Source organism: Aquila chrysaetos, chromosome 7, assembly GCF_900496995.4.
Source record: "Aquila chrysaetos chrysaetos chromosome 7, bAquChr1.4, whole genome shotgun sequence".
NCBI classification, from domain to species: Eukaryota; Metazoa; Chordata; class Aves; order Accipitriformes; family Accipitridae; genus Aquila; species Aquila chrysaetos.
The window spans coordinates 18,626,296-18,698,384 of NC_044010.1; the positions used below are offsets into that span (position 1 = coordinate 18,626,296).

The following is a 72,089-nucleotide window of genomic DNA, read 5'->3' on the forward strand; positions in this document are numbered from 1 at the left end:
AGCTAGAAGCTTGGCACTACTGTGATCTATTGCAAACAGATGGATTTTTTATTTCTTTTTTTTTAAAACTACCTTAGTACTTCATTTTCATTCCTAAACACATTTTGTTTAATCATTAAGGGGCAGGTTCATTATTCATTTATCCAGATTGTTACAGCAATAAGATGGGGCAACTATCCAAAGCTTTAGGTAGTAATACGGTATTTTTGAAATACTGTAAATCTGAGGAAATACTGTTTAGTTGTGGTAGACAAAACCATTAAGGTCTTAAAGATAACTCCTCCACTTTTATCTCAAGTTATTTGTGCTATTCCAAATACTGTCCAAAAGATATTTTAAGCTACAATTCCTCTATAAACGGTTAAATTAAAAAAAAAAAAACAAAACACAAAAACCCCCACAGCCCACCTCAACAGTTCTATGTGATTCATTTTTACAATGCTTTTTCAAATAATGTGTTCTAGCTGTCCAAGTATTTTACTGTAAGAGCTGAAGCTTTGTTAAAAGAATGTACTTTATCTGACTTTCACTTTCATGCTTAAACTTCTGTGAAAACTTACACATTTCTACAACTAAATTCTACTTAAAATTAAACATTATAATGGCTGTCCATAAACATTTACTAATTATTAGCTTTTCTATTCCAAATACAGTATTTTTAATCAGCAATTTTATGTTGTTCTCTTCCTTTTTTTTTAATTCTTCGTAATGTCACCATGTTGTGGTACATTGACCTTGGCTGGCTGCCAGATGCCCAGCCAGCTGCTCTCTTATTGCCCCTCCTCCACAGGACAGAGGGAGAAAATGGGATGGAAAAGCTTGTGGCTAGAGTTAGAGACAGGGACATCACTTACCAATTATCATCATGGGTAAAACTGACTTCACTTGGGGAAAATAAATGTAATTTATTGTCAATTAACATAGATCTGGATGGTGAGAAACAAAGACAAAAAAACGTAAAACACTTTCCCCCCAAAACCTTTTTCCCAGGTTCAACTTCACTCCTGCCTTCCCAACTCCTCTACCTCCTCCCCCACAGTGGGATGAATGGGGAATGGGGGCTGTGGTCAGTTCATAACAGCTCTTCTCTGCTGCTCCTTCCTCCTCACCCTTTTCCCCTGCTCCAGCATGGGTCCTTCCCATGGGCTGCAGTCCTTCAGGATAAACCTGCTCCAGTGTGGGCTCTCCATGGGCCACAGTTCCTTCAGGGAACATCCACCTGCTCCAGTGTGGGGACCTCTGCAGGCTGCAGTGTGGATATCTGCTGCAGCATCTGGAGCACCTCCTTCCCATCCTTCTCTCACCTTGGTGCTTGAAGGGTTGTTTTGCATACTTTTTTTCCTCACTCTTCACACATGAGGCAGCATTTTGCCCTTTCTTACGTATGTTTTGCCAGAGGTGCCGCCAGCTTGGCTGATGGGCTCAGCTGTGTTGGGTGGTGGGTCTGTTGCGGAACTGACTGTGTTCAGCACGGGACAGCCCCTGGCCTCTTCTCGCAGAGGCTGCCCTGCAGCCCTCCTGCCAACAAAACCTTGACACTGACATCCAATACACATATACTTGATTCAAACTAAAGCTCTTTACAGTGATGTTTTTTACAAACATCGTATGGAATGAGATTGATCTTTTTGTTCTTCCTGCCCATAGCTTCAAACTCTGAAAACTCTATGCCAAAGTGCCTGACTAACTGTGCCTGTCCTTTGGTAACTGCCCATATGCTGTCTATCCCATCGCAGATATAAAGTTATTCAAAAAACTGAGTTCCCTTCCCCATTCCATTAATATGTTATGTTAAACAGTTACTCTGTCTCAGGAATGAGGGAAGGAGTGGGGAACAGAGAGGTTCAAGCAGCTGCCACCCCTGCAGCCACTCGCAGCCACTGACACCTTTCTCTGCCACTCTCTTGGGTCAGAAATAGCACTGGCAGTCCTCATCTCAGCTGGACAAAGGCAAAGGTGTAGTTAAATGAATTTGGCAGCTACTCTTTGCACAAACGCAGAGGGGGTGTAAGCTTTGCATGGGGTGGTAGTTCCTGTACTGGGTAAATCTGTGATGACAATAACGTGTGTGGGGAAAATGGTAAGAGCACTTCATGAAGGGAAGGTGGGAAAAGGCATGCTCGTATTGAATGAGGTGAGTGGAAAGTGGTAGGCTGACTTTCTGCACTTCTAAGGAACCCTAAATCTGGAGCCAGCTTGTGTTACTCCAGAGATTGGAGCACCCTGGAAACAGCCCATAATTAAAATCTTTGCTTCTCATCCCTCAAAATAGCAACAGTTCTGAGATATCATGTGAGATCCGTTCTTAACTAATATTTAACATAATTTTAAATTTTTTTTTTGTTAAGTACTGCTGACATTTACTCAGTTTTTCACTGTTGTATACCAGTATAAATTTCCATCCCCCACACTCACCTTCTTAAACTGACAGCAGGTTGATAAGAGAGTCTGAGCATTTTTACCTACTTATAAATAGCTTTTTGCACCTTTTTCCCTTCTTTTAGAGTTGCAAAGACTTTATTTGGATTTCACGCTTTTGGGAAAGTATCAAATGAGAAATAAATAGCAAAAAAAATCTCTCTGTATAATTGTTCAACCTTATTATAATTGCAAAATACACAATAAGTGCAAGTTCTTTAAAACCCTTACTAGCTAGGAGAATATAAAATGTGAAGTTAGAATCTGAAATTAAATTGAAAAATATGGAAGGTCTAGTAAAATGCTGTTCTGTGTATTTCATGTCATATGGATTTCCATCAGGAAAACCAGACTGCCCTTTACCCCTTTAGTGCTTATAGTACATATGATTCTGCACTATGATTGTTTTATCTCTCAGCCTGCTTTGCTTGCTACTTCCCACAGTAATAACATCATACAGCATTGGCATTAAAATAAAATTCCTTATTAAAAAAAAAAAAATACTGAAGTTCATCATGCCTGAACTATGGTGAAATCAGTGGAAAATACCAAGGGATAAATTTAGCTTGGGTGATACGTAGAAGAAAGGTTAATTATCAGGAAACCAAAAGAAAACATGTCTTTATCACTGATTTTTTTTTTCTAAATGTTTTACAAATGAACACAGAGTTCCTTTTGAAATCGGTATTCCAAAATACCAGGTTTATATCTATTACGCATGAGCCAACAATGGAAATGACTTGGCAATGAATTATGCTTCAATGCTGTTTTGTCATAGTCTTTTAATCAAACTCAAAAATACTTGGACTAGGAATGGCTGTTCTTTTTAATGTGATTTAATCAAAAAAGTAAATTGTGGTGAAATGCTTAGAGTGAGGTACTCATATTTGGGTGATCACATGTAACTAATTTGCGTTCTGTAGTGACATAGTTATGTTACTTCAGTGCTAATCTTAGGTTTTGTTTTCTGTGCGAGTACGGACCCCCCTACCCCACTGCCATTTATTCTTTGAACATTTCCATTACTATTAACAGTAATTAATCATTTAATGTCTTTAGATGTCACTAAGAATGTGTATTTGACAAGTCTTTTGTTTAACTACAGTGCCATGCTATAAAACCTACAATTCATCTACCACTTCAGCTATTGTTGACTATCTAGTTAAACCACTCAAAATAGTTACTTTTACATTTCTCTTTCTCTAAAATACTGCTGGTCAACTTACTGGTGAACACACAGGTTTAGCCTTCAAATACACAAGTCTGCATTGCTTTATATAGTTTTTCAAACTGTGATATAACATTTCTTGAATCTGTCCTCTAATAGGGAATACTCTTTCACCGTCAGTTAAAGCTAGGAGATCATATTTCTTAGTATCACACTAGATATGGTTCAAATAATTTTATTCATTTAAATTTTCCTAAAACATATTTTTTATGTAAAATGATGATTTGTTGAAAATAAAACATTTCTAGGAAAAATATAAATTTTGGCAGATTTAGTTTTCAGATTTTTTTTAAACATCATTAGTGCCAAACCATTTCATTTAACCTTTTTCAGAATGTAACATCTTGATTTTTTTTTTCTACAAGAACATTTTGTTGTTAATTATTTTTATTCTACAGTAGTTTTAAAATGCTCTAGTAACCTTTGAGAAGTCTGAATCACAATGAAAATTTACCGTTTATTTGTTTTCTGAGAAGTATAAAGTCAGAATTAAGCACTGTATTAATCTCATTCTTGTTTTTTAAGAACATGTTTTTCATTTTGCTTTTGTTCTGAGCAGGGAGTAAATATCCCACAATCCAACATTTGCCAAACAGATTATTGAATTGCTAGGAAGTGTCTCTTGGTAAAATTCACTTTTATGAAGATAACTGACTTAAAAGAACTCCTAATTTGAGGATTCCACCTGCAAGAGTGTAGATGGTAACTATGAAGGGCAAGAATTTTGACCTTTGTAGAAAGCACTTGTGCATGTCACTTCATGGTTCAACAGGACAATATGAAAGTGCGAGCCAGTGGGAGTAAGTGGATATTCAATATCAAGAAAAATACTGTCTGAAGCATTTTGAGTAATATTTTTCTAATATTATGAGGGACATCCCTTGTCCTACGTTTTATATGCAGCTGAGCACTCACTTGCTAAATGCTGTGGACAAATTAGTAGAATGCTTGAGAGATGAAAATAATTAAGATGCCCATTCCTGCCATCATGGAGATCTTAAAGTGAGACTTCCAAGTCATTATAATCATACACTACTGTATTGGCTTTGTGTGGCAAGGTTTTGGGGGGGGGGGGGGGGGGGGTGTTACAGGGATGGCTTCTGTAAGAAGCTGCTGGAAGCTTCCCCTGTGTCTGACAGAGCCAATACCAGCCAGCTCTAAGACGGACCTGCTGCCGGCCAAAGCTGAGCCCGTCAGCGATAGTGGTAACGCCTCTGTGATAACAGATTTAAGAAGGAAAAAAAAAAGTTGCTGGGACAGACAGAAACGGCAGCCGGAGCGAGAAGTGAGAACATGAAAGAGATACAACCCTGCAGACCCCAAGGTCAGTGAAGAAGGAGGGGGAGGAGGTGCTCCAGGCACCAGAGCAGAGATTCCCCTGCAGCCCATGGGGAAGGCCATGGTGAGGCAGGCTGTCCCCCTGCAGCCCACGGAGGTCCACGGTGGAGCAGATATCCACCTGCAGCCCGGGGAGGACCCCACGCCGGAGCAGGTGGGTGCCCGAAGGAGGCTGTGACCCCATGGGAAGCCCACACTGGAGCAGGCTCCTGGCGGGACCTGCGGATCTGTGGAGAGAGGAGCCCAGAGAGCAGGTTTTCTGGCAGGACTTGTGACCCCGTGGGGTCCCACGCTGGAGCAGTCTGTGCCTGAAGGACTGCAGCCCATGGAAGGGTCCCATGCTGGAGCAGTTCGTGAAGAACTGCAGCCCATGGGAAGGACCCACGCTGGAGCAGGGGAAGAGTGTGATGAGTCCTGCCCCTGAGGAGGATGAAGCGGCAGAAATAAAGTGTGATGAACTGACCGTAAACCCCATTCCCCGCCCCCCTGTGCTGCTGGGGGGGGGGTAGGTAGAGAATCCGGGAGTGAAGTTGTGCCCGGGAAGAAGGGAGGGGTGGAGAGAAGGTGTTTTGAGATTTGGGTTTATTTCTCATTACCCTGCTCTGGTTGACTGGTAATAAATTGAGTTAATTTTCCCCAAGCTGAGATTGTTTTGTCCCTGACGATAACTGGTGAGTGATCTCTCCTGTCCTTATCTCGACCCACAAGCCCTTTGTTATATTTTCTCTCCCCTGTCCAGCTGAGGAGGGGGGAGTGATAGAACGGCTTTGGTGGGCACCTGGCGTGCAGCCAGGGTCAACCCGCCACACCTACCTTTTCTGAATACTCCTCATATTCATTGTCTTCTTTCAGTCCAATATGCTACAGAAGCACCTACACTTTCAGCTGATTCTTTTGAAGGGTCCAGCTTCTCCTTTTTCCTATCGAATTTCAACATAAGTTAAGAGGACTTAGCATGTGGCAGGATTAAGACATGCTAAATTTGCAGCTTTTAATGCAGATGACAAATACTGATAGCCGGTGGGGTGAAGCTGTGTGGTCCTTTCACTGGATGCTGGGATTGAGCCCAATGGGATTTCTTAATTCTGAGGTGAGACAGTGAATAAGAGAGATTAAATCTTCTGGAAGATTTTGGTTGCTAAAGTTATTTTAAGCATAAAAGTTCCTTTTCTTTTTTCAGTAGGAAAAGTGCATAATAGCTAATTAGGCCCTTAGGGATCAATTTTCAAAACAGTGTGCAGGAAGTGTGAGAACAAACCTTATTTGTTAATGGGTTTTGTGAACATACCTCCTGTGATTTTTCAAAATTTAGAACAACAAAACAGCAACCTTATTGGAGAAGCACATTTAAATATACAGAATATGATATCTTATTCTTCAGGGCATTAGATAGATGACATACATTAAGACCACAGAGTGCTTCTGTGGTCATTATGTTTTACTTCCTCAAACCTGTAAACATAGTGAAATAATAAAATATTCTCTGCTGCCCTGTAGAAGCAGCCAATCCCACAGTCCTTACCCACCTCTTCTTTGCTTAAAGGAGGAAAAGCAACAAAAGACTGATCCCTAATTTTGGTGATTAACAAATTATTAAAAAATAAACATTATTAAACATTTCATTGTAAAGACTGCAAGGTATTTAGAATGAAATAACAGTAGGCATATAGAAAAATTCCACAGCAATATTTGATCTAATTCTCCATTTAAACTGTTGGGAAAAGTTTCCTTATCATTACATAGGAAAATGCAATAAATGCATGTTATTTTTCAATAATGTTAAATAGAAAAAAAAAAATGTGATCCCCGAAACATGGGAATATTAAGTATGCTAACAGAAGCGATTACTGTCATTTATAGTAGTGCTGAAGGTCATGACTACAAGAAAGGATTTAGAAGTAGGTGGATGCAATTGAACACAGGGCAAAGCTGATTCAGGAGACATACAGCTGTAAATTAAACGCATGACATATTTGTTTGGGTGCGCTGTGGCCCTATTCAGCTGTCTGTTCTGACAAGTGTAAGTGCCTCATTTCTGGCCAGGTCAGAATGTAGGCAGATGAGCTCAGGATTGTCTGCACTTTTGTATTTCAGTATGCCTTAAAAGTTGAAATGAGGATCTGGATCCATGTGACTTGATACTGCTAACACATGTGTACATCCAGGAGTATACATATCAAATCCTGCCTGTGGAAAATGAACGTTGTATATGCTGTATATATCTGTATTAACTATACACTGTATATATCTATATGCTTCATCCTTGTTCTGAAAAGTGTGCAAATTGAGACAGTAAAAAGAAGGAGGAAAGTAAAAAATTACATTTAAATTACTTATGTATTACGTCTGAAAGACAGTCCATGCACTAAAGTTGTTGCAATTTAAATAGGAAAGAGAAAGGATGTGAGATTCTGCTTCTATTTTATTCACAAAAAGCAAATAACAAATGTAAATTGAGTTTGGACTTGGGTAGGTCAATGAAGTTTTGCCATTGATTTCAGTGGAATCGGGATTTTGCCCTAAGTTACTATCCCATGGATGCAAAAGAAAATTATAACTTTGAAAATGAATGTAAGTCTGCTGAACATGAAGCTGGTATCTTACCAGTATAACTTAGTCAGTTTTAGAGAGCTATTTGCTAATTATAAGACAATCTAAAGAAATCAGCTGCTTCTGTGTTTTTCCAACTCCAAACACATCCTTATTAATCAAAGCTTTTGATTTCAAACACTTGTATCTTCTACCAATGACAACAATTTCTGTCCTGAGCAGAGAAAGATTTGTTGTCGTAAATATTTCATTGCTCAAGTGGCATCTATTATCTAGAAAACATTATATTTCCCAGAGAATAGAAAAGATATTAAAAAATATGTGAGCATAGATAATCACTATAAATTGGTGATTTTATTTCTTAATATTACTGGACAGTAGCCTGAAGTGGCAAGTTTCATTACACTAAAATATAGATTTGACCAAAGTGTGCAATTTTTTCCTTCAGTGTGCATTTAATGGAATAGTACAATAGTCTCAGAATATTTATATTGTGGTACATGATTGGAAAGTTGAGAATGTGTATTTGTTGCATCTATTTTGTTTTATTACTGAATATTGAAATTCTGGCTTTCAGAATGCCAATTTTAAATTGTTTATTGTATATATATTTACATTTGGTATAACAGATTAAGAAAGTGCTAACAGAAAGGATGATTAACACTAACTAAAAATTATGTGATTAAGTGCTTCATTTAAAGTCTTCTGCTTTCAAATACAAATTTGTATCTCATAAATCCCCTACATTTCCAACAAAGATTAGCTAGGATGTCAATTATGATATTGACACCATAAAATCATGAAGTAGGGCTGTACTCCAGTTTAAAGGAGATTCTATTATAAGGAATGATTACTTGAGCTCTAAAATCGCCTGGTATCTGAATAAATACATTTGGCTTTAGCTATATTGTCTTGTACTTTGATAACTTCCATATATAATCTTATAATTAATCTTTTGTTAATTCTTTACTGCTTTGACTCCTTGACTGCAAGCACTGAAAGACAATCGCCTCTCTTAGGTACCACATGCACAGACTATAACTGTTGAACTATCTAGGATTATGGAAGCAGTCTATCTGGAACAGCTATTCAGTAATATGTCTTCCATGGGGACATTGCTATTTCAAGATGGGAGTAATATTTTTCCTGCTATAACAACCAATTCTGTAACTGTATTAAGTTTAGCTACTACTAGCTACCCTCCTTCAAAAATAAGAGTTCTTACAGGGTCATTGTTGCAGAAAAGGTATTGCAATTTAATTTTTTTCCATACCTTTGTTTGGAAGAGTTGCACCATGAAGACAAGCACTGAAAGAAGAAGGATAGCCTTTCCCTCCCTATCTGTGCTTCTGTTAGACAGGGATGCACATCAAAGTTTTCCACTCTTTTCATACAATTCTGCAAAGCTTACAAATGCATACTTAAATCTAACAGAAACAAAAATATTTCAATGTTTGAAGCAATTTGCTAATAGGTGACTGATATGTGTTTAGTTTCCCTCTGCAAAATTGAGATGATTATTTCTCCTGCATGTCACACATTCTCTATGCATATTGTATGTTCTCCTTCTCACTAACTGTTTACAGTGCCCAACAACATGACGCCCAACCCTTCATGTTCCTGATTACTAACAATAATCCTATTGCATAGACTATTGATTTTTTTCATTTAATTTAGCCAAAACTTAAATGAAAAAAAGTCTCAACTTTTGCATGCCTTGTTCTTTTCTGACTTCTTTGTAAGCCGTTTTCAGCACCCTTTCATAGAATCTTTTAGGTTGGAAAAGACCTACAAGATCAACAAGTCCAACCATTAACATAGCACTGCCAAGTCTACCACTAAACCGAGTCCCTAAGCACCACATCTACATGTCTTTTAAATACCTCCAGGGATGGTGACTCCACCACTTCCCTGGGCAGCCTGCTCCAATGCTTGGTAACCCTTTCAGTGAAGAAATTTTTCCTAATATGTAATCTAAACCTCCCCTGGTGCAACTTGAGGCCATTTCCTCTCATCCTATCACTTGTAACTTGGGAGAAGAGACTGACACCCACCTCGCTGCAACCTCCTTTCAGGCAGTTGTAGAGAGCGATAAGGTCTCCCCTCAGCCTCCTTTTCTCCACACTAAACAGCCCCAATTCCCTCAGCTGCTCCTCGTAAGACTTGTGCTCCAGGCCCTTCACCAGCTTTGTTGCCCTTCTTTGGACACGCTCCAGCATCTGAATGTCGTTCCTGTAGTGAAGGGGCCCAAAACTGAACACAGTACTCGAGGTGTGGCCTCACCAGTGCCGAGTACAGGGGAACAATCACCTCCCTGCTCCTGCTGGCCACACTATTTCTGATACAGGCCAGGCTGCCGTTGGCCTTCTTGGCCACCTGGGCACACTGCTGGCTCATATTCAGCTGGCTGTCAACCAGCACCCCCAGGTCTTTTTCTGCCAGGCAGCTTTCCAGCTACTCTTCCCCAGGCGTGCAGCATTACATGGGGTTGTTGTGACCCAAGTCCAGGACCTGGCACTTGGCCTTGTTGAACTTCGTACAATTGGCCTTGGCCCATTGATCCAGCCTGCCCAGATCCCTCTGCAGGGCTTTCCTTCCCTCGAGCAGAACAACACTTCTGCCCACCTTGGTGTCATCTGCAAACTTACTGAGGGTGTACTCAATCACCTCATCTGGATAATTGATAAAGATATTAAACAGAACTGGCCCCAATACTGAGCCCTGGGGAACACAACTTGTAACCAGCGACCAACTGGATTTAACTCTATTCACCACAACCCTGTGGGCTCGGCCATCCAGCCAGGTTTTTTACCCAGCGAAGAGTATGCCAGTCCAAGCCAGGAGCAGCCAGTTTTGTCTAGGAGAATGCTGTGCGGAATGGTGTCAAAGGCTTTACTGAAGTCTAGGTAGACAACATCCACAGCCTTTTTCTCATCCACTAAGCAGGTCACCTTGTTGGTCTTACACTGGATGTAACATGTGAGACAGTCTCTGTGTTTTCCTGTCCCTATCTGACCACCCGACAGAAAAACTTTCTACGATCATTATTATTTTCCTTCTTGACTATTACAAACTTAATTCTTCCCCTTCTTCCTTGAGTCATTATTACTTTACTTCTAACCTTCTGAAAATTAGCTGCCAAATTAACTACTTTACTAACTCATTAAGTCCTTCCACCAATGAGCTTTTTTCCCTTGCGTCCATACTAGTTCTCTAACACTCATCTGTGATCAGTTTGTCTTGTTTCTGTCTCGTCTAAGGTGCCCACATCACCTCTTCTCCCTTTCCCACATTTTTTTGAGGTTTTTCTACCTGACCCTGTATGCCAGAAGGGCCCTTCAGCAAAACTCATCCTTTCCTACCACCTTTGCCACCTGCCACGGTTGAGCTGGGTTTTGTACTGTGCTTGTTAAGAACTAATTGATTAGCATTATTTAGTATAACCAGGCTTTTAAAGACTTTTGCTAGCCTCGAAGAATTTCTCACAACCTGTGTATTCTAAAGGGTTCATAATTTCCTAAAGTAACAATCAAGCTTCCTATACCTCTTTGAAGCACTCTTTACAATGATTCTTGAAATTCCTACGTTGTCTTACAAACATAAGTGCATTATGAAATGCTGATAAGTGCACTTAGATACTTGCCTGAAGGTACTGATGTGTAAATGCTGTGACTATGTATGACAAGAACAGTTGCAGTGACAGGCTTACTGGGCTGTTGTTACCACTGAAATCTCAGTATCTTTCAAAGGAATAAATGTAATAAAATGAGCATTAGAACGTAATAAAATGCTACTTGGGATCATGAATTTTGACAGGGTGAACAGCTAAAAGTCAGGTTCAAATTTATCCTCCTCAGTCAGGTTGGCTTATTATAGGGACACTGTAAGTTTGGCCTAATGTTTAATTATTACTAATGTTTGGGACAAATGGGGTCTAAAAGCATTAATTTGTGATGTATTGTAGTGACTGTAGCACCTTTGTGCTGATGTGTATTGATTATTTTGCCCTTCTAGGAAGACATCTTTGATCAATTAATCACCTAGCTAAGATATTACTCCATAAATTACAATCATATTTGAATGAAACCTGGTAATTATCATAGAGGAAAACTGCTTTTTTGTCTAGTGACATCAGAGATCTGATTTCTAGAAATAGTACCAATGCATTTCTCCCATTACAGAGTTCTGTGGTACATACAGACAGCAATAATGTCAAGAAAATATGAATTAAAAGAAGTGAAAATTAGATGAAAAATTTTCCTATGTCAACTCCTCAGATTTATTGGATGACTGATTGTGGATCCTGAATCTCAATCTTCAGTGTCCAATTAGAATTACCAGCAATAAAATTATTTTCTAGTTGATAACCTGGAGAGTGTGCTCAGAAATAAAACTTAATGTTTTTTATCTTTTAAAGTAGAGATAACTGGGGGACTTGAATGCAAAAGTAGTTGGATCTTTCAGAATTGTTTCCACTGTCCTTATGCAACTAGTGTTTTTTTCTCTCTGTATGTCTGTTATAGAATGAAACTTTCAAAGATATAGACAAGCTATGCATCCAGTGAAGTATGGTGAAAATGGTTACATTTGACACTGAAATACTGTGTGGATCTGGAGGTATATTTCACTATTAGAGAATGGTATATACAAAGAAAAGGAAGACTGGAGGAGAAGTGAAGGAAATTACTATCTGATCTTTCAGGGAAATAAACTTCTAAAAATAACCCCCTCTTAAATTTTCTTTTAAAGCAATCACAAAGAAGAAAATGCACCTGTTACATTTGTCACATCACAAGCTGTCTAAAGGTATAGTTTGCACAGAAGCTATGTAGAATGTAAGGTGGATCACCGCCCTTATAAAGTTTACACTCTATCTCTTAAGAAATCATGAGGATGTTTTAAATTACAAAAGGTGATGCCTGCAGCACTTTGTAACATTTTTCTAAAAGAAGATCTCCATGTAAAATCCTGTGTATGTGTCGTTATGCACACGGTAAGTTAGATTTTGCTTGATGTTTTTAATGCAGTGGTTAAAAACTTATGATCCTGAAGAATTTTTATGAATAAGTAATGAGTGCAAGCTGAAATTTGGGCCATTAGAGTTTATTTTGGTATTGATTCCACCCTTTCATATGTCAGCTTCTGTCAGCATATCCCAAGGCACAGAATCAACATCAAAGGAAAAGATTTGAAGAAAGTTGTCTTCACAAAAGATGCCCTCTCATTCTCCAGTTATTTGATTTAGAGCTGGAAAGTCTACTCCTCAGATTATTTTTGCCTCCTGGAGGCAGCCTCAAGGGAAATAGAGCTAAAGCACAAAGATGTTTTTCAGAGGAATAAGTTTCCTCTTCAGAAGTGTAGTCTTTAAGTAAAGGTGAAAGTGATGTGGGGTTGCATGACTTGGGCCAAATATGCATGAATCAAAACTTAGGCCATTCTGCTTCATGTTTAAAGCAAGTTTTGTTGTACAAGGATGGGTTCATTTTCCCAAAGTTAATCTCCAAGAAGGCAAATTGCTCTTGATCCAGTAAAGCAGCTGCCATATTGGTTGCCAGAGGGATGGGAAGTTTAACAGACATTTTAAATTCTAGATTGCTCTGGCTCCATGTAGAAATTTGAGCTGTAAAATAGTGAAATGGCAAAAATGGCATGAAGTCCTGCTGTCTTCACCTGGAAGGATGCACATAATTGAGTTGGACTGAGTTGCTGTAAGCTTATCATCTCAGTGCATTTTACAGCAAAATTAATATACAGCCAGAAATCGATGCATCCTGACAAAATCGTGCACTTTTATAATACAACGAATCTAAACATTTCCAAGGAAGCTTTCAGGCAGGATATAATTTGTATGTAAGAAAGATGTTCTAAGGGCTAGCACTTCATACAACATTTTACAGGCATGCATTTAGGTATGCATGTATGTACATGTATTTAAAGATTAAAAATGTGCAACTTAATAGAAGTTGTAAGCTAGTGGAAAGGATTTGTGTCTGAATTTAAGCTCTTGGGATAGGGGCAAGAATATGCAACATCTGCCTAAGGAGGTTCTCACCCCACGGGCAGAACCCCAAGCACCACGGCAGTACAGGTGCAGAGTGCATGCTTCATGATATGGTTCACAACTGGCCACTGATCCCAAAAGATAAGAGAGGGAGACAACAAAAATTTACAGAGGTTTAATCTAATTTAACCCATTATGATTTTTATTTGCAAGAATTAACATATAACATAGGAAAGACAAAGACAAACTAATTAGCCGGTCTTGGATTTAATTTTGGAAAAGTAATTTAAAACAAACATTTGGACTATTACCTGGTAAAATGAGTATGAGATCAGACTCAGATCTTGTAACCACCTGCCTTTGTAGAAATTACTCCTTGGATTAATATGAGTAGCTGAAAATTTCTTTGCTTTGTAGGGAAAAGTAAAGTATAATTATTAGAATATTGTAGTTGCTGCTGTACTGGGGTGATTAATCTGTAGCTAAAGACTTGGAGAATACAGTTAGCTAAGTCTCTCTTTTCTCACATTTGAATCAGGAAGGCATTGTCAAACGCCTTCAGACTGCGTAGGGGATAAAAGGCAATGATGGTTTGAAGCTATGTCATGCTAAGTAAACACCCACATGACGGTATGTATGAGAAATATCCTACACAGAGTTCTGGAAATCTTGAGAAGATTTTAGCAGCTCCTGCAGCTCCGTATATGACAAGATTGAAACCAGGAAACCTGTCACAGGTTGTACCTACACAGCAGTGACTGCAATACAGTGAAGAACTACCTTTAAACTGTGTACACGGAGTAGAGGTAGCAGTTTAAGCCAGGGCAGAATGAAGTTTAACATGAAGCACTTTACCATGGTTTTTAAGGCAGAGGTACATATTGGTACTCCATGAACAACAGCAGTATCTCAAATAATTATATCAAAGCTGGTTCATATTACACCAGACATAACCAAGTGATATATATTTTAAAAAAATTTAAAAAACACCAGAAATAAGGACATTACCATCAATCCATAAGGGAGGCTGTGAAAGAAACAGATTGACTTCCAGACACATGATGAAAAACTCCATTGATTTTGGTGAGGTTGCTCTAGAAACCTGTAGCTTAAACCAGACCGGAATCCAGCCCTTTTTTTCAGATATATGTTTAACAGAAAAACAGATGCAAAAAAAAATCACAACAGTGATTGAAGGTGGGATGTTTGTTACTGAGGAAAAAGCATATCTGGGAAATAGATGAACCAGGAAACTGTTTTTATAATGCCTATACTTGAAAAATCATTCCTGAAAACTTACTATATTGCAATATTTTTACTAGGGTTCACTACATAGGAAAAATCCTCTATAGAGCAATTCCATATGACTTTGCAATCCACATCAGCATATCATTTCCTTTTCAATCTGTTTAGTGATGCATTCATCAAGGATTTAGGTGCTGAGATTTTTGTGCAAGCTAGATAACTGTGAAAAACTGTTTTTTAGTTATACACAACATAATGCATGTGGAGGATAGGGTATGGGAAAAAGCATGAACCACCAGGTTTCAGCAACAACTAAATTCTGCTTAAATAGTTATGAAAATTTTGTGGTTTGAAAAAATATAGTAAAAAAAAAAAAACAATGTCACATACTGGATTTGCATTTGATATGCAACTTACATGCCAGATCTTCTTTTGATTTTCCCGTAAAAGAAAAATGTAGACATGATTAAGTATATGCATGGTATCAGCATTAATATAAGAGTAAGTTAAGTGGTTCTGGATCAGGAAATGAGACTATAATGAACTCAATGTGATTTCATTGAGGTAGAAGAAATTTAAACTTGATAACTATTCATAAGAAGAACAGGTACTACGTTAGTATTCTGTTTCCCTGGAGGTGAAAGAGCCTTGACAGGGTTGTTTCTCTCATTAAAAAGCTGACATGACTTTGTCCTATAGGATTTGCTGGCTTCACTAGAAAATTTGCAGTTATCTGACACACATGTTCTTCTACTCCTAATGGCTGAACAATTCTAATTTAGTATATACATATACAATTATGTGTCTCCATGGTTCTGTTGGAGTAGAAGTCTGCTAAACTTGTTTTTAAAACAGATTTAAATCAGAACTGTTGGGCATGGGACCTTATAATTCAAGTTACCTATGACTAAAAGGAATTGTCAAGATACTCCATCAGTTTGGAAAAGGGAGCAGCTACAGGATAATCACACACATTGGGCCAGATCCGTACACTATAATTGTACCAAGTGCCTTTATTATTGAACAGATTCTAAATTATTTGATGAAGCTGTTGCAAATTGGATTCTATCTAGACTTGAAAGTTAAAAATATTTCTAATTATTTAATTCAATTTTACTCCTCTTTCCAATGAAATAAGACCTATATTGACCTTAAAAACTGAGGTATTAAAATATTGAGTGGATTTGCACATAGACCTGTGGACAGCTATTAACTGTATCTAAAATTAATTAATTTGGGGTGGTGATCAGTAAGATGTATGTTACAGTTTAAAAATAATTATCAGAACAGAATTGATTTTAATTCATATCTATGCACAAAATTCTTTCGACCTTAAAATATGTGTTAAAAGTCAATATTAGTGTAAATAAAAAATCCAGTAATTTTCTCACCAATTTATATTTCTGTGCTCCCATAGATGACCTTTCTAAGGCTCAAAGCAATTTCTTGGGAGGATGCTGTTCAGAATACACAACGTGAAAAATGCTTTCTAGATAGTCATCTACTCTAAAAAGATGAACAGACAAACAAGGGAAAAAAAAATTTCCAAGCATTTTGACAGAAAATTCGAGAAACATTGGAAGACAAGTTATAATTAGAAGGGTCTGACCTTCCACGAATTGTGAATACTTTCCAAGTGTGCAACTTTTATGAAGTCTTACATAGTCAGCTTTAGTTAGAATTTTCCGGTATTATTAATCATCTACCAAAACCCCACGGGCATGATAGAGGAGGTAGATTTGGCAGCTGAGTTATGGGCTTGCAGGCTTTTCCAGTGGCTGTTCTTTGCACCCTTTCCTCTGTGTCCCCAGACTGTCTGCCCTTGCTGTCTCCCCAGTACGGGATTCCCAAGGAAACGCACAAAGCTGGCAACAGGGAAAACGGATACACTTTGTTAGATGCTGTCAAATTCGACTCTGTTTTCACTAGCTATCTTCAAATATAGATGCAGCACAGGGTGAATTTTGTCTCCAGAGCTTTGGACTGAAAGCCTGAACTGAATATAGACTGAAATTTTAATTCCACAAATACACAGTACAAAGAACATTGCATAGGAACACTGCATATTTGCAGTTTATATAATGATATAACCAAGTCTTTGAGAGAGAGCTATAATCTTCCTAAACATTAATACTTATAGCTGAGGTTTAAGGTACCATAGAATTTGGAGGTGGCAAACAATTCCAGAAGCTGTAGGGAAGCAAAACATGTATTTTCTTAAAGTTGTTTAAGGACTGTTATTTTCTTTTTGCTTTCTCCTCTCCATTTACTTGCCTCTTCTTTTCTGTGTTAACATTACCTAGCACTTCTGTGGAAAACTGACTTCCAAGTGCTAACTCCTGACCTTCTTGCCTCCTTTTCCTCGTCTGTCTTTTCATTGTTTTTCCCCATTCCTGCTTTAATTATAAAGACATTTTACTATCTGGTTCTACCTGTGCTAGCAATGCTTATGACAATGTGTCCTTTTGAGCATCATTCATGAATAGCACAAGTGTTTTTCTCTAGTGAATGCCTAAAGGCTCAATCCAGTTCTTGGAAATAATTGGTTATTTTTTCTCATTGGTATCAGTGTTTAGTGGGTGAGGCTTGAGTCCATTTAAGTCACTGGACTTCCAGCAGACATCAAAATGATGTAGTAAGCTTCAGGGACAAAAGGACATGGGAAGGAAATGGTTTTTCTTTATGTTTTTGCATTCCTTTCAGTGCTTCCCTAAATGCAGCAGGAAGCTGAATCAGATCTTGTGTTCACTTTGAGTGATTACACCACAAGATCACATTGCCTTTTATAATACGAAACTTCCCCTATTAGGAGACATGTGCTCCATCCTTTAGGGAAGATAGAGGACAAATATATTATCCAGAAATGTAAAGTTCAGGTCACACTTAGACCTAGTCCATAACAGAACTATTCATTTTACATACTTTGCTTAGAATTAATTGCTTGGGTAGGGTTTTTTTTTGTTGGTTGGTTAGTTGGTTGGTTGATTTTTGCTTTTGTTTGTTTGTTTGGTTTTGTTTTTCAGTCCAAGAGTCCAATATGAATTTACTAACAAGTTTTATTCAGAAATTTCAAAGTCATTTACCAATCAACACCTAAATACTGTGTGAACATCCTTCTAAACCTCTGTAAGACAAGAAGCCTGTTTTATTTTAAGTTGAGAACATTCCTGTTTAAGATTAAATATTTTCAGAAATATTTTTCCTTCCAGGATGTTCTTGTTTCAGTGGTACAATTCCATTTTCCAGCATCTGTATTTTCTCACTTTATTCTAGTGTGGAGGCAGAGATTTTAAACTAGATGTTGAGATGTCTATTTGTTAGCATAGACTTTCATAATGATAAGTAACCCCATTTTAAATCATCACACCTCCTTCTGGGTAGAACTAGTCAAACTTCTGTTCCATGGGAAGCACCAATATCTTAAAAATGTTTGTTCTGGTTCATCATAACAAAAGAGAATTCATGATACCTCTGTCAGAAAGAAAATTCTGCAGAGCTTAAGAAAATTTCAGTCTTCCTATCTTATGTGCTCATACACTTCAAATTATAATTTGAAAATTGTTCATTAATGAATTCAGTATTTTCATGGCACCAACTAGATTTTTTTTTTATTATTTATTATCAGAATTTTAGGCCTTATATATGTATTTCAAGACAAGCAAGATTTTGTGCAGTAGCACATAGGCCAAACTGGTACTTAAAGCCATGGCTACGTTTCCACTGGGGTTCTGATGTCAAACTTCAAACAAGTCCAAATAAGAGAATCAATTAAAGTGAGTTAGAACACAGTAATTTAGAAGCTAATCTCACAGTTTTTATATTTTTTAAAAATAAAACTTACCCTTTTGATGTCTTTCCCAACCAGATCTCAGAGGCCTCTAATAGAAGAATAATCATGTTCTCCTCATTAACATTCATTAAGCATCAGTTTTTAAAAAAGCTAGCTTGGTAATAATACCTGGCAATTGACTGTCCTGGTATAAAATCTTGCATTTATGAAGCTTCAGTGTAGCAGACTCAGATTCCACAGTCAGCATATTCCCTCAGTATCCTTACAGAGACTTCTAGAGGAATAGTATCAATTATTTTCTTACAGTAGCCTTTTATCTCATTTTCCTCTGCAAGAAATGACAGAGCTAGGTCCTGAAAGATGCTTAAGTCCCTACTGATTTCATGAGGTACTGAGAGAGCTCTATTGCTCTCATATATGTACCCTATCTTCAAACTATGGGGTTCATATCTTCCAGTATTCTGAATGTAATCCATAAAGTAAAAAAACTACTGGATCACAAAGTGAATTTGTAGGAGATTTCCTAGGCATTGACATAGAACAAAATGAATTATCATGGAGTTTCTACTAGTTATGTAGATGCTGAAGAAGGGCAAGTAAGATGATGAACAGTATCTTCTGCCACCAATTGGTGCTGTTGCAATGTTACTTTACTCTATTGGCATAGCACAAGGTCTAGAGAATTCCTATCTTTCTTTTTCTTGTAGCATAGGTGTCATGGAGAGAACGGTCAATCTACTTTCACACTGTGCCTGACAGACTTGATGCTGCTGCATCTTTTGTGTACGTGTTCTGATCTCCAAGCTTATGCCTCATAATGTTTCATGATAGGCCTGAGCACTTGCATAAGGAAAGATTTTCTAGAGAACTGCCTGTGTTTAAAGCTGTCCCTCCATATAAAACTGCACGGCCCATGTCTTTACTGCCTGAAGGGCACTGTAGACCTGCTTCAGCTCCCAAAGTCAGCAAAGTCCTTCTTGTGACTTAGCAGGAGTTGAGAAAGGTATCTACAGATGATGATATATGTATTGCATAATAACAGTGTCAGCTAATTTAAGTTGTCTTCCTTTATATATAAACTGGCCATGTATAGGCTGTGTCCCTTGCAGCAGTGAAATGGGCAATGTGATGCACCGAGGAGCTTGGCTTTGGGCGCATAGCAAAAAAGGTATCAGGAACAATTTGTTAGAGTACTTGTCATTAATAGGGTTCTTTGGCTGTGAAGTGGCAATTTCAATCATTTTGAAATTTGCACATAAATATACTTGTCTGTTAGATGTAACATTTGAAATGTGGAAAAGAAATATCATTTCTAAAAATGCAGAAATGTGGGGGGGGGGGGGGGGAGAGATCTATTTCCAGAAATGTTTTCAGCATAATGAGTCTATTTGAATCTTTCAACCATAACATGTTATCCATTTAATAAGCATAACTGGTTATACCAACTTCTTGTATAATAGTGACTATGATTTTTCAAACTATTAAAATGATGCATTTTATAGGTTTTTAGCTGACTGATTTTAAATGAAGGATATTCATGTTAAGGAGTTTTTGAATATCTGTCACTAAGGAAGTCTTCAAAATAGATTGTCAGGTAAATGAAAGCAGCAGTAAAGCATCTCACCAAGGAGAAATTTCTCTTTCAGTGAGTGGCCACTTTAGAAGTATGTTGAGGAGGGGCTAGTTCTGAGAGTGACTTTTCTTATATGTTCTTTAAGTTAGATTATATTTAGAGTCAACTGTCCAAGTGTTCTGGTAATGCAGAGATGATGACCGTGTACAAAGACTTCTAGGCAGTCTGTGACTGAGAAAGATACGGTACTTCATCTCATTCACTTTTTGTTCAGTGAATGAAAGACAATGCATATCTACACATCCATTTACACGTATATATGTTCTCATATATAATTTTACACAGAAGGTATGTACGTTTGTAATATATATACACATATGTGCATTTATAGGTAAACAAGGTGTAGGTATGGGTGGGTGCATATAGAGGGAGACCCTGTATGTGTACATATGCTTTCTATACATTTTAAGTACTATTTCTTTAAAATGACACTTACCAGATTATGCATGTATAGTTAAATATATATAACAAGTGTGAACATAATAAACTCCCTTCATATATTGTTCACAATTTTTAACATGAAAAAATATTATCTTTCTAAATTATCTTTCTATATTGCTGAGAGACAAACATTTTTGACGTTAAAAAATAGAAATTGAAATTAAAAAATACTTCTAAGTTTAAATTCTGCATATGTGTATGATTTTTTTTTTAGGTGATGAGGAAGCAGGCTATACAGAAATATTTTTTATGAAACTTAGGAGGTTTTTTTCTAAAGAATGGAAATACTTTAAATTAGAAGCAGTCTTTCAGTAATGGTGAGTTGTTTGATTGTTATGCTGTGCTTCTTAATGTAGAACTTTTTCTGCAGTAAAAGGTTAATTAGCTGGGAAATGAAATACAGAAAACTATCATGAATGAGATGGTATTAAGTCTTCCTTTTTCTGCCCATCTCCCTGTCTTTTTCTAGAATATAGACTCAAAAAGGGTAAAGGTGCCTGTGTAATTGGACATTCCTTAGTGAACTGCACTGTCTTGATTCATACACACAGTGGGAAGTAAATGGATTTCATTTCCCTATAGAATATTACAAGCTTCAGTGGGTCTTTAGTTTTTGGTTGTGGGTTGTTTTTTTGGTTTTTTTACGAGAGCAGTGCAATTGCTTTCTAGTTAAACTTTTCTGAAGTTGTTTGGTAGAAGTGTGTGGGTGTAAATCATAGACTTCTCTGGCCGCTCCTCAGTAGGTTTTACTGAGAGAGTACTTTCTCAATCCACAAACTCCATCACAGGAACTGATCAGAGGGAAGCAGGTAATCCGTGTTAGCACATCGAGCTTGATCCTGTATCAATGCCATTGCAGTCCTAGAAAATATAGCATATAGCCCTTTTCTTTATGTGTTCTGTATAAAGTAAAGTTTCATCACCTCAGCCCATTGCCATATACCACTAACCTGGGACAAATCTCTATTAAGTGTAATGAAAATGATGAAATTATGAAAGCACTTACAGCCACAAAGCACTTATGTAACAGCAACAAAAGTTAGGTTAAAGTTGACAGAGCTAACAACTGGTCAAATTTATGTCAACAGTTGTGTCTTTGTATGTACAGATGTACAGAAACATAAATATATAAAACACACAAACTTGCACACACACACGCACCATGTATTTAGTTTTCAGTCTTAAAATCTCTTGCCTTTACTTTCACTTCTTATCCAACTCTTTTCACTTCTTTCCAAATTTCTATAGTTTTTTCCCTCTGTCATCAGTGTTCCCTAGCTGTAACAGGGTGTTAAGCAAGAAGAAACTGTGAGTTTTAGGTAAATATTAGGCAATTTGATAGTTTTTAACTCTTATGCATGTGTATTCTTAATACTCTGAAATCCTTCATTCCAAGTGCTATTTTCATCCAGCAGAGGAGCAGAAATAGGACCATATGTAATCACAATTCAGCTTGAATTTTGAATATTAAATGTTCATAATTAAAGCTTCTAAACAATTTATAGAGCTAGTAATAATTACAGGAATTAATTTGTGAATTTCTTTAATTAAAAATAATTTTGGCAAATTATAACTTGCTCCTGAAAAGTTTAAGAATAGAATTTGAAACAAGGTTTTATACAACTTTGTTTAATGCCTCAAACCCTTTGGTTTCTTCAGAATATATATGGCAGCTAAATTTTGTTTGTAGCAAGCTAATTTTTAGTTCAACACATTTATATTCTGTACTTTCACATATATTCAAAGTTAGGGGGAGATGGGCAGAAGTACTAAGATATGTCTTATCATCATCTCTTTCTGACCTATTTGGAGCAAAGCAAAATGTCAGTCTAACAGCAGTCTTGGAAAAGGGGCTTTTTACTTTGCATACTTGCTTTTCATGTATCTAAGCAGAAATGTATACTGCAATGAAAGGTTCAAGCCAATGGCATGCATGCATTTTGTGAGGTACATCTTGGACTAGGCAAGGCACATGACACTCCTGTTACTTTAGGATACATCCTTAAGAAACACTACTCAGTAATTCTAAAAATACTGTGTTAAAAACCCACACCATGAACAAATATAGCCCCTAATTTGACATTATTTCTTTTTCTTTTTCAAGAAAAGACCTTTCAATCTGGAATATAATGAACTTGAAAAATTAGCCCAAACTCATTCAAACCCTCTACTATGTAATTTTTATGTGTATGTGTACAGGAAAGCAGGAAATGTTCTTGAGCTTGTTATCGAGTGAGACAAGGTTAATTAGTGACTAGAATAGCTTTAGCATTTATTTCACTCCATTATATTTTACCACCTGTTCTTTTTACTTCCAATATAAGATTTTCCAGTTTTAAGATAAGAAAGGAGAAACTGTTGCTTTTCACATTTTAAGTCACTAATGAACGTATATTTAATATACAGGGTGGGGATTTTTTTAGGTTTATTGCCTATCTAGACCTATATTTTTGGAATTGCACAATGATTGATTTTTCGAAGGTTCAGCACCCAAAATTACAACTGGATTTTCAAGAGCTCTATGCTGAGCAGCCTTAAGTATAGCAAGGATTTTCAAAGGTCTCAAAATGTAGTGTCTCAGTACTTTAAAAACAAAACATTTTAGTTGATATTTAAATGAGAAATATACAGTACTGGGTGTTCACTTATTTGAAGATGGAGTATATGGAAATACTGTTTTCCATACAAAGGAAAATCCAGAACTGTTAATTAAGATCCAGGTGAGAGTTAAATTTTGAACATATATATACCTCTTCAGGTCAACACAAGACTATCTGAGTTTCATGCTTTTCATGTTGCTTTGTAGTCTAGAATAATGTAATGCCTTTTTTTTTTTTTTTTTAAATTTTTTTTTACCTACCTGTGATTGTAGGGAACTGAGTTCCACTTGCCACAGAGATTCCCACACAAATTCAAATTCTGTCTTTGGCTTCTGTCACTATCGTGTATTCAGGAAATACTCTGTTTATAGATTGTAAGGACTATGTATCATCTAGTCTTAAAGACCAAACTATAGTACAAATTCAAGCTAAATTCCAGATTTCAGTTAAAAGGAGGAATACAAAAAGCTAATAAAGTGCGTTAATATTTCAATATTCCTTTCTATGTTTTCTACTTGGTATTGATCTGCAATACTCTGTTAGTTCATGTTCTTCAAAAATATAAGTGAAACATAACAATTTCTTTTTTTCCAAAAATTAAGTACGGTACGACTCAGATTCCTTGATGATGAGCAATATTTGAAAACATTAGGATAAATAGACACAGACAAAGATGCTACCTTACTGCAAAAATATCTTATAAGAGAGAGATGAGCTTGTGAAAACAAGTGTGTGTTTGTTTTCTTTTCGTTTTTTGGTTGTTTTTTTTTTTTTTTCCTCTCTCTCTATTCTGAAAAGCAGGGATTTCATACTGCCTTTGGAAGAAAGTTGCTTTCTTTTGTTCCGGACACTGAACCCAATGGATAGGTCTGTGCTGTAATCCTGAGTCTGTGTTTGATAGCAGACTCTCCTCCCATACAAACTGAACAGAAGCCTGGAGTAAGACAGAAAGGGTAGGTGAGCTCAGCAGCAAAGCAGATAAGAAATTTGGTAGCCAACGCATGGATTCTGCCTAAAACATGCCTGCTGTCATCCCTGCACAATCTAGCTGCTGCTGCGACAGTGCTGCAACGTTGAAACTGAGCAGGTAGTCACCTGCAGACTTGCAGCCAAGCTCTGAAGTTAGGTACGTCAGGCTCTTAGGGGAGTGTGCACGCAGCTTGAAATCCATTTTTCCTTTGCATAGTACAGTAGTGCTCCAGAGTGATAGGTTTCCAGTAACTCCTGAGAATGCCCCAAACCAGCCAAGTCCAAGAGAGCTGCAAAAGGAGCTTTAGCTCTTGCTGGCTTTTGGTCTGCCAGGCACTGCAAATGTGGGTGGCTAGGAAAAAACAGCAGCCAGCCAGGGGTTTGGGGTCCAGCAGGGGTGGTGGATGCTGCAGGTGTCCACAGCTGCATGTGGCTTCTGCTACTCCCTGGCAGCCCAGTTAACATTAGTGGTTGTACTTGCAATTATTATATCAATATATAGAAACAACCTTTGCTGTCTAGTGAACTGCATTATATCTTTATTAATGTTGTTGTCTCAAGGAAGATCTGCTGCTCCAAACTTTTGCAGTCACCTGCTGTTAATTAATGAAATCCATCCTTTGAAGAAAATTTACAGCGTTTTCTTTTTTTGTGACTCATGGTATTGGATAAGCATTGACAACTTTCCTAACAGAGTGGGGCCAGGCTGCCATTCCCAGCAGGGCAGTTACACATACACTTTGCTCCTCCAAGGTGCTTGGCTAATGAACACATTTAAACAACAGAACATTATTGTTTGATTAAGTGACTTGTAACAATTACAAGGTGGTTCCCTACCATATCCTTTACTACAGTCTTAAAAATCAATAAGATTTTGAGACTTCCACTCCCATTCTACTTTGCTGTGGTTTAAAGGAAGAAATAAGGCCCTGAATCTCATGTGAGGATTGTATGGGCTAAGTAAATGTAAACACCATCAGTGCTGCTTTGAAGGTCTTTTTCTTTGCCACAGTGTTGTAATATGACCTTACAGAGATTTCTGTGTTTATTTTTATATAGGAAAAGAAAATGAAACCACTTACATATAATATTTGAGTCCATCCAGATTTCTATCAATGCAAATTTGGGGTCCTAAATGCATAATTTATTTTAAAATAAAAATCACCCTCTGTGTTGTAATTTGAATTGCCAGTATTTCAAAATGTAAAGCAAGTAACTGCATAAAATTCCATGTCTACGTCTATGAGTACACTTACCTAGTTTAGCTAGTGCTAAATGCTGCACTATGTCCTTTTTTATAGAATCATATAATAATTTAGGTTGGAAGGGATCTCAAGGTCATGTAGTCCAATCTCCTGCATTACAGAAGTCCAGCTTCTAGTTTTTTCTCAGAAGAACTCTCAGATTAAGGCTTGAGTTTATTGTTGTTAGTTGCAGCAATTCAACAGTTGTCTTCCATCCACGGTGGGACAGACTTGCTACTCAAAATCCAAAAAAAGCAGTGCTTTATCTCAATTTGAAACCTGTCCTATTCTACAATCTGTTAAAAAAAACAAAAAAAAAACAAAACAAAAAAAAAAACACCAAAAAAAAAACCCCAAAACTAAACCAAGATGTATATGTGGAAGCCTCATTTAGATATTTTCAAATAAAAAGGATTTACTTGAAACTGCTGAGGTGGTTAATGTACTTACATTGGGGTTTGCAGCTAAGCTTTTCTGTTCTTACCAGTCTAATTTCCTTTTTCTGGTATACTCTTAATAAATATTACATGCACTATTCAAGAATTCAAGTAAGTGGCTTTCCTTGTAAAGAAAATAAATGAATAAAAATTAAACTGCAGTATTCAATCTTTCATAGGATGTCCTTTGTAAGCTGGGAGCAACAATGCTTCTGTCTACACTTTCCTTACAGCCTGATCCACTAAAGGCCATTACCAGAACAGACCCCAAAATTTAGTCCAAAGAAGAAAAGTGCATTCGAACTCCATTATAAAAATTTCCACACATTAAATTACTACAGAAACTCCTAGTATTTCACTCATTTCCTTTCCATAGACAATCATGAAGTGTAACCAGTATGGAGATACCTACCTGAAACTGCGAAGTTGAGGCAGTAGATACTAAGGTAGTGTTAATGCATTGTTCAGTGATCATTATGCCCGACATTTAAGCAGCACTGTTACTCCTCATCAATGAAAGGAGAGATCAGTTGCAGCCCTGGCACTGTCAGCTCATCTTGTTGCTATGGATGACAACTGCAAATTACTAATACTTTTTTTCCATTTTATCTCCCACACAATTCTGTCTTCTAACTATTCTGTTCTTCTTCAATCAAGCAAAAGATAAACCCAAAGATCTCTTTGCAGCTCTGGGTCTCATATGAGGCCTTGCAAGGAGAAGAAATGCTCCAAGAACATTCACATTCATGTTTTGAATGCTGCAGCATATGTGACAATAATTAGCAGCCCTCTGAAGCAATTCATACAGTCAAAGCTTCATGTAATAATATTAGCTACTCCAACAGTTGCTTTAAACAACCAGCCCAGGCTTCAATACCTGGCCAGGAATATATATGACAAATGGTGAATGCATTGAGATAAAAAGAGCTGTCAATAATAGGAAAATGCTCAAAAGAACTAGAGGTAAGATTTGGAAAATTTACCTCATACTGAAAGACTTCAGTAGTTCTTGCTTAGTGCAGAGAAGTTTAAGAGAAGAGTTGATCATGGGTTATAAATATCCATGATGGAATAAGATATTGACCACTGGAGGCTAAATAAACTGCCAGATAAAGTAAAAAACCAAGACCCATAGCTGAAAACTGAAGTCTGAAAACAATCAAATTGGGCATAATTTTCAGCTGTACAAAACGAAGGTTATATTCCACTGAAGCAGATTACCAAGGGACTAATTAATCTGTTGTTTTACAATTAAGATTGTATATGTGTTGAAAAGATATACTCTAGTTCACCTGCAAGTTATTGAACTTTGTATCTCCCAGTTACATGGAGAGAAGAACAATTCTTTCTCTGCAGGAACTGTTGAAAAAATTTGTGGCCTGCTTTATACAGAATGGTTACACCTGGTTGTAAAATCTTCGTGGTGCCAAACACCTGAAAGTAAAAGAATAAATATTAAAAGATTTTAGAAAATGCATAGGTCACATTCATTTTGCTTGGACAACCCTTTCATTTGTTATACGGCAATGTCAGAAAAATGTCTGTTCAAAAGCATTATAACCCACAGGCTTAGAAGGGGAGAACAGATGAACAATACCGTGAGAATAAAAAGCATTGATCAGCTCAGTACATCTTTGTTATTAGGTAATTTCTTTATACATGGCATTATTTAGTTTGCTTTTCTAAACAAATGTATATATAGTATAATGAAATATTTGAATGCTACCCACAACTTTTAGATGAAGTTCTAATTCTTACATTTTGTATTTATTCTGTATTTCATTATTATAGGGTACTCGTTTCATTATATTGAATTATCTCAGTGCTGTAATGAAAAACATTAATTTTTTTAAATCAGCATGAGTATAAACAAAAAGGAAAGAAAAAAACCATGTCATGCCACTCAAACCTGATTGCTTTTTTGATAGACTTACAAAATTAGTGGATGAAGGATATGCAGTGGATATATTTGCATTTTGGTAAAGTATGATCATGCCTTTGAAAAACTTACAAAAAGGATCCGCATTCAGTTGAATATGATTGCTATTACACAGAGGAAAAACTAGATGAAAGACAATGAATAAAGTGAACTCTAATGTGGGGTGAAGTGTAGATGGATACTTAAAGCATATGCATTAAAATTCATTTTATTCAATGCATTCTGCCCTGATCTGGAAGATGGAGTAAATAGCACAGATGAATTTGCAAATCACAGTCAGCTAGAAAGTAAATTTTAATCAAGAGAGGCTGGATCAATATGGAAGTCTGCCTTTTGCCCTAGTTTTATGAATGGGCCATCATATTACTGTGACATCCAAAACAGAATCCAGTAAATATACTGTGCTGAACTGTGGTCTCCAAAGGAAAAAGAGAGAAACTAAACTGAACAAGTATTAGAAAATTTGCTTACTCAATGATTCTCTATTGAATGCCTAAAGGATTCCATGTTTTCTGGCTTGAAATAAGTAAGTCTAATATGTATGTCCTTCCTCTTTTTTTGAGTCCTTAATGATTTATTAACAGAAGTAACCCTGTACACTGTAAAAAAAAAGAGCATGAGACTGCTAAGTTTTGTCTGAGCTGGGCTGGAACATGATTACCTGTTGTGTCTTTTCATAGGGGAATTAAAACGACTCTCTGGCTTTTATAGGAGGACAAGTTTGCACTCTGCGAATTCCTTAAGGATAAAACCTGCTTTACCTATTTTGATTACTGAGGGAGGAGATCGTCTCCAGTTCTATTTTCTCACTCTGAGTAAGAAATGTAGAAGTTGTAGCTCTAGTGCTGAGAGAGGGAAAGAAAGAGATTTGTAGTTCTTCACCTCTTTCCTCTCCTTAACAGCAGACAAAGCTGGAAAATGGCAGTGATGGAAAACAGCTGTACCCACAGCTGTTTGCTGTGGAGCACAGATGAGGATGTGCTCTGTCCTAATGGGGCAACTCCAGGGACAACTTAATCCCCATGGGGAGTAACGGGAGAAGCTGTGGGAGATCTTGGACTATAAAGCATCTTTTTTTTTCATCAACATCTGCTGAACTTGGCACTTATGTTAAACTATCTTTTATTTTGGATTCATTCAATCTTCTTTGGAATATCATAACTACAGCGCCTCTGTAGCCTGATAAATACAATTTTGCTGTTAGTAATAAAAGGCTGTAGGCTTTGTACTGAAGGTCTAAGAAAACACTTTAAAACAACTCCAAATGGACCAACAATTGAAGAAACTGCCACTATGGACATCGTATTCCTCCCAGTGAGGACCTCAGGATGCTGCTGATGCGCTGTTCTAAGTCCCTCCCTTTCCCAGTCTCATTAAGGAAGACTGAAGCTTAGGACCCAGAGGCACGTGGGAGAAGAGAGTCTAGCACCAGAAAAAACAGGTAAACATGAAGAAGTTTCACATGGCAATTTCAATTGTCTTATGAATGAGTTTTTTTCTGTATTAATTATTTGAACAATTAGACTGTTAAAATGTTAATTGGAATAACAGTAAATTATTATTTCCATGTATATGGTGTCTTCCTTCTTGCCCAGAAAAAGATTTTGAGTGGAACTCTTATTGCAGTATATGGCAGCTAGGAAAGGGAGTTCATCCATGCATAAAAAAGAAAAAAGCATGTAATATGTTTTACTTAACATCAGATGTGTATGATATCACTGATGAAAGAATGCTTAAAGCATTTTATAATTGAATATTAGTTATGCAAATGTATATATTGAGAAACCCCAAAACTTAGTAGAGATAGAACATTTTTTTTCTATTTCTAAACCCTTTCAGAAAGATTTTTCTTTCTCAGCTTTAGCCTGGGTGCTACCATCATTTTGAAAGCATTACCTCCATTCCTTGGATAGCTCTCATCACAAAAAAACCCCAAACAATCTAACAATAAGAAATTGTTCTTTTTTTTCAATTTGCAGGGGATTTATGTTTTGAATCTTTGCAACTGTGAAGTATTACATGTGATAATCTCTTAAGAAATACAAAGATACTGAAAATAGATAATACAGATATGTATGTGCAGTTTGATAGTGGATCTTACACCATCCCTTTAATATATCAGTAAAAAATAATTAATAAAAACCATATTATGTTATCTTACTCATAGTGAGTAACCCATTAAAGATTATAGGGTTTCTCACAAAGTAAGATACTTCTCTGTCTGATTAAAAATTATTGATAAACATATCTGATACTTTGATTCTCCTTCTGATTAGGGTTAAGTGATGTATCCACTTCCAAGATTGTCTTTAGGTCAGGTTCTCTGTTCTGATTACCACTGAGTGTCTTATTCCATGAGTTATTCACCGAGTACAGTATTTCTCAGTGTGGTTACAGGATACAGGATCTAGCCTTCTTTACTCTTTCTTTAAACAGAATTACTTGAGGAAAGGCTGTGCTGGGGTTTCTACAAGGCTGAAGCATGTACAGAAATTAATCACTCGGTCTAAATCATTTGGTTTGAAATGCTATTTCCCAAACTATAGGTTTGCCTCTTACGCACTATTGCCTATATGCTCCAAGTGCTTCAAGGCATTCAGTTTTGCTTCTATGGTGCTTACCAGATGGTTTTCTTAAACTAAGAATTATCAGCCTAGACTCACTAACGGCTATCAGGCAGCAGGCTCACTCTGCTATCCTAAGTGGAACCCATTAGTTTTGCCATCTTGCAATGACTTACATTTTTCACCCAAAGATATTTAAAAATTTACTTCCCACCTTTTTTTCTTTGCTACACCCTAATGCTTATTACTGCTTATATTGAATAAGCAAGCATTTCCCTAGTGATTTGCATTCTCACAGGACAAGTCGCAAGATACTGAACTTTACAGAACAATAAAAAAGGTCACCTACCAACGTGTATTCCTTATATTTCCACCTTATTTTTTAAATGTTAGGCTAATGAAACAACAAGGTTTCTCATATTTTTCTGCCTGCAAGTTTTGGCTGAATAGGAAAAGAGAAATACATGCAATCTTCCTGTCCTCCAGCATATCTTTATGTGAGCTATAGAATCAATCTGACTGCAGTGTCCAGGTGGGGCAGCACCTACTACTACCTGACTAATGAGACCTACTGATTCTGGACATCTCAGAGTCACCACACACATAATGCACAGTGAATGCAAGCATATTTCTGTCTGTGAAATATAAGACAGAAGTGCACCAGCCCTATTTAGATGTAAAATTGACAGAGCTTTCACTCAGTTAATACTATGGCAAAATTAAAAGGGGGGTGTGGGGTGCGAAGACCTGCCATAAAGAGAGAGAAAATAATTGCAGCACTGTTCATTAAGGAATAATAGATCATCTTTTCACACTACTAATTTGCCTTGCTGCCTTTACTAACAGCCTCTGAATCCTACCTAATTGTACCCCTTCATTCCTTTGCCAGAGCACGTTGATTGCCATGTCTGCTTCTCTGGCTGTCTTTTGCTCTCTTCTCAGTGTGTTCACCGACAAATGATGAGACACTGAACTATGAAGAAATGCAAACTGCATTATATGAAGTCTTCAGATCACTCAAATTAGCCAGTTGGCTGTGGAAACCTTTCCTTCTACATGTTGTTCCATTACTGAGGAACAAAAGAGTTTGTACAGATCTGGTCAAACATAGTATTTTTACACAATGGCTAAGATTTTTGTCTCCATTAGCTTTTTACAAAAGGAAACATTGACTTTTCCTCTTATCTCATTGTTATTTCCAAACCTCTTTCTAAGGTAAGAAAAATGGATTATAGCAATCACATTTTTCCCTTTTTATTCTTGTACATAATTCCCATTTCAGATTTAAATTTACCAAACACTGAGCACTTTTATTGCTTGGACTCTCAGATATGAAATTTGGGGACAGCTACAGTTCTGTCTTCACGTAAAGCTCTCAGTTCTCAAGGTCCATCCATTTATATTCTTTTGTATATTAACTTCTCATCTGCAGCTTGGATATCTGGGAAGGAGCAAAACCTGGGGGTAGCATTTACTTTGGTATTTTCAACAGATCATTGATGGAAGTATTTCCTATCGTCTTTCTGATACTATGAAAAAAATGAAAACATTAATAGAATAGAAAATGATAAGGTAGACACAAAAGGAAAACTATTTTCCTTCCAACTCTACCTTTTGGGAACTTTGTGCGTATCCTATGTATAATGCTTTTTAGTATTAATATCTGATCTGTTCCTCATACTATCAGCATGTTCAATGATCAACCCTTTTGTTTGCTTATTGTCTTCCAACACAGTCTATAGGGCTGTCTTTCACCATATTATCAGATCCAAATTATAGCAGATAACAAATATTCATGCATGATTTTCTCAGGTCTACGTTTTGTGATATCTTTTTACTATAGAAAAGAGCTAGGTATCTGATTCAAGGTTATCACATATTTTTATACATTTTGATCCACACAGTAGGAATACCATAAATATTCTCTGCACAAATTATTCTGGTCTCTGAAGTAAGAATTTGCATATGATTCAGGAAGCCTAGAATATAGCTTGCTTTCCATTGGTATGTACACGAACACTTATGTTGATTTTCTGTCTAAAAATTTTAAGGTTGTCCTGTTGTCACTTGGCTATCATTTATTTGTCGTCAATATAATATTTTAGGAATTGATTTCCAATTTCTTAGTTGAAGCTGCATTGTAATTTGGAGTCAGACTGTAGCACAAAGGAAGTTTTTTTTATACTGAAATGAACCTGGACAAAACCTAATGCAGTAAAAATACAGTTGCAAAATTATAATTTTTCATACTAGCAGGAAAACATCTACTTTGATGACATTCAACTATTTTATTAAAAGCCTGAAAGTTGAACCTCTGAATTTTGTGTATGCAAGGACTGTAGAATGGAAGTTGTCTAAAATATCTTTTTCTTTTACATACTTTCAGTACCCCAGACACAGACAGTTCCAGTCTGCTCCAACACAGCTACTGCAGAGCACAGCTGAGCCCTGCAGCCAAGATGGTGGCATCTCAGGAAAAGCCTGTGTAAGAAGGGGCAAAGTGCTAGCCATCAGTAAGAAATGAGGGGAAAGTGTGAGAAACAGCCCTGCAAGCCCTGAGGTGAGAAAAGGAGGAGGGGGAGGAGGCGCTGCAGATATCTGAGCAGGTATTCTGCTGCAGCCCTAGGGGACCCCATGCCAGAGCAATTATTTCCTGCAGTCATTGGAAAGGACCATGGTAGAGCAGGTATCCAGCCCGTGGAGGACCCCATGCCAGAGCAGGTGGGTATGACCTGGAGGAAGCTGCAGCTGGTGGAGGACTCCATGGAGGAGCAGGGTCCTGGCAGGAGAGGAGCCCACACAGGAGCAGGTTTTCTGGCAGGAACTGCGGCCCGTGGAGGAACCATGCTGGAGCAGTGTGTTCCTGATGGACTGTACCCCATGGAGAGGACCCATGCTGGAGCAGTTCTTGAAGAACTGCAGCCTGTGGGAAGAACCCCGTGCTGGAGCACGGGAAGGAGCAGCAGAGCCGAAGCGTTATGAACTGACCACAACCCCCATCCCTCTGTGCCACTCAGGGAGGGGAGGAGGAGGAGGCAGAAGTCAGGAATCAAGGAATGAAGTTGAGCCTGGGATATAAGGAGGGGGTAAGGGTGAAGTGTTGTAGTTTTGTCTTTGTTTCTCACCATCCTACTCTGTTTTTAATGAGCAATAAATTAAATTAATTTTCCCCAAATTGAGTCTGTTTTGCCCATTGTGATAATTGTTAAGCAATCTCCCCATTTTCATCTTGACCCATGAGCTTTTCCATATTTTCTCCTCCTGTCCTGTTGAGGAGTGGGAGTTAGTGAGTGGCTGGGTGGGCATCTGCCAGTCAGCCAAGGTCAACCCACCACACTTTCAAAAACAATTAAAAATTACTGTCACTCAGAATCTGCTTTCTCCTTCTGAGGCCATAAACTCAACATTATTGTCATTAAATTAATATATAGTACACTTTCACTGTCTTAAAATACAGCAATATTATTTAAGGTGGATGCAAGATTTCTCTATGCACACTCCAGCTAAATACCTACATGCATGAGAGCCCAGCATTTCCACAGGATTTTGAGGAGTGTTCACAATATTTAGGTATCAGGAAATTTGGACCTGGTTTATGCACAAGTTTTTTTCAAGCGTAAGAATAAGAGCATGATGTTTTTACCAAATATTTATAATAACACAGCCAGAAGAGTAACTGAAATTACATTTGTAATAAGGTGATTTTTAATGCTTTTCTTTGTTTACCCTAATAAGGGGAGCTGTTCAAGAACCAGCTTTCACATTTTAATTCAGTGGTCTTTAAAAGTATATTTGTGTGGTTACAGGAACAATCTCTCTAATGTATGAGTCCTTAAGTTTGCAAATATATTATTAAGTTGGGGAGGTAGAAATAATTCACACAAATTATAGATTTTATAAAAGATACTAGTTAATAAATTGTAAAAGTAACTGTAGGTTATGCTCAAAGTAATAGTTCTATAAACTTCAAGGTTTTTCACATTATTATTGAAAGAACTGTCAACAATGAATCAGTATTTTTATATTTCATTTATTACACACTACAACACTGTGTGATTAAACTTAAAATGAAGAAAATGTTTTTTTGATTGATTTACAGTAAATTTAATCTTTGATTAACATTCCAGAAGGAGGAAAACCAAATGAACATGCTACAAAACATGCTAATGATGATCATAATGATAATTGAGAATGTTCTTAGAATAGATAATATCATAATGAAGGCATCAAGACTTTATGTTGATATTCCCCCCTGTAGGTTTCATAACAGGCAGAAGAATCTTTACTTATTTTTGAAAAATTGTATTGGGTTTTAAAACCTTTCTGACATAAAACAAGAGAAGAAAGGAAAATATTCCCTTGCAAATTTTTAATTTACATTAATTATGATGCTGCTTTGTTCCTTGACTCTTTCTGTATATGTGCTTTCAGTTTTCTGGCCACTAGGCTTTGCATTTACTACTAATAAATCTCCCCCATTGGCTGAAAATCTCACAGCCCAAACCTCTCTTTTTCATTTCACTTTAGCCTCTGTTATTTTTTTGCTACTCTCTGTAAATTGTGGCCACAGCTGAATAATCACTCTAAAGTTACTAGCAACAGATGTTGGAGCTGGTATTCCAAGCACAGGAAAAGAGAAACTGTATGGGGAATTCAGTTTAATTGGTCATGAAATCACCCAAAAATTTCTAAAAGTCATTACTGAGGTATGACTCCTAAAAACCCCTCACTATATACAGACCAATGATTTCCTTAAAAAAACAAAGAAATGCTGTCTGTCCCTCCAGTGATCTGCAAATGAAAGCTTGAGAACTACATCCTAAATGAAATGGACATGATGTAGATAAACCTTTCTTTTCTAGATCATTGATAGGATTATGAGAATATAAAATGGTGAGTAATGGTTCATTATGAGATGAATACCATACATAATAAAGTAATTCCAATTCAGATTGTGCATCTGGGCCCAATCACAATTTGGTCAGAAGATCTGTTCTGAAGTGGGAAAGAAAAAAAAAAAAAGGACGTAAGAGAGTTAGGCACTTAGCAGGATTTTAAGAGTATTAAGCTTCTGTCCTTCATAACGATTAGTAAGAGTGAGCCATCTAGCAGTCTGTGAAAAAAAACCTCAGCTCCCAAGTTCCACCAAATTTCACAGAGCCACCATTCCTGTCTTCAAAAGCTGACACCTAGTCTCACCTTTTCTCTTGGATCGTATTTTTATACCAGAGTTTCTTAGCTATCAGCTATTCTTTATAAGCACCCACCTTTCCTGCTCTGAAAGTTCAAACATAACAAAACCCAACACCAGTCTTGGGCACCTACTATTTTATTAAATAGTCAGGTCTATGTATCCTAGAGGGCCTACTAAGTTTTCACATGCAAGTACCTTTTTTCTAATTTAGTAAGGCCTCTCTTCTCATAACACTTCTGCATGAGCCTTCCTGCTTGCAGTTTCTTCTGCTTATTTAACCGAAAGTTTCTCAGCTTTTTAAAGGGCAGGTGCTCCCCACTAGGCCATGCAGTCTTAATGGAGAAGCAACTCATCAACTTCTGGTACAGCTGTATTAATCAGTCAGGGTGTGAATTACAGTTCAGGGGAAGGGTGAAGCACTTTCATAGGCAGCCTTCCCCACAAAAGTCTCTGACCCCAGCTCTCTGGAACTGGTTAATGGGGAACTGCTACAAAGCAAAGGCTGTAAGTTGAGTTTCATCTCTGCTTAGTGTTCTTGCTGGGATTAAACCAAACTGGCTTCTGCTACTAGAGGCTTGCAGCACTAATTCTTCTCGATGTAAGTGTTTATAAGATAACAGAATATAATCCAAATGTAATGCTGTTGTTCCTTTCAAAACTGTGTTTTGAAAGGATTATTGCTGTGGGTTCTTCTTATCTGCAGGCTTCTTATTTGAAACACTTCATCTAGGGGATGGGATAACTGGCCTAAAGTTTGGAGTGTAAATTCAGGCCTACAGCTCCCATCGTGTAGGTGCCTGTGTTAAGCATGAGGCCGTAAGCTCCCTTGAGGGAAAAGAGGGAAATTACTCCTTTTATGGGTCTCCTATATTTCTCTCATCTTCTTCCAATGTCTTAAGAAGAGCTATAAGGTTTGGATCCGCAGGCAGGTGAGTGTGGAATGCGCGTCTGCTGAAAAGAGGAGTGTAAGGAGTTATAACCTCTCATTTTGGGAGTACTTGTGCTTTTGGCCACTGACTGAGGACTGGCTTTTAGGGATGATTCAGGTGTTCACAACCATTTCTAAGGTGAGGCGGTGACTTCAGTTCTGTTAAGTGTTCAATGCTTACCAGCTCCCTCTCCTAGCTGAATAGCACCTTCTGTCCTCGTGTTTTGTGTCCATCTCTGTGTGCACTTGTACCTTTCAGACATGATATAAAGTGACAGCTGATACCAAATGATATTGACAGACCTTTATTGAACTTAATTACTCTTCAGAGACTGACATGAATCAATCCTCATAAAATTCATCTGTCGCTTTGTGATGTGCTAGCTTTAGTACGGAGGAGATGGAGGGAAACTTCTCTGGGGAAGGAGGAATTCCTCCATTTTACCAGTAACCCTTTATTTATTCTTAAATTATTGATGGACTTTGTTCAAGTGAAAATTGTCATAAACATTTATCAGTTAACATGGTGAAAATAAAGATGGGAAAACAGTGGTGACACTCAGTTTGGTTCTGTTCTGCAGCGTAGTAACTACCATGAACTCCCATTAAAATTAGTAAATACCCTGAAAATGCACTTGCCACCATGGCAGATTAAGTTCTTTGCCAGTATAAAGTTCAATGTGTAGTGATGTATTAAATATCTTATACTCTTTTGGGTGTGTTTTTTGTTGGTTTGGTTTTTTTGTACTGGTTACACAAAACTATGAAATTATACTGTACTTTGTTTATGGTAACTAAGTATCATGTGAATCTGCAAAATGCCAAGTTATGAGCTTTACAGAAAAAATTAACAGGTTAACATATACTATGCTAATGACAAAGGAAGCGTTTTTCAGAGGTGTCTGATTTGCAGTGTTCCTCATGAACTCAACCAAAAATCTTCCAGTAGGTCAGGGAAAATAGCATAGATACCAGCCACTGGTAACATCATGACTTTTAGTTAGAATCCTTTCACATTCCTTGCTGTAAACCAGTGTTTCTCAAGCTGAGGATGTTTATTGAAGACAGATTCTTATTTTTCCTCATAGTTTAATGTGCCATGTGTTTTCTCCATCTGGAATGGTAGCATTTGTCTGAGTGTTCTCTCCTCACCTTTATCACCTCAGCCCTTTTCTGTGGTGGAGGCGTTAAACCACTGGTTCTCAAAAGTGATGGGAGGCAGGAGCAAGAACAAAATTAAAGATAATTGGCTTAAGTAAATTTGCTTTATTTTTCTGACACTGGGATAGTGGAAAAATTATACAGTCTGGTCATTTCCTATCACTTCTGAAATTTCAGTTGCCTTGTAAGGCTTACAATCTATGTTGCATATATAGTGGGTTGAGGGGACTCAGAGCTGATTTTAAGACTTCAAAGAATGGTCAGGGAAGATAAGCAGTTTAAATAGTCTGTGAGTGAAGGCTCAAGCTCAGCTGTGAGTATAGGCATAACAATTTCCTTCTCATCAGCTAAATAAATAAACAGCCAGTAGTAGCATATCTAACTGTCTGTCCCATGCCAGTGCATAGTCATCCTCACAACAAGTGTTTCCTGATGTTCAGATGGCATCTCTTGTATTTCAGTTTGTGCCCATTGCCCCTTGTCCTGTCACTAGGCACCATTGGAAAGAGCCTGGCTCCATCTTCTTTACACCCTTCCTTCAGGTATTTATATACATTGATAAGACTTTCCTCCCTGAGGCTTCTCTCTTTACTATGTCCCTGTCTCTCTCGTACTGAAAAGCCCAGAAGTGGACACAGTGCTCCAGATGCGGCCTCGCCAGTACTGAGTATAAGGGAAGGATCGCCTCCCTTGACCTGCTGGCAACACTCCTAATGCAGCCCAGGATACCACTGGCTGCCTTTGCAGCAATGATGCATTGTTGGCTCATATTCAACTTGTTGTCCATCAGGACACCTAGGTCCTTTTCTGTCAACCTGCTTTTCAGCTGGGTGGCCCCCAGCATATACTGGTTCATGGGGTTGTTCCTCCCCAAGTGCAGGACTTGGCACTTTTCCTTATTGAACTTCATGAGCTTCCTGTCAGCCCAATTTCGCAGCCTGTCAAGGTCCTTTTGAATGGCAGCACAACCCTCTAGTGTATCAGCCACTCCTTTTAGTTTTGTGTCATCAGCAAACTTGCTGAGGGAATACACTCTGTACCATCATTCAGATCATTAATGAAGATGTTGAACAGGATTGGTTCTAATATTGAGCCCTGGGGTACAATTTACTGGCCTCCAACTAGACTTTGTTCCACTGGTCACCACACTCTGGATGTGGTCGTTCAGCCAGTTTTCAGCTCCTTCAGAAACTTATGAAAGCCTTGTCATTGATGTCAACATAAGCAAAACAATGTTTCAAACTTGTGACATAATCGCTGAGGAAAGATAATGACATCATGAAATGACTAAGAGCTGGAAGAGACAGTGAGCTACACAGAGGGCTGAGAAAGGAGAATGTGTAATGGACAACAGAACTTAACTTCGTACTGGATGTTTATAAGCTCTGGTTACTGTTTTTAATACCCTGAACTTGCTATCAACATGCCTCCTCACTTACTTTATTTTAATAAAATGTTAGCAAAAGATTTTAATCTGTCCAATCCCATGGGTAATAAAACCAGATAGAATGTTTAGCTCTTCTGAAGACTGAATATTAAAAACAATTTATATAAATGAAGAGGGTATTTTATGAGACCTCTCTTTTCCTTTTTTTTTTTTTTTCCTTGAAGAAGAGAAATTGGCTTAGTTTGACTCAGTTCAGCAAAGCTACCAATCCCATGATGTAACCTAAAATAAGATACATTAGTGTGGTGACTTTATCAGTATGGTAGATATCAATCTAATCCTGAACATCCAGTACCACTTCACAGTAGGACTTAATAAATTTCAGTTCAAATGCATTTTAAGTTCTCTACCTATCCCTAATGTTGCCTATCTCAGCAATATTTAAAAAAACTAAGCAAACAATTTTTGGATTTACCATATTACGCCCAGAAGTTGAGGGGGGGGGGGGGGGGGGGGGGCGGGGAGGCATTGTGTGCCAGGAAAACAAAGTCCCATCAAAAAAAAGGCTGGCAACGTGAAGGACAGCATTTCTCCTCAAAAGATATATACCTCCTCTTCCATTAGTTGCTAAATTTATTCAGCGAAGTGTGATTTTGGGTCATCTTTGAAGCTATTTGTGGGTAATGTGTTTCAGTTCTTTCCTGTCTTCATATTTTATCTCATTCAATAGGAACTGCTTTTGCATTTATACTTTATCCATTCTTATCACATGGCCAGCCCATTGCTGCTTGGCCTCTATAAGTAAGGCTTCAGCTGATGTGCAGTCAGTGTGCTAAAACTTCTATTTCTATTCAGACTGTTAAACCAATTCATTTGGAGTCCTCTACTGAAATTACTAACATTTTTGTCTGCTCCCCTCCATTCTTACTGAAAGGCTGTTCTACTTCTGACGGTTAAGACCTATCTTCTAAATACCAGTTAAACTTGTGGGACTTTTTCATGAGCAATATGCTCCCAGTTTTTTTTCTTTTGTCTGTCCTGTCCTTTTGCCTTCTGTGGGTTGGTTGTGTTGGGTGTTGATTTTTTTTTTTTTTTTTTTTAATTAATCCTCCTACAACTTCTGCTCTAAAGAGCAATATTCTCTCTTGTGTTTCCTGTTGCTAGGCTACATGACTCCTGCTCATTTAAGATATATTTACATGGCATAAAATAGTACCATGAAGAAATGCCCAAGCTAGATTGCTGTAAGGTAGTTTGGGGTACTGGAAGTATCGTTGCCACAACAGTATAATGTTATATACAAGCTAAATTACCCCCCAGAGAAGTGATTTCTTGTAGCTAATGTAACCACTTTTATAAGTCATAACAGTTCATGTATGATCTTAAGATATCCTTGGTGGTCTCTATCTATAGATCCTCTGCACACCTTTTGAGTAGGCCTTCTTGTAACTTTTTCCAGTTTGATAACTTTTGTCTTGAACTCTTAACTTATAATTAACAACATCCAATAAAACTGGAAGCTGCTTCTTACCCTACCTCCCTGCTAGAGATTAAAGCTCCAGACAGACATTCTTTCAACCACGGTTAAAGAACCGAAGCCTTTCATGTGTTTGGCTTCCTTGACATTTGCATATACCTTGTTTTGAGGTTCCTTTTCAGAGTTAGCTCTGTTTATGAAAATATTAGTAAAATTTCCTCAAACTGTTTTTCAGGAGTTTGGAGTATATGGGGACTGATTAATCACATTTGAGTCTTTTCAACAATGTACCAAACAGAATTCAAAATTATGGCCAGGATTTTAAAAAATTACTTATGTTCTCCAACCTGATTAGCTACTATATAAGCTTTTTCCAGCAATACATTAAGCAGCACAAGTAAACATCTGGCACTTGTATAATTCTGCCATTCTCTTCACAGCTAAAAAGCATGCAAAATGTTTTTTCAGAAATATTTTAGGTTATTTCTTTTGTGAGGAGATGAAGTTCGCACTTGAAGGACAGTGGGATTTGTGATGTTCTGGTTTCTTCAGGAAGGTTTATTTTGCTTTTTTGTATTTGCTTTTGGGAAAATTGTCTCCTGGTTCTAAGCAATGAAGGGCTGTGAAGATAAAGACAGATTTTGAAATAATTATAGATATTCTGTGTAGAATACCTATGAGAAGGTAATACAAGGAGTAAATACGTCTTAAAGAGATTTTATGCAAGTCTTAGTTGCATTCTGTTTGTGATCCAGTGTGGCACAATGTTATCTTTGTACGTGACAAAATGACTTGTATCTATATGACTATAAATAAACTCAACAATACTAACACAATCCTATCCAGTTGAGCACATGGAACATACATTACTAATATAAAGATGATTTGAATTAAATTGCCTTATAAATGAGGATTAGTGGTCTGAAATGGGCTTTAGGTGATTTGAGGAAAAACACTTTGAATGATAACTGCACAACAAGTCCACATTCACAATTGGACAATTCCGTCCATAAATTCAAGCTTTTAAATCTTGCCCTACTGCAGAACTCTCAAAGGATTATCCACTAATATTGCTGACTTGCCAGCAAACTTCTTGCATCTCAGCATGGCATGGCCTGAGTCAATTGCTAGTTTCTCATCTGGATAACAGTGAAAACCTGTCATGCATCCAGGCAGGAAGCTTTCTGGGGTCTGAGAAGGCCAGATAGCAAAGAATCCTTACAGAAATCCTGTAAAACAAGCTTGGAAGAAATCTTAAAGAGGTCATGTTTCACTTTCAGCCCCAAGGCAGAATCAGGTCTTCCTATGTTATTCCTGATACATATTTATCTAGCTTGTTCTAAATATAATAATGGAAATTATGCTGCCTCCCCAGGAAATCTCTTCCAGTACTTAGCCATTTGTAGCGCTATGTGCTTCACCTGAAAGTCCCTTGTTGCTATTAAACCCACTACTGCTTCCCTTATCTTCACTGGATATGAAGAAGCATTTATTCTCTCCTACTTAATACTTTAATGTGTAAAAGATAGAAAAGCTGTTATCACATCTTCCTTCAGTCTTTGTTAGACCAAATAATATAATTTCCTTTCAACCTTGATCATGCTTGTTACTCTTCTTAAAATTCCCTCCCCCCACAGTCCCAACTGGTCCATATTTTTCTTGAATCAAGTTGCCCAAAAAGGGAACACTGCTTGCTTTGAAGCTCTACCAGCACCTAATGCCACTGAGGAATTTCCACATGCATCTTGCAGCCTACTACTGTACTTTATATTTTCTAGTATAGTAATTGAAAAGAGGAGAGAGACTTTATCACCTTGGATTTACAAGTAGTAAACTTTCCTATTTATTTTCCAGGACATCATTCAAACAATATAAAAGGGAAGATGTTATTTCCAATTAACTTGTCACAATACTTTCTGAAAAATAGATTATTTGAGATTGTTGTTAAATTTGTACATAGACTAAATTATTTTTGGAAAATTGTGATCAACAGAAAGTACCCATTTCATTTGTGATGCTCCCAATATATTGTTTGATCCATCTTGATCAAAAATACAACATTTTAAAAGATCCCATATCACAGTCCTAGAAATGTTTTTATTTAAGGGGTTCTCAGGTTAGGCTGAACTACCATATCTCTGAAAGACACTGATGATGTGGGGAAAATGGGTTCCCATATAACAACATAGGTAGCATATATGCCCTACTAAAATTCATAGTAATTCAGTGTGGCATGGCTAGCTTCACCATATGAAAAGTTAAACTGTGCATTATCACCACCAAGTAGCTAATTCCATTCCATAGAGCCTGTAGTATCACAGGCTCAAAAACTGGGGCACTTCACAAATTGATATGTTGACTGTGCCCCTCCTGTGCCCTCTTCTTGCACGTTGTATTTGGTCTTTCAAGTTGGTCATTCAAAACATGAAGGGAGGAAAAAAAATGGGGTGGGGGGGAGCAAAAATTCTCAATAGTAGATCAGTTGCATAAGATACAGACTGCTTTGTGTTGGAAACAGATATTCTGCTTCTGTAGACAGCATCTCAAAGTAAAAAGCTTACATTTCTCTCCTTTTCCCTTTTCCCCTCCTCACCCTTTCTAGTGGAATGACAGAAATAATGACTGGATGTTTGGCTTTTGTGAGTCATGGCCTTGGTAGCAGAAGTGCCATAATTATCTCATTGCTACTATCACAGCATTGCAAATATTAAATGCAAAAAACAATGTTTCAATAGCTTTAAGGTTTTGACACCTACTGAGAAAAGCCACAGAGTTCATAGTTAATGTTTCCTCTCTTTAAGTTAATTTCTTCTGTATTTTTAGTACACTTCTGCTTTATAAACCACAGATTCTCATTATTAGTAGAATAAGCTTCTGGAAGTCCATCTCTGTACTGCTGATTTCAGTCTATTGTCAACCATGCTACAGGATTCACCCAGCGGAAAGGACCCCTGATTAGCTTTCACTGCATGCCACCTATGTAATCAGACTTGTAAGAACTAGAATACGCCTTCACATCTGCTCATGTAATAAGGTAAGGGGCATACATACCCTAGCTTCAGCAGCAATAGAAGGAAAGATAAGATTATTGTTGAGCCCCTATCATTTACTACTTGGAAAGGTGTGTGTCCATAGCTGTATGAATATAAGCGTATTAGAAAATAAAATGAGGAGAAGTGGAGAAAAGAGAACTTAGCAGGTTTATCTGAATTTCTTCTCTCGATGTTTGGAAAAATGGTGGTACTTGTAATTACATTAAAAGAACTTGGTAATAGCATTTAGTTAAGGGACCTTATTTCTGGTCTACTCTGAAAAAAGCACCTAATCTGTGCCACTTAATCACTCTTCTTTTTGCGCAATTTCAGTGGCCTCCATGTGGTTGTTGCACAGTACGTGATTCCTTTAAATGTGATGAATTCCATTCAGAAATATTCACTGAGATGCCTACAGCCAGGTGTGGAGACATCTGTGGTAGCCCAAGGAGGAGTATATCAGGAACCACTTTTGACACCTAAGGCTTTCAGGGTATAATTGTCTGGTTGCTCTACTGTTTTTATGCTGAAGCGCAGGGGCTACTCCTTGGTATGCTTTTATACAGAAAAGTTTGAAATTGGATGCACCTTGGAGTCTAAACAACTATGTTAAATGAAAAACTGCTAAGTAATATCCTTAGGCAAGGAAAATGAGCTGAAGAAGAGCTATTCCTTTTCTACTGTGAGTACTTGTATTTAATCAAAGGTTAATTCTGAAGGATTATGTCATCTTTGTGTGTTCATTTAGAATAAGATTAGGACAAATGTTTAGTTTATTATTAAAATGTTCTACACAGAATTTTCCAAAGTACACTTCATACTTGACCTACTAAATATTTGTAAACAAAGTGCTGCTTCTGACTGAGGCAAAAAATTGCTAAAATTAACTACAGCATAAGGTCCCAAAATGTGTTTATTGGTCTACCAAAATGTTTTCATCTGTGGTATTTTGATATTTGCAGTTAGTCTTAGTCCTAAACTACATTTTCTATTCAAGACTAACAGATGATGATTCATATTTTTGCAGTTAAGCATAGTGGAAATAATTTTTTTTTTTTTATGGCTGTTCCATCTTCCCTTTGTATTGCACACATTTATTTACTTTTTGCTATTATTTCTGGTCTTTAAAATCTAGCAGACACCTACCCAGAAATGTCCTTTAATACCAGTCTTTACAGCATGCAACAGAATAGGAATTTGATTGAAGAATCTAGCTGATAAAATGACAGTGACAAATTTTCATGTAACCTACCTATTTTTGCAGGACATGTTTCAAAATATTAGATTCATTAAAAAGGAGATGTATACTTGCCAATGATTTTTACAAACAAAACCCCCAAAATACTTACTAATGATTTTATATAATTGAAAGCATTTGCAGATCTTGGAAGAAAAATATGTTTATTCCTTTTTTGGGGGGCTGATTGTGTTTTCTGTACCAGAGATTTTATTCTTTGTTCTTTCCCTGTATTTTTGTTTTTTAGTTGCAACTTATAAGAATTGCTTTCACTATGTGACCTTAGTTGCCTAAGAAAATGACAAATGTCATTAGTATCTGGGCAGAAGGAGTGGAGGCAAACACCAAACCAAACACATCAACACTTTGGCATTTAATGACAGAGTTGTGGTTGGGGGGGGGGGGGGGGAAGTGATTTGGGCTATTAACTGGCTCAAAGTAGAGCGCAGGTAGGAACACTGAAGGAAGCTATCAGAACTTCTCTATTTCAGATATATGAATCCTCTGTTTAGAGCTAAACTAAGGAGGGTTGTTCATGAAAAAGCTGAGAATAAATCTGTTAAGCTTGTTGTAGAATCATGACATAGTATATTTTGAAGATTAATCTTCAAAAACTCAGACTGATTAATTAAAGAACCTCTTTTAGTTCTTTCAGGGTAATTCTGCAGAATAACAGAGGAGTAAACAATTAAATATAAAGCGGAGGACAAATGTATAAACCATTTCAGATTACTGAGTTTGGGAATGCCTAATTTGAAGTGGGTTTTCCATATATCTTGAAACATAGAGAGCAGAAACATATTATTCCTGTTTAATTTTAATTTCCATGGCTGTACTATTTCTTGAAAAGAAATTGAAGTGGCATTTAGAAATACTCCATGATATTTATTAAATTGTAAAAAAAAAAAAAAAAAATCTAACCAACTCTGCTAAAGCATATCAGAACTGGCTAGGACACTGTGGGAGTTAATGAATTCCACATTTGCCTTCCATTGCATTTCATGTGGCAGTAGCAGCTAGTGGAGGATAGCTGCATGTGGGTCTGAGAATTATCACATGGAGGGGGCTGAAGCATGGGTCTCTAGCAACTGCCAGGGTTGGATCTCCTTGCTGATGGTGGCATAAGAACTTCCTCAACTGAACATGTGAATGTGGATGTGTTAATTCTCTGCATTTAATAAGTAATACAAATTGGAGCTGTTGGTATGATGAGGTTTTTGAGAGTGGGCCTGTAAGAATCTGTACCACCTCAATGGCCAAAACGCCCTGGCTAAATTTCCCCTCCCTACTGCTCCCTTTTCCCCCATTCACTACCAGCTTCTTCTTCAAAGTAGTTGGCTATAATTGCCATTGTGGGAACCCAGTTTTGTTGGCGTTGAATTCAACATTTTTTCTGTAACAACTGAGGACTTGCCCAAAGTTTGTGAATTATATCATGAAGTTTGGAGGCGAAACAGCAAAAGAATCATAGAAGATGGCAGAGAAGGAAGGGGTCTTACTCCTCTTTATTCTCCACAGGTTATTAGTACAAGAGAAATCTTCATCTAACCTGCATTTGCAGTTTAGCTTCTCTAAAAATGGCATCTTGTTTCTGTTTTCACTATATTTAGTCTGATTTTTTTTTTTTTTTCCCTTCGGGAAACCAGTATGTCTAAGTCCATTTGCAGCTCGCTCCCACTTTCTTCCCTTGCATACAGACTACAAATATAGTATGTGGAAATCATCCTTCCTGAAGGCTTCTGTTGCTTTATTAACCCATGAAGATTATAATCCTTCTACTTCAAAAGGTCCTCCACTGCCAGAACTGCTATATTACTGACTTACAAAGTCTTGTAAGAGCTTCTCCTGTGCATGCAGTTTATAAAACTCATATCTAGTTTGATATTCACTTTGTACTAACACTAGATATGACACTATGAAGGGACATGATAGGTATAATGGGACTTTGCAAGGAAGAAAGATCATTTGGATAAAGCACTCGTAGTTCTTCCTAGGCTTACATAGTTGTAATTCTGAGTTACCTGTATTTAAATATATAAAAATTATACTTTACTTTGTGGCATAGGATGCTCTGGTGTCTAGGAATTCTACTGAAATAAAGATTCTACCTCTAAAACCTAATCCTATGGAATTTTATTTATGTGAGTTCTTAGTCAGTAGAAGAGTCCAAGAAGAATGGATCAAATGAAAATTTTATTAACTTAAAGTTCTCTGGAACTGAATGAGAGAATAATTTCTTGCAATACCCTCATAGTTACTTTGCAGAGTTCCTAGCTTAATTTTAGTATTCTAAAATAAGTATTAAAAACCCATCTGATTAAAAATAATTCTTATTTATTCTTCCCTATTTTTATCTGCTCTGATGAATCTTGGTACTTTACCTCCTTTCCAAGACAAAAAATGGAGCATTTTAGGGCTGGTGTTTTTTTTAGCTCTATTGCCATAAAGCAGATACTTTTCTACAAGAGGACAACGTTCTGTCCTGCATTCTCTTGCATCTCATTCAGACTTAGTACAGGTAATAAAGGGGAAATTTCAAGTCATTCACCTATGCACCTAGACAGATGTGAACTCAATAACATATACTTAGAAAGTTGGAATTTTATTATGTTGGATGCTGAAAACAGCTTCCAAAATTAGGGCAAATATGTATAACTCATGTCACAGTGCATTGCCAATTTTCACAATAATATCTTCTGAGTAATTCTATAAGCAAATTTGCTATTTAGAACTAGTTCTATTTTTCCATTTGCAAGCTGGGGTTTTTTTTGTATGTAGGTTTTTGGGGGTTTTTTGTTTTGTCTTTTTTTTTAATGCAGTCTCTTCAAATAGTGAATCCATGTAACTGAACTGTAAAACCATGAGACATTTGACTGAGAATATGTGGACCCTCATGTGCCATCCAGAAGAAATGCCAAATCTGCGTTCAACTTCGGCAATCTATTCACTTCAGGTCACTGGATGCTGCTTCTGTCTCTCCCTTCCTGTTTATGCCACCTTTCCATCTAGCCTGTGTAACTGAAATAGGGCATCTGTGAGGTCCTCCTACAGTATTCCCCATGTGACATGCTCCATCTACTAGAGTCACCAAGTTTGGTGGACCTTTTATAAGCAATTGCATGTAGATTAAGTCTGTCTGGCCTGTGGAGGATAAATTTCTCTCTAAAACTCATTCCTCTTCTTCCTCCTTACCCTGGGGCTGGGCCACTCATGCTTAATTTCTTTTAACGTGTGAATCCATTTCTTGCGAGATACATCTGTTGTCTTTTTAGACCTAATAATGTCCCTTGCACGTAATTATTATTTATACTGCTTGCTTCCCATAAGGAGACGCTTTTTTCCTTGTCTTCTGACAAGTCAGTGGCATGTTTCAGCGTAAAATATCTCACACTGGGCTTAGAGGTATCAGCCTTTACGGTGAGCAGCCTCCATGCTCTATCAATCAAACATGTACATGGCCTAAGTACAGTCAGTTAGTTACTGACTCTCTGGTGAAACCAGATGCAACAATGATTAAGCACTTTTGAGGATGACTAACCCCTAGCGGCTTTTTCCTAAGCATACTGTAACAAAAATCTTTGAACTAAAAATTATTTTTCAGCTCTAGAAGAAAACCAAGATTTCTCTATCCCAGATGCCTCTTCTTTCTCCTCCCTGATCTGCAGTTATATAAAAATGTTTGTTTTCTTTAATGGAGAAAAAAAAAAAAAGCTTAATTATTCATATTGGGAGTGGAGGTGTTTCACTAAAGGTGACTTATTTCTTCTGTCTTTTTTGTAAAATTGGGATAGGCAGACAAGCACGTGTGGCAGTGCTACCAATAATTCCCCTTCTGATGGGAACAGTAAGTGTTTTATAACTTATTTTGTTGGCATCGGGGCCCCAAGCATGCTGCCCCCTGCTAAATGGAGCCCAAGGTCATCTCCTTCCCTTACAAGAGCTGTTGTGAGGAGACCCTGCAGCTCAGGCCTCTCTCCCTGCCTGGGGCTGCCGTTCAGCCCCTGACTGGCCCTGGGCCCTGCTGAGCTGGGCCTGAGCCCATCCCAGCCTGGGGGCTGCCTTCCTGGCTGGGCTGGGGCCCACAGCAGTGCCTGGGGGTGGCTGGGCTGTGGCTGAGCCCAGTCACCGTCCCCACCCTGGCTGGCCTCGTTGGGGCTGCGGGATATGGCTGCTTAGGGAGGGAGCGAGGGCACCATGTTCTCTGGAGTAGCCCAGCCCATGCCCTGCCCTGGGAGGTGGCTTTCTGATCCCCGTTTGGAAAGAGGCTGAATGGCAAGACTCAGAAAGGTAAGAACTTAAATTTTTACATGCCGTTTTTCTTTAAATCACTGCAACAGGATGGGAAGTTACACCCCCACATAAAAGGAGTTGTGAAAGTTTTGGCATAGGCCTGGTACTGAGTTCTTGATTGCCGTTTTGCAAGAGGAAGGAAGTGACCTGCTTCCCAACTGTCAGTATACCCGGTGGTAACAGCACTCCCTTGATGTGTGATAACTGCCAAAGTGTGGGCTTTGCATCCCTACCCTGAACTGTGCGTACCTGGCAGCACTGGGCACGGGGTGGGGTTCCTTCTCTCCACTCAGCTGTTGTGTTTTCCATCCCTAAGATGGTGGCACACTTCTGTCATGCAGCAGGTAGAGTGCTCGAGGAAGGAGCTGGTGTGCCCAGGCTCACATCTCTTCAAGTTCACCTTCACAAAATGGAGCCACTGAAAGCGGAGAGAGTGAGCTGGGAGCTACAACAGGCCATAGGCCAGTAAGTAAGGCACTTACCAACTCAGCCAGAGTTAATCAAACCATCATTTTCTGCAATAAAAGGTCAATTTTAGGTGAATTGGATGCCTGTGTGTGTGCTTGCAGGAAAATGTGGGATGTCTGCAGTAAATTGAGGCTTGTGGTTAAATGTACATAACTTTTGGCCTTGGTGTTTGACTTAGCTACTTTTTTGCTGCATTTATTGGTTTGGAGAAACTTGTCACTGAGTCATATTTTCTACCTTTTACTCAGCACTGGTTTATTTATGTCCCTTAAGCTATTTGTTGCAGAAGACTTCTTGCAAGTCGTAAACAAATGGGGCAGGGAAAAAAAAAAGCCTCTGCAGAGATGTAACATATTGGTGTCTGTTCTTTCTCTAGTTTCTTTGCCATGGTGCACAATAAAACTTGCAAGAGAAGTGTGTTTTTGTAAGCTGAAGGTGATTAGCCTTCATATTTAAAAACAAAACAAAACAAAGCTCCTTCGTAGGAGGTCAAGAAAATGAGTAGAGAAGCAAGAATTATCTGATCAAAGAACATGGGGCAATTCTGATTTCTTTCAAGCAAAGGGAGATGACAAAGATGTAGGCAGAACCTACAGAACTAAAATAGGGCTCTGATCATTCACCCTTTTAATATTAAAAAATTGTAGGTACTCATCTGAAGAGTTTAGATTGGACCTAAACCACTAAAAATACTCCACTCATTGACTAACAAGCAGAAAGCCTTGACATTTAGATTAATTTGAAAATTACAGCTCAGGATTTATCTTGTGTACGCTTAAAACATTAGCAAACCAAATTTATCCAGATCTGGTAAAGAAACTGCGAAACTGGGGAAAGCGTTTTTACATTTTTATTAACTGTGCATCTGACAGTAAAGCGAAACCATCCTTTAAGAACAAAATTAAATATAAACCAGCAGTCACTTTCTGACACTTAGAAAATCACATTTAGTGTCATCACTGCTAATATTAGCAAAATGTCCTTTAATATGTTAGTATTCAGAGAATAAGTTTCACCTTTTACATTAGCTACAGTGTAAAATCATCCCCTCATCCATTGCTCCTTTTAATTTTTTTTCCTCTATCTTACCTACAAAAGCATCTTTATTAATAGTGCTATAGAAGTTTAGCCAGCAGGATTTTTTAGATCTTTTAATAATCCTCTGAATTTAAGCTTTCCTACTTTCTTTTTCTGATCTACCAAGTCTAAAAACTTTAAGGCTGGTCGAACTTCACTAAAAGCCTTCCTTTTTTGCTTTGACCACCATGTAAGAATGAATATTTCATAAGGGAAAAAGGTGCTTCTTTCCTACCTGATTAAGCTGTGCCCAAAATCTATATTTGTCACTAGCAATAGTGTCAAAGTAAGATACTGTTGCTGATTAGTGGGCTTGTTCCTCTCTTGTTTTCAGAAGTTTGCTGGAAAAAAAAATGGGAATCTTTCTTTTAATTGTCAAAATCTAACACTTGCTCCAATGTGGTTTTTCTCTAGAAGTAGACCTAAAAGTCAAAAAAGGAAAAATCACCAAGAAATATCAGAAGGAAACAAATATATTTTCAAATAAGAAGCATGTCTTAATTTCAGAAACTATAAATAAACATGATATTCCGATATAAAAGTCATATTGAATTTGGTTTAATAATTGGAAACAAAATGTACACCTTAGATCTTAATGATCCCCTTTTAATGGCTCTTCTAATTGTATGGATGCATGGGCAATAATAGCCTTGGAGGAGAAAAATTCATCTTTGAATGGGATTTGTTGTTATTTTATTATTAAAGATGTTGTTCTACTCTACTACAGGTTACCTGCCTCGCTCCTTTCCCCATAGAACAACCCATGCTGCCTTGTCCCTGGCATCAATGTCTCTTTGGCATTTTGGGCTGGTTTGTTCTGACCCTGTGCTTTTCAGATGGCAAGAGGCTAGCAGGTCTGAAAGGAAACCTAGGGGCTGACCTTATTACCAAGCTTTCCCTCCCATGTAAGCAGGTAATGGACTCGAATCCTTCTTTTGTTTCTGGTGATGGCAGCATCTGCAGCAGTACCCCCCTGGATGTGCTGCTAGGCAGAGGGCTCTACCATGCTCTGGTACAGCTCCCCTCCTTTTTTTCAGAGCCCTGCCACCCAGCAACTCTGCTTCTCTCCCGGCAGCACCCTGTATTTGCTTTCTCGCTGCTCCTTGCCTGCGCTAGGCTCAGGAGGTAGTGCTAGGACAGTGCTTCCTCTGTCATACTCACAGACAGCTCCACAAGTTGACGAGTTTGCTGGGACTTTTGGTGTAAAAGCTTCAGAGAGACTCTGGAAGAGAAAGAAACGTGTACTGTTATATTGTAATGTCACAGTTCGGGTCCTAGGGTTATGTCTGACCTTTTCCTTGTTCCCAAAGGCAGCATGTTTTCACATGGAGCTGTGATTGCCCTTGCTGGTCTTTTTGTGGCTGTTCGTAGTTGGCCTTTTGCATACAGTAAGGGACCACTGTGGGAAGCACAGGTTTAGGGTACCAGTAGTATCACGTGGTGAGGTCAAAACTATTTGTCTACAGTCATATTAAAAAAAGCTGGAGATGTAAGAGATGAGACTGCAGCTGAACTGAGTATAGGATTTATCAAGTTGTTGTCTTATCTTGACTGAATCTGGGAGTCTGGAAAGAAGTGGCCATTAAGAATCTATGGCAGGAACAGTGGGATAATAATCCTCTTTACAGATTGTATTTTAATTTAAATCATGGTGTGCTAAGTAGTACTGTAGGTCTTAATAAAAGTAGATCAGAAACCTTGTTTTTCAGACTCCATACTGAGTATATTACTCTGTTCATTTTTTACTTGTTATTGAGAAACATGATTTGGGCTCCTCTTTGAGTGCTTGGAGTTATCTAAACAGATGAACTGGTTTCTTGAAATTGATAGATTTAAAACCTTGACTATTTCTGATAATATTAGCTCATTTCTTATATGTTATTGCTGTTAAGAATGTGCAACATTGCTTTTTATTTTTAACTTTTATCTACCCGTATAGCTAAACTTTCACCAAACTGCTATAAATCCATATGAATACGTGCATGTTTTTATATATTCTATTATCTCACTAAAAATTATAGCTTTTCCTTTGAATATGGGAATCACTAGAACTGTTTCAACTATGCCAGAAAAAGAAATTATTTTACTGGTATGTCTGTGGTGAAATAGCTATGGATAATGGCTTCTAAAAATTGTCCTAGTATGTGCAGAGATGTTGGGCAGGCTTTCTGATGTTTGTGGGTTTTTATGTTTTTGTTTTTTAAATTGCCAGATATCATATATGCTGTACTTGCTGTATATGATATAACAAGAATAAGAAAATAAGTTGGATTTGGGTCCAAACTGACAAGACTTTAGGTATTGCAACTGTTAGAAACTATAGGACAAACTAGCAAAATACTAAGCAGTCCTTTCCTTTTAGTTGTAAAATGTTTATATTGTAGCTGCACTCAAAAAAGCTGCTGTGCACACATGCCTCCACCAACCCCTTCATTCAGCTCACTTTTAGTACAAGAAAATGGCAAATACAGTTTTATGTGTGGCTGAAAGATGAGAGGTTCTGTTGTTATATTTGAATGACAGCAGTTAAAGCTACTTTTCTTTGTTAGAAAAGGAAAGATACTTAGAGGCCTGAAAAAAAGGAAGGGGAGTGACCAAGTTTACTTGGGGTTTGCTGTGCTTGTGCATGAGTGTTGTGACAGGCACCCTCAGCTGGAGGTGGGTGGAAGGGCTGCAGGCAGGTGGGGTGGGCAGAAGGGTTTGGTGGTGCAAGCTGACCCTGGGCAGGTGGAGAAAAGGTGTTTGCTTCAGTGTTTAATTGCTTATGCTGTCTTTTTTTCCTCAATATCAGGGTCTGTGATTAGAAGCATGTGTTAATCGGGAGCAAATCAACTAATGTAAACAATTCCCCAAGTTGAGACAGTTCTGCTCGCAATACATGCTAATGGTTAAACCTTTTGAATTTTTTGTACTTTCTCTTTGATTCCTTTATGTATGTACTTAACAGAATTAGAAACTTGGTCAGAGGCTGAAATCTTTTGTCTTGCAGTTTGACTCTTTCTCAACTCATATCACTTAAGAAACAAAAATGTCTTATAGTTACAGCAGCTGGCAGAAGAGTAGATGTTAAATTGATCCACTGCAATTGATAGATTTTTTGGTTTATTTTGAAAATGGTTGGGCTACTTTTAGCTGTTATTTATTGTAACTGAAAATTCATGTGAGTGAGTACTGATGGAGGAACTTCATTTTCCATGAGCAGATAAAATCTTCTCCTTCATGAGTTATGCTATTCTGTTAGATTTTTCTCTGCTTTTATGTTTTTTTGTGTTAAGTTACAAAGAAAAGAAAGTGCAGTTTAGTGAAAATGTTTCCTTTTCAAAGTGTTTAAAACAGGCCTGGTTCTTCCCAAATATTGGTGTAAAATTCTTTGCTAACTTCCCCAAACTATCAAAACCAATTTTTCAAAAGCTTTTATTAAAAGAAGAAAAAAAAAAAAAAAAGGGTGTGGGGATTATACTACTATAAATCATGAACTGTGCTTGGGTTAGCTCTTGGAGCTTAAAAGCAGCCTTCTTGTAGCTTTTAAGCTTATGACATGAGCCTGACCTTTCTCAGCAGACGATTAGGCGTGGTGTAGTCTAATGCCACCATCAGTTTTTGCTTTCTTACCTCTCCTTGGATGTGCTTAATCCCCACCCCCCCTCAATACTCAACAGGTCATCTTTAAACTTGGGAATAAGGGTGAGAGGAGTGCAATAGGTTGTCATTGGGCAATGCTAAGCTGCTTTCAGTTCCCCGCTTTAGTGATGCGAAGTGAACCCAACCTGCGATGGACTGGAGAATCCAGCCTGAAGTCCTAGAATATGGCCTTAAAAGTGTCTTTAAGTTATTTGTAGGGTGGGAAATCCCAAATGTTTGCTATCTACCAATGCTATTTACTCTGAAATGTCATTTTTCCTGAAGTACTATTTATTACTTAGAGGTCATGGCCCAGTTGTTAGACCCTACACAACAACCCCCCCCCAAAAAACCAAAAACTCTTCTCAAGTTTATCAGTCTACCCCTGTTTATTGCAACTGTGTTGCGCTTCACTACCATCATAAATAGTAATAGACTATGTTTCTTCACATATATTGCTAAGAAAAAAAGTGAAGTAAATGAGACAGTAACCTTGGGTTGTACTATCTAAGAGGCAAATCTGGTACAATTTCTATAACGATTTATTTGACAGGGACTTATTTTACCTGCATATCTGAATTGACTCCAGCTGTACAAAGTGCTCTTACCTAAACCTACATTTTTATCAGGGAATGGGGGTCTTGGAAAGCTTAGCCTTGCTACTTAAGTTAGTTTAATCATGAAACAAACTACAAAATTACTTTTCTATCTCTTGTCTCCCTGCCCTTCTGGTTTCGTCTTTTAAAATGAGTGAACAGGGACTATACTAAAAGTGGGAAATGTTTGTGTGATTTACAGTCAAAGGTAAATAACTTCACTTTCTGAAATATTGAGGTCAAGTGAGATACCTTTTAGTTTCTCATTTTCTCCTGTCTTTAGGTGAGTACACTTCTTAATAGCACAAATATGAAAAAGACCTTTTTCTGATATGCAAACTTATGGCTATTTTGGGTTGACTTCCTAGATCTTTAGTTTGTTTTGGAACTCGGGGAGAAGTAAGTTAATCAAGTTATGAGCTGGGATAACTGGGGTTGTCTTTTGCTATATGGAAGTAGTGACTAAACAGTCTACATTATTTGACTTAATGGAATCCTTATAGAGATAATTCAAATGAGCAAATAAGTAGACCTAGAAAACTATTATGATTAGATATAAAGCACTCTACTGAAAATTTTTGACCCAAAAATGGCTTTTTGATGTTGTCTTTGAAGCTCCTAAGCCAGTACAAAGCTTCTGCTGGAAAGTTCCTACTGGAAAAAAAAAAATCACTTTTAAAACAGGTCTTGGAAACTAAGGTATCTGGCTTTAGAAAGGCAAAACAACAACTCAGTTTGCCTGGTAGTAGAAAGCTTAAAGGCTATCATAACATTAAAACATTAGTGATGGTTTCTGAGAAGTAATTCTTTAATATGGTGGGTGATCCTAAAAATTTACAGTGAAAAGCAGCAGCATTATGTCCTCTAGAAAATCTATTACATGTTTCTGAGCAGAATTGTAAAACATCTGAGATTACTGCAAGGGTTTTTTCTTCCCTTCCTCACCTGACAGTGCTCTTATAATTAGCATATTTTAGAGTATTGCCAAAATGCATTTCATATACTATATTCTAATTAAATATTTATATGAGCTCAGGGGCCAAGTAAACCGTGAGAGAGAACTTAAATGTTCACTTGGGTGAAGAAAGATATAAGACAATCTTTATCATAGCCTGAGTACAACCCACAATAACAACAAAGTAAATATGCATAATGCAGTCATCGTGATGTGCTATCATCAATTATCTGCATCTTTTCTATTTTTTGATAGTAGGTATTTTATAGATAGATTAGATATTGCAGGTAAGTTACAGTATGGAATACTAGCCTTGACATGAATTCATTTTGCAGTATCGCAAGATCTTATGGAAAAGCTGATTAGACTTTCTGGTCATCTACACTATCAGCAAAAAATTGCCAGCAAATACAGCTCCCTAAAAGTAAAATAACATAATTATGCTCTGACACAAGTTGTGCTCTCAAACATCCCTACCCCAATTTTGTTCATAATAAGGTATTGACAAGGACTTTAAAAGAAGGTGAGATGATAATTTTGGGAAGTATGATCGTGTATTGGTTTTTTGAGTATGTGGGCTAGACTATCTGGATCTTTCTTTTGCTGACCACAATTGGAGCTCTAACCCTGGACAACAATGAGACTCCAGTATGTAATGCTTGTCTTTTTCTAACAAGATGCATGCTGCTGCTTTAAGCAAATCTTTAGGAACAATGAGGTCCTGGCTCCATTTTTATCTGAGGAAGAAGGATGCTCAACATAACTTAGCAGTCAAATAAAATGGTTCTCTCGGGAAAGGAACTGCTGAAAAATGTAAGCATCTTTCATTATAGTAACAGTAACTAAGGGAATTAGTAAGACTTAACAGAGGAAGAGCAGAAGGAAAGGGTTTTTTTGCCACCACTTTCCAGGAATTGGGAGAAATTTTTGAAGTGGGAGAAGTTTTATATGACTGTTAGTAACTGTGTTTAAGGCCTGTGACATACCAGGTGTAGTAGGGAATGAAGAGAGAATAAGCAGAGCAATGAAATTAAAATTCTTTGATTTAAGGCCAAACCAAGTAATTAAAGGCCTAAGCAACTAAGACATGTGGTAGCAGTATGAAGGAAGTGACTTGTGATAGCTGGTGACAATTCCTGTATTCCCAGCTTAATATTCCTATTTAGGATAAGGCTTATGATGCTGCACTGTAGTTTGATTTTTCACTCTTATCTGAGAGTGTGATTCCAAAATAGAAATTTTTTTTGTTCTCCTTTGATTTTGTAGCACTTCAGAGGCATAAGCTGCTTGGAGAGCATGCCCAAAAGACCTGCCTGCTCCCAGTTACCTCCAGTTAAGAATTTAGATATGACTCTCTCAGCTCCAAGAAAAGTGATAGTATCTGTCAAAGCAGATATTTAACAGAACTTCTAAAAGATTTGGGCAACCAGTGCCACAGTTAACACATTCAACAATTTCCCTGTTTGTTTCCTGCCCTGCTCCCTACATGAGTGGGAATTGGAGATCCTGCACTTCTTCTGACTGGTGTTAAAAGAACCCAAAGATCTTAGTCTGCCTTTGCTCATAATCCTTATCACATAACTAGACAGATGTGGTAATCTTCTTTGACTATCTAATTGTTGATTTTTTTTATTTTTTTAATTTTGTTGAATATAGTATTGAGCATAAGCTGTAGAAATCTAACCTCTGAACTCAGCAACACGGACACATGCCGTTGTTATTCTATTGTTTATTTCCTATAGCAGTAGAGAAAAATGGCATTTATACTGCTTTCCTACTTCATAAATATTTTTCTGAAAAGTGTTTCAGTGTTAGTTTTAACTGCTGAGATGAATGATCATGACTTTATGATGCAAGTTTGGGCTACACTGTTAATGGCAATATACTGACAAACAGGTCAATCACACATTTGACACAGTTGCTCCCAGTGTCCTATCCCTACAAGAGAAGAAAACAAGGATGCCCTTCCTGCTCTGACTTCATCCAGCAGCTCAGTGGTATTACTGAGGCTACTCACCTGACTCCCCAAACAAGTTAATTGTCTGAATCATTTTGTATTCATAATAATGAAAGAGGAATATTTAAATTTTCTTAGCATTAATATAATTATGGGAGACAATCACTTTAGTCTGGCATATGATTTTAATGCTTTTTTTATTAATGGGACTGAAGGCTGCTGGTAATACAACTGACATGGTCTAAGATCAAATGCATATTCCCTTGCTGAAATTTTGAGAAAGTTATAGCACACACATGCCACTACCCACACACAGACAAAGTGAAAATGCTTCACCAGCAATTGCAGCATATTTTTGAATTTGAGGAGGCACTTGCACAAGGTGGGTTTGAGAGCTCTTCTCTTGCCAACCAAAATGCAAGTCTTTCACAGCTCTTTCAATTGAGAGAATCTTTTATGTTTGAAGTAGCAAGGAAATGGATTACTCCAAAGCCATTGGATTAACTGCTTTTACCAACCACCCCCCCCCGCCCCCGACATTCATTGATTTGTTGGTATTTGTTTACTTTTGCAATTCTGATATGGCAAAAGGTAGACCTATTATCTCCCTCTCTATTTATGAGTTCTTTGTACTGAATTGTTCATTTCTACTGATAAAAACATCCACGGTACAATTTCTGCATTTTTATCCTTTTTAACACTAGCAGTTGAAGTAGAACTCTGTTTGCTTCCAAGACAGCGGGTTGAGGTGATGTGGATTCTTTTGGGTTTGTTTTTTTTTTTTTTTTTTTTTTCTGACTGTTGAAATGGTGGCATGGTGCTTTGTTAGATATTGATAGGTCTATTATGGTAAAATGCACTTCTGTGGGGTGGTGGAGTTGGCAGAGCAGGCAAAAGATTTTGTGATTTGAGAGGAGGATAATCTTGTTAGCATTTATGAATAGTTTTTAATACCTTACAGGAAAAAAAGAAAGGTCCATGTTTTAGTGCTTACCTTTTGCATCTGTTATAAAAAGATGAAAAGCTTGTAGTAGGAACTTAATCACTGTGTGTTGTCCAGTGCATTGCATAGCGATGTACTTGGTCCATAGGTAAAGCTTTCAATGGGTACTGCAATATAAATAATATGGGTGATGTGAAAATAACCTTGTATTGGACAAGGCTGGCTTGTTAGGTAGGATGGGTTCTGTGTGTCATTTCAGCTTTTTCCCTGCTTCCCATTAACAGTTTGAGATACTAGTCTCCCCTCATCTACTTTAATAACTCTGAGATAGTAAGAAACAAAAAGGAAGTTCCTCAAAATTTGAAATGTGTTCGAATTAAATCAAGTCCCCATAAAAGGCAGGGCTAGCCTCTACAACTAAAATATTTCTTTATGCATTAGGCAAGAAGTCTTTTGAGAGTTCTGTGTTCTGGCCTGATTAAATGAACTGGTCTCTGTGCCTTCTGTCCCACACCTTTTTCTTTAAACACATATCCTTTTTGCTTGAAGTACAATCAGATGCTCAAATGAGCTCTTAAGCCAGGAAAGAAAGACTTGTATTTGACCCTGTATTCTGTTTGGACTTCAGTAATCTGCCATTTAGCATCTTAAAGTATTCCTGACACTAGTGGAAATTACTAATTTTTCCACTCCTGCTAGGTGAATATTCTCACTTATCCAATGTTCATCTTTGGGTTACAGCATTCTTATTATCTTGTGACTCATCCTTCTCCCTCCCTCTTCCCTATTCAAGATAGTAGCTAATGTTCATCAATCAGAAAAAAAAAATGCCTGCATTTTCAATCCAATATTCAGTTCTCTGAAGTAAGTCCAAAGAACAAAAACTAAGGCTATTTGCGACAGCCAAAAATAAAATGGGGAGCAACAAATTACAGTCTGTATATTGTATCCATGCAAAACGTCCCTACAATGTAGCAATATAGTATCTGAATTTCATAGTATTTGAATTGCTGCCAATAAGCAATAAAGAAAAAAAATCTGTCTTATCCTATCATCTAGTAAATTTTAGTCTCTGTTATCCTATTGTTTTATCAGGTGCCCTTGCAGTTTTAAAGCATTTTTAGTTGGGAAATATTCTTGGTTTTAAGCTCAGAAATCTGCTGGACAGAAAGAGCCGAAAGAGTATTACTTTTTATGCTTGTTTGTATACATGGACAATAAGACATCTGTAGAGTGTTTTAGATGTATTGAAATCATTGTGACATTTGGACCTCATAGAGAGATGTCTGTACAGTCTTTATTAGTCACTTTCAGATATAATTTTTGTTGCCATTTTTCTTAAGTGGTTAATGAATTTGCTGTGAGATTTTTGTTGACGTAGACGTGAGAAAGAGGAGGGAAGGTTTTCTTGTGTGATTACTCATATTGGATCAGTCAATGAATGCAGTTCAACAAGGGAGAAAAAGGATGCATTTCAACTATGATGACTGATAATGTAAGAAGTGGGGGATGGAGAGGCTACATTTATTTGGTTCTGCAACTCTTCCCATCAGAATTGTATTCCAATGTGCATGTAATGGAATTTTGCATTCCCTTGAAGACCTATATTATCCTATTCAAGTGAAAAATATTATCAAAATTCCCAAACCTTTATCTTAATATGTAACCTTCAGAAAAATCTTTTTTTTCATGTCTACTGCTGCTCAAGTAAATGTGATGGGTTTTTATTATGCAGACCACTGTCTAGTTGGTGTAGTACTCACTCCCATGAAAGTATAGTATGAATGTCAGTACTTAACTGTATTTGCAAGGGTACATCTGCCTTTAACAACAGTAACCACAAAAGCTAATTCTTTTTAGGTTGTGTGAATTTGCACAGTTAGGTTATGAAAGGCACATTAAAAAAACACAAAACAAAACACCAAACCAAAAACAAATGAAAAAAACACCTAGGAAAAAGCTTAAGACCAAAACAGTTAACTTGTACAGATATTCTTTTTTTTTTTTTTTTTGACTGTGTAGCTGCCACCATTTGTGTAGCATATATTGACTTCAAACCTCTGAAGCATGATGAATTTTTTTTTTTTTTTTTTTTTTACTTTCTGCTGAATACCACAGCATTACTATTTAGATCAATTGTAAGGAATAGTCATGCATGGGTTTCAGTTATAAATTGGAATTCCTGTGATGAGCACAGTGGGATGCCTATGTGGTGCCTTTTCAGAATTAGCTGGACTTAGAAGGTCTAGCTTTTACGTTGGGATCCAGGTGTGCTGCTGGCCACTTTCACATGAGCATACCCAACTGAACTCTTCAATACGAGTTCCTAGCTATACCAGTGTGGCTAAGCCTTAGTAAAAAAAAAAAAAAAAAAAAAAAAATGAGGGAGGAGGAAATAACTACCTCAATTACTTGATCCTGGCTTCAGTTTGTATATATATATATATATATATATACAGGAAACACATCTATGCATGTAAAACTGATTCTGGGCATAAGAACATAATTCAGGTATCTTTAATGGGGGATGTTTATATGGAAAAAATATTGTTGACTTAAAGAATAACCTACTTCGGAGATAAATTCGTGATACGGTACAGTTGTACTTAGCTGAAAGTATGTAGCTTCAAAATGTATCCTTGTAACGTAATTTATAATTTATAATAAATTTGAAATGGTGGCGGGGGGGAATGCAGCAAAACAGATGGATGGTGGAAGCTGGAAAGGCCTTGACTATGACCTTTTTTTTTTTTTCACGTTCTCTAACAGAGAAATTGAAGGGATTGATGCAACAAACTTGTAATTTTTGTATCTGATCTTTCACTGTGTAGTGGTTTCAGCCCAGCCGGTAACAAAGCACCACACAGCCCCTCGCTCACTCCCCCTGCCCTGGCCACGGTGCGATGAGGAGAAGATATAAAGGCAGGCTCGCGGGTCGAGACAAGGACAGGGACGGGTCACTCACCACTTATGGTCACGGGCAAAAGACAGGCTCGACTTGCAGAAGAGAATAAATCAATTTAATTTACTACCAATCAAATCAAAACAAGGATACTGAGAAGTAAAACCAAACCTCAGAACACCTTCCCCCCAGCCCTCCCTCCTTCCCGCCTCAAGCCCACTCCCGGCTCTCTCTGCCTCCTCCCCCCGGCGGCGCAGGGGAACAGGGGATGGGGGTTGGGGTCAGCTCCCCACACCTTGTCTCTGCCGCTCCTTCCTTCCTCCTCAGGGGAGGAGGACTCCTCACCCGTCCCCTGCTCCACCGTCATGTCCCTCCCACGGGAGACAGTCCTTCACCAACTTCTCCAGCGTGAGTCCTTTCCGCGGGCTGCAGTTCCTCACAAACTTCCCTGGCGTGGGTCCTTTCCGCGGGCCGATCTTCAGTCACACACTGCTCCAGCGCGGGCTTTCCCATGGAGCCGCGGCCATCTTGGGGGGCCTCCGCTCCCCCGCTCCCCTCCATGGGCTGGGGGGGGACAGCCTGCCGTCCCACCACGGGCTGCAGGGGCATCCCCTCCTCCGGCGCACCTCCTCCCCTCCTTCCTCACTGACCTCGGTACCTGCAGAGGGGTTCCTCTCGCGTTCCAATCCCCCACTCACTGCAGGTTCCCCTTCTTGAATCTGTTCTCCAGAGGCGTGACCACCGTCACTGGTGGGCTCGGCCTGGGCCAGAGGCGGGAAGTCGGGGAAGCTTCTGGCAGCTTCTCATGGGAGCTGTCCCTGCGGCCCCTCCCCTGCTACCAAAAAGAACCTGTGCCACAGAAACCCGTAACACACTGCTAAGACTTTAAGCTCTTAGCTGCTTTTTTTTTAGCTGAAGAATGGCTAATCCTCCCTGAACAGTTTTTCTGCTGTTCAGTCAACAGACAACTGAAAACCAAACCACATTAGATGAGAAGATCTAGGTACATCAGGCAAGCATTCTTAAAACATTTTAGAGCTGCTTTCTTTCTAGGCCTGCTATTAGGAAGTTTCATTTAGCTAAACTCTGGAGCATCTGACAGATGCTACACATTCTCATAACACACACATTCTGTGAAGGTTGACTACTATCATGGGCACACGCGTGGGAGTAGAGATGCAGAGACATATGCATCATATTTAGATCTCTAGATGTGCAAATCTAATTATAATCAGAGAGGCATAGTACATTTTAAACTATTTTTCTCCCTTTGCAATTGCATTCCCCTCAGATACATCTGTTGGAAGGAAATGTCTGTGGGAAGTGAAATATTTTAGAATAGAGAGCAAGAGAACAAGGCATTGAGCAAAGCTTCTGACTCTGTAATGCTATGGCAATTTCCTAAATGTAGGTCTACTACATGATGTCTTTGCAGACTGTTTCTCAAGAGATGACTGAACAGAACAGAATATGGGCAATATATTTTGCATTTAAAATCTGAGACCAGTGTAAGAGGGACAAAATTTTACTATCTCAAAAATAAAAATTGTTCAGGTGTAACTTAGCACTACAAAAGTTGGAAAGAAGGAAGTGGAGGAGGATGGTAGACAATATTTAATTTAAAAATAATAATTATGAGCAAAAGGTGCTTATTTTATTGACAGTAACTACATGCTCTCTGCCATTTTTTGCTTTATAATCATGATCCCCTTATTGTGTGTTTTGTTGATTTTTTTTTTTTCTTGGTTTGCTCTATGCAGCCTACTCTTTATGTTGTTCATACTCATTTCTGTCTTATTTATTGCCAATCTTAAAATCTTTTGGTTTTTTTTTTTTTCTTTTCTTGCTTCTTCCCCTCCTGCCATTAGTATGCCTGAATTGTCTCAATTTACTGTTTCTACTTTGAACTTTTTCCTTATTTCTTGGTATGATGGCTTGCTCTAGAGTTCAGGATGACATTAATTTTTGTTCTGACATTATATCATGTCACTTAAGTATTTTGTCTGCTTTTACCACTAGCTATGAAACTGCTAATTTGACTGCTTAATCTATTAAATAGTGATTTCTAAAAAAACCCAACTGTTTAGCCTCCTACTTGATATTAGGTAAACATATTCAGGATAAAGTTTGGTGGTTTTGTGTTTGCATTCCTGATATTCATTTGAATTCTCCTGTTTTACCCAAGTTTCTTTCACTGAGTCTATTCTGTAAATAGCTGTATCTTTTAACCGATCTCTCTTGGAATCTTTTAAACCTCTTCAGCTTAGAGGTTCAGGTGACTGTATCCCCTGTAGGACTAACCTCATCACTTTGTTACAGTTTAAATGCAGCAATGCCTTTTCAAAGTTGCTATGTTTGCATTTCTAGAGCACCTGAAGTCATGAAAATGTCTGTCTTCTTTCTCAAGTCATCTTTCCCTCCTCCGCCCCCTCCCCCCCCATTTTAAAAGGAAAGGACAGAGGGGAAATGACCCTGTAATGTAACAAGTGGCTAGTCCTGAACCAGCACTCTGTACTTTGCCTGGTTTTGCTGTATGCTTTGTGGTATTTGTTCTGAATCTTGCATACAAAAAAGTAGCAGCTGTCTTTTGCTCTGCTTTGCTCACAGTGAATGGGCTCCCCTGATAGCCTTCAGTACGTCATGTACTATTGAACTTTCGCAGGCCCACTGTTCTTAAGAAGACTACATAAAAAAATCTGTAGTGTCTCTGCACTGCTTAGATGATAGAATCTGGGTATAGGAAAATCTTTCAGCAAAGCTAAGCATATTCCTGTCCCTGTAGGAAAGTTCCAGAATCATGAAAGCTGAATGAATTCAGATTTATATTGCAGAACAGTGTAAACTAGAATTGGAATTTGATCAGGTATGTTCTGAATGTAGTGAGATAGCATTTTGCTTAAAACTCATCCACTGAAGCTGTTAACATGATTAATCAAGTAATTGAACAGTTAAAAATGAAGAAACACATTTGTTTTGTGCTGCCTATTATCACCACACTGGAAGAAGTGTTGCTCTTCACCTTTCCCAATGAGAGTATTCTCTCATTTTGCTCTGTGGTCGGTAGAGTGAATTTGTTTTCATGAAGCAAGGGACAAAAGGTTTTAAGTCTGGTTAAACAGAGAAAAAAGCCTTCCATCAATATTTATTCCTTTCTGTTTGTTCAGTACTAGTAGTAACACTTTCAGATGTAGTATGAAAGGGAATTGTGGCACCTCTTATTACCAACTGTTTGCTGAAGGAGACAATAAGAGAAGTGGATTTCAAAGGTGTTCAGCATACCTTATTTAATACAAGAAAATGCAGAAGAAATTCAAAGGGCTCTTCAGAAACATATCGCAGATGTTGTGCTCTCCCCAGAAGCTAAACTTCGATCTGAATAACCCAGCTGGAACAAATAACAAGTGTATTCATCTGTAAAATGAAAGAAAAAACATTACCCATTGCTTACCAAGTTTCCTTTGATATATCATTGAATATCTAGTGTCCAACTGCTAGTTAATAAGAGCTGGGTTGGCATGCTGGGCTCTTACCTGTGTCACCTGCAAGTTACTAAAACTTTCAACCTAGCTGGTTAATAAGGTCTGACCCATATCAGAGCATGGACAGGGAATGCATGCCTTCTTTAAGGAAACTGTAATCCCTTGCCTGTAAACCTGTTTGGCTGTTTTATTTCTTTAGATAAATTGAATATTAATGCACACTGTGACAAAGCAGCTGGACTTCCACATTTTTTGTGTTTTGGGTTTTTTGTTTTGTTTGTTTTAAGTCTTGGGTCGTGCAATGTTGAGCCTTTTAATCTCATTATTCAGACCAGAACAAGATTTTGGCCTGTATCTCTGCTAGTGTCTACAGTCCAGTAGTGTTGTATAAAAAAGGATGACTACAAAATGAGGAGGGAAACTTTTCCAGCCACAGCTTTAAAGGTGACTGTACCTGCAAAGATGGAGAAGCTTGTCAGTTTTATCATGAGATTAAATGTAAGGCTGATATGTTTGGTTTTCATTTGTTAGAATAATGTAATATTAAGATAAAGTAACAATACGTTTCTGAGGTTCCACTTGGCAGTCCTCCATAATTGCTTTAGCATTTTGGCTAGCATCTGTTGCTAGTTTGAACTTAATGCCTTTTATTGCTTAAACATTCTCTGTTGGAGAATGCACCACGCACCTTGGGCTTCCTTTTCACAGCACAGTGCTGGCTTGTGGAAATAGCAAAAACACACAGATGGTTTTTCTGTGTTGTCCCAAGCTGGACTGCTTGGTCACACCCTCATGCTACTGCAAAACTTTTTCACTGATAATGTATCTTACTAACTACCATGATTTTCCTCTTGAGTTCCTTGATTAACATTTTCTGTAGTTTTGGGTGTACATACCTGGCTTTAGGCTGATTTCACCCCCTGCTGTCACTCTCTGAAAGCTAGTGAAATGCTTGCCTGCATTAGGTAATTATTAAAGGCAGAATAATGATAAGTTTAGAAAATATAATGTTTTATTTTTCCCTGCTATGGGTACCACCTGAATATCAGTCATGATACTGTATGCAATGAAATTTGGGAATCTGACTCTTAAAGTCTTTTTTCCCACTCTTCGATACACGATTTCATAGGGTGTCTGTCTGGGGACTCTGTTGCAGTAATATAAACTAATTTTGAGCTCAAGTTGAAACACATTCCCTGTATTGAGTCAGTATCTAGACGTATGTATTTTTAATAGATGCTTTATAATTCACATTTGAATCTTCCATTTCTAATGTCATGATCACGTACTGTGTTAAAGTCATAAGTATAATGTTTGTTCCTCAGAGAACTTTTAAATTGTCCTTATTGTGCTCTAAAACCATATTTCATTTCAAAGTCCTGTTTTTGAAATGTTAAATTATTAGCTAGAATACAATATAAGTATTCCCTGAATGAAGCTGGTAGTCTTTTGAAAAGGAGCTGTTCTTCTGTGGGATTGATAGCTATTAATTCTAATGCTAAAGCTTTGAATCTTGAGACTAATACTGAATTTAATATTAGCCTAAATTTCTGAAGATGTCCATTGCTTTTACCTCTGTGTGTGTGGAGAAGGAAGGGGACGAAGAGAGGGAACTGCATTAATATAAACAGGAATTGCAAGTCAGTTTAAAATGCTAATCTTGATCTACTATTTTTAGTTACTGATAGCTTTTGCTTTCTTGCTACAGCGGACACAGCAATTTCTTTTCTTTTTGCATACCTTCTACTATATATTATCTTCCTTCTGTGTGATGGTGGAAGTGGCCATACTATATACCATAAGCTAATAACTTTCAGGCTGCAAGATTGCTGTTGCCTGAGAATCTGAAACTGTGCCATTGCTTGACTGGATAATAAGTCCCAAGTTGCAAAACATGTATTTATCCCAGTTAGAAGCTGGCAGCACAATTGTCACAAAGACAGAGAATGTTATGAGCAAATTTATTAAAGTATATATCTGTATATTAACACATAGCAAGGTTTCTTATCTTTTTTTTTAATAAAAATTGGTTAGAAACAGGGAAAGTTATGAACAGCTGAAATGGGTTAATTATATTTCACATTTGTTATGCATAAATTGAAAAGCTCAGCATTATTCAAAAGCCTTACTCAATTAAATCTTCATGAACTTAAAATTCTTATTGGTCCCTAATTAAATTAGGGAAATTACTGGCAAACTGAATTGGAGCTGATCTGTATTTAGGGACCTCTTGAATAAGGTCCCTCATCAATATAGTATCTTACATATTGCTGCCTTAAATCTGCCACTGCGATGCTTCCATCTCAGTTGATCTGTTTCATGGTTTTAATTTTGTTTCCTTCTCGTGAATCCTGTATCCATGGATCCCAAAGAAGGAATGATTAATTGTTAGTCGCAGAAGCAAAAGTAAATCTCTCCTTTTTGTGGCACTGTTAGGGTCTTAATGTGCAACTCTCTGGGTTTCTTGGCTGTTGAGTAAAAACATAGTGTTTTCTATGTTAGGCAAACCCCTAGAAGACATGAATAAGCAAGTCAAGAGAAAAGCTGACAAGCCAAAGGTGATTAAATAGGAATTTGACTACTATATTTAACAGTGGAATGGCAGGGGGTTTTTTAAAGTAATTTTCTCCTAAGTTCTGAATACGCATACATTGACAAAAGGATATACTTTCATCAACAAGACATTAAACACTTATTGTTGCCTTTAGGCCAATCTGTAAAATAAAAATGCAGAGATCTGCTAAACAAGCTAATTCATACTTCTGCAATGTGCTGGGTTTGATAGCAGTTCTTGAGGATTTTCTGTATGGATTTCTTCTTTCATAAGAAAGAAATTAACATGGAGTTATATTCCAGGATCAGAAATTATATAACTTAAACTATAAGGGAATTTAGTTTAAATGCTAATGAGATCCATTAACAGTCTTGATTGTTGCCATTGGGTGCATGCTGGAAACAGGAAAACAAAGGCTCCAGAAAGATCACTTCATTCCTACACCCAAGTTGCTCTTATTACATACCTGCTGCTATAGTATCATAGACGTATGCCTGTATTTCAAAAGCTGACAAATGGCTCTCTTCCAAAGTTTCCTGCCAATATAAATTAATGCTTACCATAAGACATACTTGGGTGGTATGAAAGTATTGTCCTGTGAGAGATCCTTGAAGAACAGCTGAGTAGTTCTGGCTTCTATACATCAAATCTAAGGATATATATTAATTAATTATAAAGCACTCCATTATTGTTTCTTGCCAGACCTAGTATTTTGTATGTCCACATCGATAGCATCATATTTGTTAAGGAGGGAATATCTGTCTCGCAGGAAATGGTACCTAGAGGAAGATTAATCACTCTGCTAGTCAATTAAAATAATGACACTTAATGCTTTATAGTATATTTTATTTGTATAGCTAAATGGGTATTATTGCTCCTATTTTATCCCCTAGAGTTTTGAAACCTCATAAAAAACATAACAGCATTTTTTTTTAAGTTTTTCTTTTCCTTGACTAGGAAAAGATGAGGGTTCGTCGGTTAAAAAGTATGGGTTCTAGCTGGATTTCACTCCATCTCTTAAGTGCCTAGATCTTAAATTTTAGCTACTTGATGCCAAACACAGAAACCAAATGCAGAGTTGATGCAAAAAACTTATTCTTCACCAAGATTATTCATTTATGAAATGAACATGCTAAGCAGAGGGCTGTCTATGAGTAGAAAGTAGGTGTCAGAACCTGATAATTGCCGCTCTCCTGTTTATGACATAGTTTGCTTGGGAAAATATTTTCTGTAAAAGTAGGAAGCAAAGTCTTGTGGCATTGTCAGCTGAGGGAAATAAAACCCATTCCTTTCCCAAGAGGAGGTGCAGAAACTGCTACTGAAACAATGAAGCAGAGAAGATTCTGGAGGTTGGTGAGATGAAAAATGGGGAAGCATGACTGCAGTCTGTAGTCAGGTACTCATGGCAATGAAAAGGCCCTAGGTTTTACTTTGACTAAAATTCAGAAACTCATGACTTATTCTAAGTAGACGTGTCAGGCTACATATGACAATGGATGTCTTGCACATGTGAGACTGTATTGTCTTCCTAAAATCAGTAGTATGACATTGGTGTAAAATTGGTTCAAGAAAACTTTTGACTCCCATTTGGACTCTGATGTAGCCTCAACTTTTTTTTAATTAGGAGTTTCAATATATTTGTTTTATTAGGAGTTTCTAAATAACACTTAAAACTAGCTATGATGGGGAAGGGAGAGAGTTACCAGCAGCCCTGTGAGTGTGATGGACAGGGTTGACAAGCAAAGTGCCTGGAGTGATGTGACAGAAAGGGATCACAAATTCAAGAAAACGGGGCTTAAGCAGGGTCATCTCTGGCATTTGCATGTAAGCAAGGATGTGTCTACCAAGCATCATAAAGGAGAAATTCCCCAAACCCTTTCTAGGAAATCAGTGTCCTGGGGTGTCTCTCTGAAGTGCATGCACACTATTGCATGGAGCATGGGGAATAAACATGACGAATTAAGAATCTATGTGCCATTGCAGGGCCACAATCTTGTTGCAAGCATGGAGGCATGGTGGGTACATGGGGTACGGGGCCTTTCAGAAAGGCAGGCTGGGAAGACAAGGAGGGGGAGTTTCCCTTTATGTGAGACAACCACTGGAATGCATGGAGCTCTGCCGGGGATGGATGAAGAGCCAACTGAGAGCTTATGGGTAAGGCTCAAAGAGAAAACAGGTAAGGGTGACATTGTAATGAGTTTCTGCTATAGGCTGCCTGACCAGGGAGCATGGATGAGTCCCTCAGACAGGTAGAAGCAGCCTCATGTTCACAGGTCCTGGTATTCACACAGCTATTGATCAGATGGTGAATGGTTAGCTGTTTCTGGGAAAGGAATCACTAGATCCATATTAGAGTGTATTCCTAAGGCCCAGGCAATTGAGTTTCTGGATGCTTTGAGATATTACAGTGAATCTATAAAGGAGAATGCACATGTTAATTGCTGACCATGCAAAATACACTATCCTGAAGTAAATCATGGACACAAGTAAAATTTTAAGACAAAACAGTATAGCTGAAATTAAAGTTTAATATAGTTGCAGGTTTAAGTTTTTCGGCTTAATTTCTTCAATGCAAAACCGCTGTTTGAAAATGTAGTTTTAAGAGCACTCTGCAAGTATTAATTGAATTTGGAACAATTCCCCTGTTAAACTTTCTTGTACCACAGAATTCTGGACCTAGCTAAGTCTTAGTTATATTTGGTAAAAGATCTTTTAAATGGATGTAGCATTGGCTTCATTATTAATAATGATAAATAGTTCTGAAAGGAGAACAGAAAACGTTTGTTTTATTTACCTGCTGGTCTTTGTGGAGATCTCAGTCTATGACAAACGTCGCCCTACAAGAGACAGGAAAAAAAATCCATACTGCAGGTTTTTTAGTTCTCATGTCTACAAATTTCTTTTGCTGATGCTCTACTACACTGATAATTTCCTTGGAGCTGCTGTTTCTCAAGAACACTAGGAAACATAAGATATTCCAAGTGGGTAATTTTTCAGTCAGCTTTTTTGTTTCTTTGTGATTAACTTCCAGGAATAATAATACTGTGTAGTTAGATGTGCTGGTGTCTGCTACCATAATGATGAATATGGTAATAATAAAGAACTTAAAGCTTTTCTTTTAAGATAACATTAAAATTATACAGTGAACCTCATAGTCTGGTGAATGGGGTGGTGGTGTTGGTACTTGCAGACCACAGGCTTTATGGTGAGCTAAGAACATGGGTCTTGGGTCTTGTCTTGGCCTGTCTGCAGTCTGGTGGTTTGGTTTTTTGGGTTTGGGGGTTTTTTTTTAGTTTAGTTGTGGCAGCACTTATGTAATGACCAGGTGACTGTTCTTTCTTTTAACTTTTGCTTAGCTATGTACAATTGTGTGGTGTAACACTCTTTGTAGAATACAAATTGTGCTCCTAGAAAATACCACTAACAAGCAGTTATACAGTGTACAATGAGCCATTTGTGATGCTAGAATGAAAATGCAGCATGTGGGAGTGAAGGTATGGGATGATAGTAAAGGTTCCTGGGTGTCCTGGTTTCAGCTGGGATAGAGTTAATTTTCTTCCTAGTAGCTGGTATAGTGTTATGTTTTGGATTTAGTATGGGAAGAATGTTGGTAACACGCTGATGTTTTCAGTTGTTGCTAAGTAGTGAAGTAGTGTTTAGACTAAGCCAAGGACTTTTCAGCTTCTCATGCCCAGCCAGCAAGAAGGATGCAGGGGCACAAGAAGTTGGGAGGGGACACAGCCAGGACAGCTGACCCAAACCGACCAAAAGGGTATTCCATACCATGTGACATCATGCCCAGCATGTAAACTGTAGGCAGTTGGCCTGGGAGGGGCTTGCTGCTCGGGAACTAACTGGGCATTGGTCAGAGAGTGGTAAGCAATTGCATTGTGCATTACTTGTTTTGTATATTCCAATTATTATTATTATTATTATTATTATTATTATTATTGTCATTGTGTTATTATTATCTTTATTAGTTTCTTCCTTTCTGTTCTATTAAACTGTTTTATCTCAGCCCACGAGTTTTACCTTTTTTCTTCTGATTCTCTCCCCCATCTCACTGAGGGGGTCGGGGAGGTGAGTGAGCAGCTGCGTGGTGCTTAGTTGCTGGCTGGGGCTAAACCACCACACTGGGCTACAAGTAGTTCTCTAATAGTTCCTATTCATCATTAAAAGAATGCTACCTGGGGATCTGAATTAAAACTGATTTCAGGGATAATAGAGAACAAAGAACATGTTACGAACATCTGTGAAATGCACCATGTATAGGAAATTCAGATGCAGCTCAAAAAAGGAGCAAGATGTCAAGCATGCTAGAAAATGTGTAAACCCAAAGTGGATCTTCAGACGAGGAGGAAAGAGTAGGGCTACAGCAAGCTCATCGCAACTGAAATTTTTCCCTGGGACTACTGTTATTTTGATGGTGGATAT

The 72,089-nt window shown here is 37.7% G+C and overlaps 1 long non-coding RNA gene across 1 annotated transcript; it reads left to right on the plus strand.

Annotated features, from left to right (window-relative positions):
- The first annotated feature begins 19,675 nt into the window (after positions 1-19,675).
- On the plus strand, positions 19,676-33,347 carry LOC115344163. Its single transcript, XR_003924459.2, has 4 exons — positions 19,676-19,738; positions 29,202-29,274; positions 32,784-32,957; positions 33,057-33,347. It is a non-coding gene; the product is annotated as an uncharacterized LOC115344163 (long non-coding RNA).
- Positions 33,348-72,089: the final 38,742 nt, after the last annotated feature.